This window comes from Triticum dicoccoides, chromosome 3A (genome assembly GCF_002162155.2).
Source record: "Triticum dicoccoides isolate Atlit2015 ecotype Zavitan chromosome 3A, WEW_v2.0, whole genome shotgun sequence".
NCBI lineage: Eukaryota > Viridiplantae > Streptophyta > Magnoliopsida > Poales > Poaceae > Triticum > Triticum dicoccoides.
Window position 1 is genome coordinate 590,999,561 of NC_041384.1, and position 53,361 is coordinate 591,052,921.

Genomic DNA, 53,361 nt, shown 5'->3' on the forward strand with positions numbered 1-53,361 from the left:
CACCGAACGCGGCCGCCGCCGCCGCCGAGAACCACCACGGCCACAGCCACCCCCTCGCCCCTCGGTTGTGCCCACGAGCTTCGCGACGTCGTCCTCGACCCCCTCACCGAACCACGCCCCGTCGGAAGCCCTGCAGCGTCGACTTCGAGCTCTTCTTCAACCTTCGGCCGCCGGTGACCTCGTCTTCGATTCGCGCCGTCTAGGTCGTCCCCAGGCCCACTGAGCTGCGCTTCGACCTCCCAGTGAGCTCCTCCGTCGTTTCCCCCTAACCCCACGGCCTAGCGCTCGTTGTAGCACCACTTACCATGATGCCCGAAGCACACCGCTGCACGGACTCGTCACCGACGAGGCTCCGGTGGCCAATCGGCCCCGTGCATATGCCCGTTGGCTTTGTGGGAGCCTGCAGAACGCGTAGTTGCTACCCGTTGATCCTCCCGTGCACGGTGGCGCCGTTTTCATCGGCGCCCGAACTCCGGCGACCGCCAAAGTCGTCGCCGGCGACGTCTCCGGCCACCCCGAGCTCAAACATCACCACCAAGAGCTGCGGCTCGTTCCCAGGAGCTCGTAGATGCTCTCCGCCTCCCGTTTGGTGGCCGTAACATGCAAATGCACTTCCTCCGCCGCGCTCGGCCTCGCCGGCGGCTAAACGCTGTCGAGTTGACCGGGTTTGACCCCCCAGGGTCGCTGACCAGTGGGCCCGACCCCCCCTAACCTTTTAATTAAATTAATTAACCCCTGTTAACCCCCCTGTCACTGACGTGTGGGTCCCACACGTCAGGTTTGACCGGACCAGCCCAGTTGACCGCTGACGTCGTGCTGACGTCATGCTGACGCAATTATATATTTTCTGGAATTAAAATAATTCAGAAAATCCAGAAAATGATTTAAACTTCAAAAATTCATAACAATTCAACCGTAGCTCAGATTTAAATAATTTATATATGAAAAATTATCAGAAAAATACAATCTTTCCATCTGTACTAGTTTCATGCATGAAAAACCAACTTATACATGCTGAATATGGGAAAACACATTAGGGCATATATAAGAGACTTAATTTAGAAATGCATTTGAACCTTTGGTTCAAAAGGACTTCAAACCAAATGTTTACTAGATGCATTAGCTCAAACATCATCACATCTACATGCCATGTTCATGCATCATATTGTTGCATATGATTGTGTTTTGATTGCCGGCACCGTTCCTTCTCGATAGGTCCTGCTCCGGAGACGTTCCAGAGTACCTGTCTGTGAAGCAGTGCCTCCCTTGTTGATTTACCAGGCAAGCAAACCCCCTTGTTCATTTCGATAAAACCCTACTCTCTCGCTCCTGCTCTCAGTTATTGCATTAGGACAACAACGGTTCATCTGCTACTTTGTGTTGCGGTAGTTGAACCCATTCCTCTGCATGACCTATCATTGCCACAGTAAATAGTTGAAACCCACTAGCATGTGTAGGAGTTGATTGAAGCCACTGATGTGTTCCTACCATGCTATGCCTGCTATTGCTTAGAGTTGTGTCAGGTCTGATTCATTGGGAATGAATTGGAGTGTCACGATACGTTCTGATGCTGAGAGTGAGGTGTGTGAACACGATTTGGTAAAGGTAGCGGTGAGAGGCCATGTAGGAGTACATGGTGGGTTGTCTCACTGGAACCGTCCTTAAGCCCTGATTTCTGTGTATGTTGTCCAATGACTCGATACTACCACACATTGGGCTCCGGGCGCTCCAAGCCCTCTCGACTTATTAACCAACTTGATCTCTGTCCAGGAGTCGCAACTAGTTTCTGGTGTTTGTAGGTAGTGCTATTTTTCTACCAAGTGGCACCCGGCAGGGTGGGCTTGGGACAGACTAGGCACACGTGGCCTGGTGTACCGAGTGGCACCCGGTTGGTGGGCTCGGGAACCCTGCTCACATCGTTTGGGGCCGTGAGCGACACCCCGGCCGGATCTCCTTGCGGATGGAACCCGAATAGGCGATAAACCTGGACTAGAGTATTGTGTGGTTAGTCAGGTCGTGGCCGACACCCTCGCCAGGCTTCCGCTTGAAGGTTGCCGAGATACATGACATGTACATGGCGGTAAGTGGCGAGAGCGTGTGTGAAGAAGTACACCCCTGCAGGGTTAACATGATCTATTCGAATAGCCAGGTCCGCGGTTATGGACTTCTTGGATGCTTACAGGGTACATAGACAACTTGAAGTGGATACTATAAAATGCTCAAGACAAGTGTGAGTGCTATGGATGGCCTTCTCGTAGGGAGACGGGGACGAATCCATAGTAGTGTATTGTGTGGTGATTAGTGGACTCGTGTACGTTGTTTCACCTCCAGAGTTTCTGGTAGTCGTAGAATAGGATAGCCACAGAGTCAAAGCTGGCTTGCTGCAACTAAACCCCACATTACCCTCTTGATACCAATGCATGTACGATAGGATCTGATGTAAGTCTTGCTGAGTACCTTTGTACTCATGTTGCTTTATTTATGTTTTTGCAGCGGAGACTTCGGTCTTACTAGTGTTCTCGTGGACTTCGACTAGTAGCTAGTACCTCAGCTACGATCTTGATCGGATGTTGTAGATAGTCAGGCTCTTCAGCCTTTTTCATTTGTAGATGTCTGTACCCAGACATGTAATGCTTCCGCTTGTTGCTTGATTGCTCTGACTGTTGGGTCATGTGACCCCTGTTTGTAATAATACCGTGACGGCTCTTCTGAGCCTTTATCTATATGAGTTGTTGAGTTATGCTGTGATGCCATGTTGTACAGCACATACTTGCATGTTATGCGTACGTGTAATGTGTATTGCTATGTGTGGGATCTGACTATCTAGTTGTTTATTCTTAGTAGCCTCTCTTACCGGGAAATGTCTCCTAGTGCTTCCACTGAGCCCTGGTAGCTTGCTACTGCTCCGGAACACTTAGGCCGGCCGGCATGTGTCCTTCTTCGATCCTGTGTCTGTCCCTTCGGGGAAATGTCACGCGATGAATACCGGAGTCCTGCTAGCCCGCTACAGCCCGGTTCACCGGAGTCCTGCTAGCCCAGTGCTACAGCCTGGATTCACTCGCTGATGACCGACACGTTCGATGCTGGGTCATGGATGCCTGTCCCTGTAAGTTAGTGCCACTTTGGGTTTACGACTAGCCATGTCAGCCCGGGCTCTTTATCATATGGATGCTAGCAACACCATCATATACGTGTGCCAAAATGCGCAAACGGTCCCGGGCAAAGGTAAGGCGACACCCGTGGGGATACCGTGCGTGAGGCCGCAAAGTGATATGAGGTGTTACATGCTAGATCGATGTGGCATTGAGTCGGGGTCCTGACAACTTGGCCATATCACATCACATAGCATACCCTGCAAAAACAAGTTAGACGTCCTCTAATTGTTGTTTGCATGTTTTACGTGGCTGCTATGGGTTTCTAGCAAGAACATTTCTTACCTACGCAATACCACAAAGTGATATGCCAATTGCTATTTACCCTTCATAAGGACCCTTTTCATCGAATCCGTTCCGACTAAAGTGGGAGAGACTGGCACCCGCTAGCCACCTTATGCACCAAGTGCATGTCAATCGGTGGAACCTGTCTCACGTAAGAGTACGTGTAAGGTCGGTCCGGGCCGCTTCATCCCACAATACCGTCGAAACAAGATTGGACTAGTAACGGTAAGCATATTGAACAAAATCAACGCCCACAACTACTTTGTGTTCTACTCGTGCAAAGAATCTACGCAATAGACCTAGCTCATGATGCCACTGTTGGGGAACGTAGCAGACATTCAAAATTTTCCTACGTGTCACCAAGATCTATCTATGGAGAAACCAGCAACGAGGGGAAGGAGAGTGCATCTACATACCCTTGTAGATCGCTAAGCGGAAGCGTTCAAGAGAACGGGGTTGAAGGAGTCGTACTCGTCGTGATTCAAATCACCGGAGATCCTAGTGCCGAACGGACGGCACCTCCGCGTTCAACACACGTACAGCCCGGTGACGTCTCCCACGCCTTGATCCAGCAAGGAGAGAGGGAGAGGTTGAGGAAGACTCCATCCAGCAGCAGAACAGCGTGGTGGTGGTGGAGGAGCGTGGTAGTCCAGCAGGGCTTCGCCAAGCACCGCGAGATATGAGGAGAAGGGAGAGAGGTAGGGCTGCACCAAGAGGAGAAGTTCTCATCTGTTATGGGCAGCCCCAGGCCTCTATTTATATAGGGGAGAAGGGGGTTGCGCCCCCTTTAGGGTTTCCCACCCCAAGGGGTGCGGCCAGCCCTAGATGGGACTTGGGGAGGCGGCCAAGAGGGGGAGAGAGGGGAGGCGCCCACTAGGTGGGCCTTAAGGCCCATCTGGACTAGGGTTTGCCCCCTCCCACTCTCCCTTGCGCCTTGGACCCCTTGTGGGGGGCGCACCAGCCCACTTAGGGGCTGGTCCCCTCCCACACTTGGCCCACGCAGCCTTCTGGGGCAGGTGGCCCCACTTGGTGGACCCCCGGGACCCTCCCGGTGGTCCCGGTACGTTACCGATAAAACCCGAAACTTTTCCGGTGACCAAAACAGGACTTCCCATATATAAATCTTTACCTCCGGACCATTTCGGAACTCCTCGTGACGTCCGGGATCTCATCCGGGACTCCGAACAACATTCGGTAACCACATACAAACTTCCTTTATAACCCTAGCGTCATTGAACCTTAAGTGTGTAGACCCTACGGGTTCGGGAGACATGCAGACATGACCGAGACGTTCTCCGGTCAATAACCAACAGCGGGATCTGGATACCCATGTTGGCTCCCACATGTTCCACGATGATCTCATCGGATGAACCACGATGTCAAGGACTTGATCAATCCCGTATGCAATTCCCTTTGTCTAGCGGTATTGTACTTGCCCGAGATTCGATCGTCCGTATACCGATACCTTGTTCAATCTCGTTACCGGCAAGTCTCTTTACTCGTTCCGCAACACATCATCCCGTGATCAACCCCTTGGTCACATTGTGCACATTATGATGATGTCCTACCGAGTGGGCCCAGAGATACCTCTCCGTTTACACGGAGTGACAAATCCCAGTCTCGATTCGTGCCAACCCAACAGACACTTTCGGAGATACCTGTAATGCACCTTTATAGCCACCCAGTTACGTTGTGACGTTTGGTACACCCAAAGCATTCCTACGGTATCCGAGAGTTGCACAATCTCATGGTCTAAGGAAAAGATACTTGACATTAGAAAAGCTTTAGCAACGAACTACACGGTCTTTGTGCTATGCTTAGGATTGGGTCTTGTCCATCACATCATTCGCCTAATGATGTGATCCCGTTATCAACGACATCCAATGTCCATAGCCAGGAAACCATGACTATCTGTTGATCACAACGAGCTAGTCAACTAGAGGCTCACTAGGGACATATTGTGGTCTATGTATTCACACGTGTATTATGATTTCCGGATAATACAGTTATAGCATGAATAAAAGACAATTATCATGAACAAGGAAATATAATAATACTTTTATTATTGCCTCTAGGGCATATTTCCAACATGCGCCTTGGACAACTATCAAATCTCAGGCTTTTGTGGATTTCATCAATGACTGGAATGAGTTACAAGTCCCCAAAGAGAAGCTAGACAATAGGTGTCGAACAATACACTTTGATGGTTCCAGACAATTGGAAGGCTCGGGGGCTGGAGTTGTCTTAACTTCGCCACGAGGTGATACAATTTGTTATGTTTTGAGACTCATGTTTTCCCTATAATAACAATGCAGCTGAGTATGAGGCTTTGCTTCATGGGCTTCGTATGGCTAAGGAAATGAACCTCGACCGAGTCAGGTGTCTGGGCGACTCAGATTTAGTTGCTCAATAGGTCTCTGGGACTTGGGGCTCCGAAGATCCTCTCATGGCGGCTTACAGACACGTTGTTACGGTCATTGTCGGTGTCAAAACCATCAGATCTCGGGTAGGGGGTCCCGAACTGTGCGTCTAGGCCGGATGGTAACAGGAGGCAAGGGACACGAAGTTTTACCCAGGTTCGGGCCCTCTCGATGGAAGTAAAACCCTACGTCCTGCTTGATTAATATTGATGATATGGGTAGTACAAGAGTAGATCTACCACGAGATCGGAGAGGCTAAACCCTAGAAGCTAGCCTATGGTCTGATTGTTGTTGCGTATGTTGTCCTACGGACTAAAACCCTCCGATTTATATAGACACCGGAGAGGGTTAGGGTTACACAAAGTCGGTTGCAATGGTAGGAGATCTGCATATCCGTATCGCCAAGCTTGCCTTCCACGCCAAGGAAAGTCCCTTCCAGACACGGGACGCAGTCTTCAATCTTGTATCTTCATAGTCCAGGAGTCCGGCTGAAGGTATAGTTCGGCCATCCGGACACCCCCTAATCCAGGACTCCCTCAGTAGCCCCTGAACCAGGCTTCAATGATGACGAGTCCGGCGCGCAGATTGTCTTCGACATTGCAAGGCGGGTTCCTCCTCCAAGTACTTCATAGAAGATTTTGAACACAAAGATAGTGTCCGGCTCTGCAAAATAAGTTTCCACATATTGCCATAGAGAGAATAATATTTACACAAATCTAATCTGCTGATGTATTCTGTAGTGTGACACACCACGGCCAAGCCTTTATCCGAGTCGTTTCATTATCCCACCTCAGCGCGTCATGCGAGGTGGTTTCCTTGGCACGTCTTGTTAAAGCAGAGATCGTGTCCCCTTATTCCGGGATTCTCATCAATACGGGCGTGGGTAACCCAACCGCTTCTAGGACCCCTAGATTATAGGCAAGTCCAAACGGACACGGAGAGGACGCTTGATATTCACCCTCTTTATAAAGGGGACAAGGCTTTTATTTTTCCCTCCCGTGCTCAATCAAATCCTTCCCCCACCTCAAGCTCAAACGCCTGAAGTTCAGGTCAGGTGCTTCGAACCTTCAGTCATGTCCGGATCTAGCCTTCAAGGCTGATGGGTGCCTTCCTCCGTCACGGAAGAAGATATCAAAAAGTTGAGGGAGGCCAGATATCTGACCGCCGAGATTTTGCATCGGCTGCCTCCCCGATGGCATGCTATTCCCACCCCTGAACCCAACGAGAACGTCGTGTTCGTCTCCCACTTCCTCCGAGGTCTAGGCCTTGCTCTGGATCCTTTCATCAGGGGTTTGATGTTTTATTACGGGCTAGACTTCCATGATCTAGCTTCGGACTCTTTTCTTCATATCACGACATTTATTGTCATGTGCGAGGCCTTCCTCCGGGTTACCCCTCACTTTGGCCTCTGGATCAAGACCTTTGAAGTGAAGCCAAAGATGATCGAGGGGCAACATGCAGCGTGTGGAGGTGCCTCAATACGCAAGATGACAAGAGCTCCGTGGCCCAAAGGTTCCATCCCAGAGGTGTCTGAATTGTGGCAACAGGAGTGGTTCTACATCACGGCTCCTAGAAGTGCCAAGTGGGCGGCCGCCCCTGTTTTCCGCTCGGGCCCTCCACCACAACTGATGTCATGGATCAGCAGAGGTCTGAGCTGGGGGCCAGCCAAGGACGTGCCTATACTGCAAAGCCGCATTCGAGATCTCTTCAATGGAGATTTCAGTTTGGTTGCGGTAATACAAGTTATGCTGGTTCATCAAGTCCAGCCTTGCAAACGCCGGCCTCTTCGCCTATGGGAGTTCAATCCTGAGGGACCGCGTGTCATTCAAAATTTTCTCGGCCTGACGCACGAGGAGATGTACAAGTCATTCTTCGGACCTCAGGTGGAGTGTCCGGAAATCACCGAGGACGTGGGCCTGAGTAGTAACCGCGCCGCCGAACAGGTAAGGCATCTTCCGGCCGAACATACTATCTCTCCTTTGTTACGAAGTTATTTCTAGGAGTTCACTTTTTGACCAGGACTGGCAAACAAAGGCAAAGTTGGTTCGGTGTTCGGCCCCCCTCCCTGAGGGTTTGGAAAATCCGGTATTGGAGAAGATGCTCCAGACCGCACCTTGCCCGGAGCCCTTGAAGGAAGATACTGTGGAGGATAACGCGGGCGGACACGGGCCCCCAACGCTGCCCATTCTAGCCGAGGGAGCGAGCGGTTCCATGAAGGAAGACGACCAGAAGAGGAAAAGGACTGCGCTCGGGGATTCGGAAGCCGAAGCTTCCAAATGGGGGAAGAAGTCTCCCACAGAGGGTCCTACCTTGGGGGGCGCCGTTGCCGCACAAAGTCCGCAGGGGGATTAATTCTCCCGCGAGTCGTAAGTGACCCGAAATACTTTAATAGTACAGATATGCCATCTTTTTCTTCTGAGAAGATAACCACCGCATATATTTTTGCAGTTAGGGCCTTAGCCCCTCTCAAATGAGCTCGTATTCGGGGGATCTTCTTCCAGAGATGATGGAGAGCGAAACGCCTCCTCCGGACTCCTCCGCTCTAGAAGCAGGCGACCCTGAAGTGTCGTCACGGAGGGCCTCTCCGAGTCCGGTGAGGCCAGAAGATAATCCCATTGACCCCCGAAGCTCCCAGTGTCCGGCTCCCGAAGAGAGCAGACAAAAGAGTCCGGCACCGTCTAGTGTGCGATCGGATGTTCTGAGGGAGTTGGTGGGGCGAGCGGCCATCTCAGATGAACACCGAGTGCTGATGAATACGGTGATGGAGAGAATATCGTCCGCCGAAAGCAGATTGCATGAAGCTTTTATGAGTCTACTGACAGGCTTTGAGGTACATAAAAGAATGTATGATAGTCCTGCACATGCTAGGTGTGCCCTGTGTAGATAGTAGCCCCTGAGACTGGTTATTGTCGGAAACAACGACGAACAAAGGATCATATTCCCAGGTAATAACCATACTGCCTCTATGTGCAGGTGATGGAAGCTCTGGTGGCTAGCCGGACTAGCGAGTTTGCCTATTTAGAACGGCAGTTGGATGCGGCAGACGCCGACATCGAGCTTGTTAACAAAAGGCTTGACGAGGCACAGGGTAAGTGTCATTATCTGGTAAATGCCACAATAGGAAGAGCAGTATGATGCCAGCATCTTTAATATGTTGTGACTGCAGATGGAGCTGCCACTGTGAAAGCCTTGCGGGTAGAACTTGCCCGATCCAAGGAACAAGCGAGGTTGGGTAATGCGGCTGCTTTGAAGGCGGCCGAAGAGTTGCAAGCCGAGAAGGCCGCGCATGGCGAGAGCCGAGACAAGATGGCCAAGATGGCCATAGAATTAAAAGCCGCCGCCGACCATTGTCGGGTTCTTGAAAAGGAAAACCAAGCGAAGGCATCGGACCTTGAGAAGGCTGCTGCGACGAGAAAAGACCTCTGCTCTGCTATGAGGGCAAAGAAGGAGGAGCTGCGGGAAGCCGGGGATATTGTAGCTGGGAAATCCTTTATGTTGCGGAGGAAATTCGGAGATCCACGGTATGCCCCTCTGGATCGGCTGTGGAGTTCGGAGGATGTGTATATGGATTTGGCGGCGAGCGCTGCCGATGCGGCCAAGTACTTCCAGGGTCAGACGAACCGTGAAGTAGACCAGCTGTTTTGGAGACAATTCCATTCTCCCGAGCGTCCACTTTCATTGACTGACCAATTAGCCGAATGGGCCGAACTAAATAGGTTGTCCGGACTCTTCATGAGGTCTGTTGTGGATCAGCTATGGCCGGAAAGGTCAAAACCGAACAACTATTTCAGCTTGGTGCATCAGTTCCTTGACGTGGTGCCGCGCATTAATGCGATGAAGAGGTCGGCGTGCATAGAGGGCGCACGGATGACCTTTTCCCGTGTTAAGGCATACTGGGCGGAGATGGATGCTACCAATGTTGCAGCGCGGGATTCGGCTATAGGTCGAAAGGCTGCTGAGCACTACTTTGAAGAAGTTCTTGAGGGTGCCCGTTTGATAGAGACCCAGTGCTCAAAAAATATTATGTTTGAGTGATATGTAATCTCATTGTAAGCGAAATGCTTTTATAAATTTTTATAAGGCTATGTTTATACTTTTGCCTGAAAGTAATATGATGCCTCCTGGGCGGCCGTTTATGTATACATGTGTATAACCTGAAAGATTGCAGTCATCGGCTTCAACCCCCACGCATATAATGCGGAGGTGCTCGCAAAAGCACGCATTCACACTTAACCCAATGTCTTGGTCCTATTAAGGAGGTGATAGCGGAGCGAGCGAGGCAACCGAACTATAATGCTTTAGCACTTTCACTTAGCCATAGGAGTTTGACAGTGGGGCTACTAGATAGCCCCTGGTGGCTCCGCACTCTCCCGGTTCCAGGGTGCGTACATGCCTGGCCGGAAAACGACCCTTCGTTAAGGCAGGGGAATTCTAACATTCCCATAGGTCATCGAGTGGTTGACCAGTCTCACGCTATATCATGACAGTTAGTTTTCGGCTTTCTCTACTGAGGTGCTCGTCCGGATGAACTAGGGCACAATCGCAGTAGTTCTCCTGGTGCTACCTTAGCCGGTAAAGCGGAACGTAAGGCACCAAAACACAGGAGCCGGGCAAACCCAACATTTGACCAAAGACAATGATTCAGAGCTGATGCATATAGGGCCAAACTCGCGACGCCGAACACTCCCTAAGGTATTAGGTCTTTGTGGTATAAACCGGGCCTAAATAATGGCCTTTGTACGAAGCCCCTTGTGTCCAGGTACGTGCATTGTTCTGGCATGGCCACATGCCAAGACGTTAGCATCCTTCTCAACGGTGGATATGTATCAACAAGAGACAGTAAAAAAGGTTTACGCAGGGTCTTAATCTAAAAAGAATCCTTGGAGCGGGTCCCTACTGCACGTCTGCGCCTGTGTCTCCGTTGTGCCGTATCCTGGACGGGTGTAGCACGATGATCGTCTGTAAAAGAGAGGAAGTTAAGTGAAAAAGTTGTCGTGCAAAAAGATAGTTTTTAAAGAAACCATGTATAATTCAAGATGATAAGAAATTGCCACTTGTCTGCGCATGTTGAGCCCCTTGTATTGACAAATAGGGGTGTGACCACTTATTCGGTATAAATAGCGGCACCGGACTTGATTAGTTGTGTCTGAGGTCTTGATGACCTATTTGGATGCTTTCACTGGTCCGGGCGCCTTTAGTGTGCGGCTGCCATGGCAGTCGCACTCACTTCGGCGCGCAGAGATCGCTTGATATTTCCGTTCACTGAAATGATGCCACGTGGACCGGGCATCTTGAGTGTGAGGGAGGCATAGTGTGGTATTGCATTAAAGCGAGCGAAAGCTTCGCGTCCGAGCAGTGCTTGATAGCCACTTTGAAACAGAGTGACGTGGAAGGTTAAATGCTCGTGACGGAAGTTATCGTGGGAGCCGAATATAACCTGTAGTAGGAGGGAGCCCGTACAACGAGCCCCTGGGCCTGGCGTTACTCCTTTAAAGGTAGTATTGCTATGGCGAATTTGTGTTGGGTCTAACCCCATCCCGTGGATTGCATCCTGATATATTAGGTTTAGGATGTTGCCGCCGTCCATCAAGACTCATGTGAAGTGATATCCGCCAATTACTGGGTCTAATACCAGGGCAGCCCATCCTGCGTGTCGGATACTTGCTGAGTAATTGCGATGGTCGAAAGTGATCGGTTGAGACGACCAGTGGCAGGACTTTGCGGTGACAGGCACTTGGGTATATTTTCCTGGGAGTGCCGTGTTGTTTTTTCCCTTGATCACGTGTAACACGTTTACTGTTTTGACTTATGGTGGAAATTTCTTTTGTTCCGCCGTGTCTTGCTTGGGAGGCTCGTCCTCGTCTTCACTTGGTGTATCCTCCCCCTTATGTACGGCGTTGAGCTTGCCGGACTGCTTGAAGACCTAACATTCTCTATGGGTATGATTAGCAGGTTTACCAGGGGTACTATGGATCTGACATACTTGGTCCAGAATTTTGTTGAGGCTGGACAGTTCATCCCTGGTGCCTTTAGGGGGCGGCTTTTGACCTGGCTGAGAGCTTTTGAATCCAGCATTTACTGCCGTGCCCTTCGTGCTGTCTTCTTTATTCCGACGTTTGTTATTGTTGTTGCGCCGTGATTTCCTGTTTCCATCTCTAACTTCAGATGTACTAGGGTCGCTGGTGCTGCATCTGGCTAGCCAGCTGTCCTCACCTGCGCAAAAGCGGGTCATGAGGTTCGTTAATGCGGCCATCATTCTCGGCTTATTTTGGCCGAGATGTCTGGCGAGCCATTCGCCACAGACGCTATGCTTGAAAGCTGCCAAGGCTTCGGCGTCCGGACAGTCGACAATCTGGTTCTTTTTAGTAAGAAACCTGTTCCAAAGCTTTCGGGCTGACTCTCCGGGCTGTTGAGTTATATGACTCAAATCGTCCGCATCCGGAGGTCGGACATAAGTCCCTTGAAAATTTGCCCGAAAGGCGTCTTTGAGCTCTTCCCAACTTCCAATGGAGCTTTCGGGGAGGCCTTTGAGCCAGTGACGAGCTGGCCCTTTGAGCTTGAGGGGTAGGTACTTGATGGCGTGGAGATCATCTCCTCGAGCCATATGGATATGAAGGATGTAGTCCTTAATCCAAACTCCAGGGTCTGTTGTTCCGTCGTATGCCTCTATGTTTACGGGCTTGAATCCCTCTGGAAATTCATGGTCCAGCACCTCATCGGTGAAACATAGGGGGTGTGCGGCACCCCTGTAGCTGGGTGTACCGCGTTGTTCGGATGTTTGTTGTGTTGCATTGTATGCTGGGGGCGCTTGCGTGGTCCATAGATGGATCTTGTTGCATCGTCCTTTGGGTGCGAGCCCTCGCATGGGTCGCGTGTTGTATTGTGAGCGGCGTTGTATACCGCTCTGTGTTGGTAGAGGGGTCGTCTATCCGACCAGGTGGCTGCTTTGATATTTGGTTGTGGGGGTCTGAGGCCTCCTCATCGAATTCGGGTAGCAGCTTCCGCTTTGGGTAGCTCTTGGAGGGGCGATTGTCGCCGTACCTTGCTGCTATGTTGAGTATTTTACTCCATCTGATTTGGAGTGTGTCTTGCGCGGCCTTGAGCCTTTGCTTCTGCTTTTTCAGACTCCTCGCGGTGGCAACAAGCCTTTTACGGGCAGTCTGCTGCTCTGGGTGCCTGTCCGGCGTAATGTCGTCCGGACCATTATCCTTGATAGGATTTGTTTGTTCGGTCTGATTATCCGGATTGCCGTTGTCCGACAGCGGTTCGCCCTGCTCCAGCGCTGGGTCTGTGTGATCGCTATTTTTGTCGAGGCGGGATTTGGGGCGGCGCTTGCGTCGCCGCTTTGACTGCTTTTCGAGGGAACAAGCCTTCGGTGCATCCTTCCGCTCCTCGTCGTCATCTTTTGGTGCGTCCATCATGTATACGTCATATGACGAGGTGGCGTTCCAGGGCCCAATAGGCGCTGGTTCTTCATCGTCTCCTTCATCGGCGTCCATACCGTCGATGTCTCCGGAGTCGAAGTCGAGCATGTCGGTTAAATCGTCGACATTGGCTACAAAGTGGGTGGTGGGTGGGCTTTGAATTTCTTCATCGTCCGTATCCCAATCTCGCTGACCGTAGTCCGGCCAGGGCTCTCATGATAAAGAGAGAGACTTTAGTGATTTCATAATATCGCCAAAGGGCGAGTGCTGAAAGATGTCCGCGGCAGTAAACTCCATGATCGGCGCCCAATCGGATTCGATCGGCAGAGGCGCGAAGGGTTCGGAGTCCGGAGAGGAGTCCGGCTCCTTGGAGTCACGAGTCTCGCAGAGTGCGGGGCTGGTGTTCGGCTCGATCGCCGTTGGGATCGCAGCCCCCGAGGCGGCGTCCAACCACCCATCCTCGATCGACGTAGTTGGCTCCGAATTAAGGGTCAAAGCCGATGCGGGTGCGGCCTCCAGGGCACTGTTCGGCGGCAGAACTAGATCATGCTCATCATGACAGTGCGGCGCGCTCGGCAGTGGCTCGAATCCGTCGAAGATCAAGTCCCCGCGGATGTCAGCCGTGTAGTTTAAACTTCCAAATCTGACCTGACGGCCGGGGGCATAGCTTTCGATCTGCTCCAAATGGCCAAGTGAATTGGCCCGCAGTGCGAAGCCGCCGAAGACGAAGATCTGTCCGGGGAGGAAGGTCTCACCCTGGACTGCATCGCCATTGATGATCGTAGGAGCCATCAAGCCTGACGGCGACGACACAGAGAAACTCTCAATGAAAGCACCAATGTCGGTGTCAAAACCGGTGGATCTCGGGTAGGGGGTCCCGAACTGTGCGTCTAGGCCGGATGGTAACAGGAGGCAAGGGACATGAAGTTTTACCCAGGTTCGGGCCCTCTCGATGGAGGTAAAACCCTATGTCCTGCTTGATTAATATTGATGATATGGGTAGTACAAGAGTAGATCTACCACGAGATCGGAGAGGCTAAACCCTAGAAGCTAGCCTATAGTCTGATTGTTGTTGCGTATGTTGTCCTATGGACTAAAACCCTCCAGTTTATATAGACACCGGAGAGGGTTAGGGTTACACAAAGTCGGTTACAATGGTAGGAGATCTGCATATCCGTATCGCCAAGCTTGCCTTCCACGCCAAGGAAAGTCCCTTCCGGACATGGGATGAAGTCTTCAATCTTGTATCTTCATAGTCCAGGAGTCCGGCTGAAGGTATAGTCCGGCCATCCGGACACCCCTAATCCAGGACTCCCTCAGTCATCGCAGGTCATTTCAAAGGATACCAAGTTGATCACATTGACCGCCAGCTCAATGAGGCAACAGATGCGTTGTCTCGCCTGGGATCTCATTGCAAGCCCGTTCCACCAAAAAATTTCCTGGATGTTTTGCATAACTCGTCGGTCAAACTACCAACGGAGGAAGAAGTTGCTATTCCTGTCCCAGAGGCAGCTCTTGTTGCATCTTTCCCCACGACACCAGATTGTACAATACCTTACCTGGCTTATCTTACTTGTGGCGAGCTCCCTGAAGAGGAAACCATCGCCTGTCAGATTATTAGGAGGTCTAAGTCTATGACTTTAGTCAATGGCGAGTTACACAAGAGAAGTATTACAAGTGTTTTTCAGCATTGTGTTTCTCTTGTGGAAGGCCATGAGATTCTCAAAGAAATTCATTCTGGCAATTGTGGTCATGATGCCGGCTCAAGGTCTCTGGTCGTGAAGGCTTTTCGACATGGCTTTTACTGGCTAACATCTCATGCAGATGTAGAGGTCATAGTTCGCAGATGTCATGGATGTCATAAATTTGCACGTCAGGCTCATGTGCCGGCTCAAGAACTTCAGATGATCCATGCATGGGAGCTACTGGCGGGAAGGAGACTAGATCGAGACATCCCATGCTAATCCTTCGCAACCTAGACCACTAAGGCAATAAAGGGTACCAGATCTCCCTTTGGTCAGCCCGGGCGAAACAAACAGAGAAGGATCCAGATAAGGGGTAAAGAAAGGTCCTAACATCGATCAACGATGAGTGAAAGGAACAAGAAACCCTAAGGTGTCAAAAAAAGGAGATGAGGTTTGGTAGGAGAACCCTATTTGGTTGTGACAAAGTGTCGACCCTTCATATGGAGAGGAGTGACCGAGCGACAGAATAGGTCAAACCATTAGCTAGCACAACGACAGGTTTACGTTTTTTCTATCGGTTTTGGGGACCTTCTAGAAGGTTCTTGAACATGGATTTTAATGTCAGGTTTATTTTTAACTGTTTTTCTAGTTTTTTTGGTTTTCTATTTATCATTTTTTATTTTCATGAATTCTCAATTTGCAAAAAATGTTCGAAATATTTTTAAAAAATTGAAATTAAAAAAAGTTTATGTTTTTTCATTTTTTGGAATTTCAATCTTTTGTTCCAAATTTTACCCACAAATATTCAAATTTTGTTCATAAAAATGCTCAGGAATTTAATTTTTTGTTCATGTTTTCAAAAACACTTTCTGTTTAAAAAAGTGTTTAGAATTTCAAATTTTGTTCACTTTTTCCAAAAATGGTCAAAATCTTCAATTGCTGTTCACAATTTCTTACTTTATTCGCCTTTTGGAATTTCAATTTTTATTCATGTTTTTCAAAAAGTGTACTTTTGAAAATGTTCAGAATTTCAAAATTTTGTTCCCAGGAGGTCCCGTTTGGTGGGACTTGCAATGGAATTTCCTTTGCTGAGTGGGCTAACTTTTGGTTACGTGTGTGTAACGCAACCATCTATGGGATGGGCCTAAAGAACGACGGTTTTTGGCCCAAAGCACACTAGTGTCGCTCTGGCGTTAGTCGCGTCCAAATCCTTACGCTGCCGTCAGCCCTAGCCGTTTCCCCCCACCTCACGAGCTCTCACCACCCACGAACAAATCCCTCGCAGCCGTCCGATCCTCCGCCACGTCATGGATCCGGGTGCCTGTTCTTGTACCCAACGACCAGGATCTGCGCTGGCCCATCCGCCCAAACCTAGAGGCCTCTCGGCCCTCTTGTTCTTCCCCGCCGGCTACAAATCGCCCAAAATTTCCCCTGAATTTTCCACAACCACAACACCAACTTAAACCAGAGGAGAAATTTTCTCGCGAGAGTTCGTGTGTAGTAGAAGAGTGGAGGAGATGAAGCCGGCGGTTGAAGGCGACGAGCGTGCGGCGGAGATCGCCCGCATCAAGGCCGCCGCGGCCGCCGCCAAAAAGTCGGCGGAAGAGGTGGTGGATGTGGATGATGAGGGTGAGGACGACGAGGGAGATGAAGAGGAGGAGGCGGTTGATGGCGACGACGACGACGACGAAGTCGACGACGATGGGGAAGATGACGATGACGAGGGGGTGGAGGGTGAGGAGAAGGGGTCGGCGCCGCAGCAGGTGGTCGACATCTCCGACGAGGACGACGGCGGCGGCGACGAAGAGGAGGGTGGTGACGATGACGACGACGACGACGACGACGATGATGACGAGGAGGACGACGACGAAGTCGACGAGGAGGAGGAGCCTGAGGTATAAATTTCTCATCGTCTTGTAATTTTGTTGGCATCTAAAATATGTGCCGTCTCAGTACTTTCGGTTACGTTTACTCTATGAACATATACTTCGTTATGCTAGAGAAATTCCAGATCTGTCTTCAGATCTTGTTGATACATGCTTTCCTCAAAGAAACCGGATTTCTCGTGGCTGTCGATTAATATTTTTAGATCTGTAAAAAGTAAGTATGACAGTTGCATCTGGCTAGTTAGATAGATTTAGAAATTGGGATTTTTTTTCTTTTGCTCAACCTGCAGGCTTTTCTGCTCTGTGTTCGTTTAGATCTTGTCGACTGTACTCTGCTATACCGTTCAACCTTTACCTGTCCTTCCATTGTGTGGTAGTTGACATTCAATTGGCATATCCACCGGCCGTCCGTTGTTGTGTGGTCTGCAGTGTAGCCCATCAGATCAGAACCACGTCCCTTTTCCGAGAATAGTCAAGGACAAAGTATATGTCCCCTTCGATATACTTGCTATATTTAGTTGTTAAAAGAAAAAAAAAATCCTTGTTTAGGGATGGTTTTCCATCTGAGCTGTTAACCTATAGGCCACACAATAGAGATGGGGCTATGATATGCCATCTATGAATTATCTTACTGTACTAGATCTGCCTTGCGGTCTTCCAAGGTATCTTGCCTGCAGGAAATCTCACTATTTCCAACTCAGATCCAAAGCCACCTAGATATGCAACCAATTTGGTGCAGATCTGTCAGATTTGATAGTAGGCCTAGTTCTTGTTTCTCACTCAGATCCAAATACACCTATATATGCGAATTATTTAGTGTAGATCTGTCAGATTTGGTAGTAGGCCTTCTTTCTGGCGCTGTTCCATGTGTGCTTGGAGATGAGGATCATCAGAGGCTGTTTCTGAGGATGTGCCTAGAGCTTGTCCTGTGTTGCACATTGACTGATTTGCCTATCTGATCCAAAGCACTAGTCAAACACTTCCATTTTCATTTCTTTTATTTTGCTGAGGAGGTGATGAATATCAGAGGCTGTTTCTGAGGATGAGCCTAGAGCTCTTCCTATGTTGCAAAATAACTGATTTGCCTATCTGATCCAAAGCACTAGTGAAACACTTTCATTTTCTTTTCTTTATTTGGCTGAGGAGATGATGAACATCAGAGGCTGTTTCTGAGGATGAGCCTAGAGCTCTTCATATGCTGCAAAATAACTGATTTACCTATCTGATCCAAAGCACTAGTCAAACACTTTCTATTTTCTATTTTCTATTTTGCCAAGGAGATGATGAATTTCAGAGGCTGTTTCTGAGGTTGAGCCCAGAGCTCTACTATGTTGCAAAATAACTGATTTGCCTATCTGATCCAACTTACTATTCAAACACTTTCATTTTCTTTTCTTTATTTTGCTGAGGAGATGATGAATATCAGAGGCTGTTTCTGAGGATGAGCTCAGAGCTCTACCTATGTTGCAAAAGTACTGATTTGCCTATCTGATCCAAATTACCATTCAAATACTTTATATTTTCTCTTCTATTTTGCCTAGGAGATGATGAATATCAGAGGCTGTTTCTGAGGATGAGCCTAGAGCTCTCCATGTGTTGCAAAATTACTGATTTGCCTATCTGATCCAAAGCACTACTAGGTAGAATTTTTTTGGGCTACTGGTGAGAAGCTGTATGTAGGCTATGCTTGCTATCTTGGCTGTTGTGTCAATTTGTTTTACCTTCATTGGGGAAATGATGATTAATTCTTCAGATATGTCCTAAATGGGCTTTTAAAAGAATGGTGACAAATTGCACGTCAGTCTGATCCCCTATGGTTTTTTACTAATTTGTTAGTAGTATCCACTTTTATATGGGAAATGATGATTATTTCATCTCAGATGTCCTTTATGGATAATTCAGAATGATGAGAAATTGCACGTCAGTCTGATCCCAAACTGTAGTTAAACTGTTACTAATTTATGTTGATCTGTCACTAGTTGATTTATGTTGATTGTCCACCAAATAATTGGTTTGCCCTTCTCAACTGTGATGAACATTCCTATAATAGTCAACTAGCATCGTTGTGATCAGTCAAACTAATTTGGACCCTTGCACTGTTGTTTGTGGCAGGAGGAGCTAGGAACTGAATATCTGGTGCAGCCGCTTGGCCGTGCTGAAGACGAAGAGCATTCCAGTGACTTTGAGCCAGAAGAAAATGGTGATGGTGCTGAGGACGAGGAGATTGAGGATGATGATGCTGAGGATGGTGAGGATTCTGTCAAGGCGCAATCCTCTTCGAAGAGGAAGAGGTCTGGCGCGGAGGATGAAGATGATGATGACGGTGATGATGATGGTGATGATGATGAGAAGCCTCCATCAAAGCGATAGTCAATTTGTTCTTGCTGATCTGGTATCTTTTCTGCTTGGGCCAAGAAGGAAAATAATCCTCACGGAGAGGGTTGTTGGTAAATGCTGTAGCTTTAGGACATCTGTGGTAGGTGTAGCAGCTCGAACTTGAGTCTACCCATGTTAGTTGTTAGTGCATACTGCTGATGTTGATTAACAGCCTCGGGGAACTTCTGTATGAGCATTAGATATGGGGCTTGTTATATGCTTGTGTAGCTTCTGATTAAAACCTGTGGAATGTGGATGCTCTGTTCTGAATCTTGTTTTCATGATATTTCTCTTGAACTAGCTTGCTGTTATTTTACTGTTGTCTCTGCTCTGACCTACAGTTCTCTTGGTACTATTTTTGTTTGAGCGCTTAGAAAACATTTGCTGCTATTGGCACTTACACATTCTTTGGATTCCCTCAACAAGCCTGATAACATTAAATTAATTCTATCACAGTGCCATTGCTCGCTTAGTGTCATGGCTGTCAGCTCTGGCTTCATGATTTCGTAATCCCGTTCTGCTTGCTACTCTACCACTATTGCAGGCGTTCAACCAAAGTACTCGTTCTGCTCTTGTATATTGGAGATTCGAGAGCTCGGGGTACACAGATAAAATAAATGGATGTTAATTAGGACGCAAAATGGCCAGACAGGGGGCCGGTACTGTCGAAGCGTCCGGCATGTTCATGTAGAGTTCACGAGTGCACTGGAGGAATTCCACAGAAATTCTTCTACAGTCGCAAAAGGCAATCCTTCGTCCTTTGTTTCAATCGCGATTGTCACCAGGCCGTCTGCTAGATGCAGTCGTGGCGGCTGGGGTGTTTGAAAAAATGCGAGCATCAATCTCAAATCTAGGATTTGAATTTTGGTGGACTGAAAATATCACTGCCCTCTTAACTATTTAATCACATGTTGATTCGTAGGAGATATAGATTTAGTAGTTTACAATTGTCGAAACAAAAAACTTACAACAAGAAAATTGTGTGGAATGGTGAGGGGAAGCCACTCAAAGGAAATTTCAAACGGCCTATCGTAAAGACCCAAACATGAACATGAAATTGAAGAATTACAGTAAGCGAAACTAGTAACCGATCGTGGGAGTGGAATCACAACATCGACGTGCATCGTTTTTGTGTAGAGCTTATCACGAATCAAAGCACAGTTATGTAGATTGGAAGGAATTGGGTGAAGGAGTAAGGAGCTTATCACAAATCGAAGCACCGACTCATGAGCGGCAGCTACATTGTTCCCTCGGTTCGTAGTGTTGCCGCACATAGTCTACATCCCCATCCCTGCACACCGCCACCGTGCTTCTAGGCGACCAATGTGGCCCTTCAAGCTACCTCGAGTTCCATGGAAAACACCTCCTTATTTTTCCAATACACGCTCCTCGCTAGCGTCATCGTCTCTTCACAGACTAGTTCATCTACTTGGAGAACCATGGGAAACGTCATCATCTTCTACCCACATGGCATTTTGCACCACAACTGTTTCAGAGGCCTCTTCTGCTAGTCCCTCGAACATGGTGTAAATTCATGATGGTCCCCATCTACGCACACTTGGTACTAACAAGTAACAACACTGATGCGTGCCTTTGTCCCGACATGTCCACGGGTCTAGCAAACCTGTTTGGACGCACCAACTTTTATAGCTTCGACAACATCATCTTTGGCATCGACACCGTCACACACAAATTCATTCAATTGACTGTGATGTGCGCCAGCCCAGAGATCATATCTCACGGCACACATTCACTTGATAACAGGAATACCAAACCAACATATATTACAGGTACAAGACCAAAGTGTTTCAACACCGCACTTTTGAGAAGGTTCTAAGAGTGAAGAAGCACAAGGTAGCTCCCCAACGCAGTCTGGATATGGAGTACATCCGCACTCGCACTGATCTTTTTCCTGATGTGTATCATGTTCTGTGAAGCATGGATTTGCTTCGCTTTTTGTAGTTCAACAAGGCTTACAATGAGGTTCTTTATACTATAGTTCTATGCCACCGTGTATTTGACAGGAGATCTAATCGTTCATTTGTGTGGCGCTCACAGGGTGCTACTTTGAGGGCATCCAAATTTGACTTAACTACTATCACAGGGTATTAGTTCTCCTCTGAGCCTCAGGAGGGCTATGGCACAATGTTTCAACACTTTCCTCACAGAAGGGACCTTGCTTTTGCGTATAAGGAGGGGACTCATATTACTGATGTTGGCGATATCTGGGAGCTATTGTCCAAATATGACACTCTTCGTCAGATCTTCCAGAACTCCTTGTCCCCCAAGACAGGTTCGTCTGATGAGTTTTGGGGCACCACTATTGACTTTCTTGTCTATGACTATGAGGATAAGAAGGTCGATGTGCTCGATTTCATGTTTGAGGAGATGAGGACTTCTGTGTTTGACAACAAGTCAGCTGTGTTTACACTATTCATCCATGCTCTCATTGAGGCCAAGATTGCTGGCTGTGATAAGCTTTTGCAGAAGTTGCCTATCTCTCTGCCTACTAGATTCACCAACTCCAGACCTCAGGTGCATGATGATATGCTACACTTAGTGCATAAGAAGCCCAGTCCCAGGAAGGTGTCTGTTGCTACTAAGGTGGGTGGTTCCTCATCATGAGGTGCCATCACACATGATCCCACTGGCTTTGCTCACACTATTGCTTATTCTCCTCCGTTCAACAAGAAGGAGAAGAACATGCTTTTCCATGGGTTCAACAACTTGTTCAAGATGTGTCAGTCCAGTGCCAGGCCTCACATCAGGGACGTTAACTGCAGGAAGAAGATGTGGAGAGAGCTGAAGGTAATTAAGGCAGAGAACACTAGAGAGAGGCTCGACCACCTAGTCGTGAGGACGTTGACAATATTGCCACAAACTACTCCAACCCCCGCCTTTGCTATATCCCTGAGGATGAGGATGATTATGCTGCCAGTGCCCTCCTCGAGCTTGGATCCTCGCGTTAGCATCATCTTTTCTCTTTTTGGTGTCTCGATGCCAATGGGGGATGAGTGTTCTATCTGTTGGAAATATGCCCTAGAGGCAATAATAAATTAGTTATTATTATATTTCCTTGTTCATGATAATCGTTTATTATCCATGCTAGAATTGTATTGATAGGAAACTCAGATACATGTGTGGATACATAGACAACACCATGTCCCTAGTAAGCCTCTAGTTGACTAGCTCGTTGATCAATAGATGGTTACGGTTTCCTGACCATAGACATTGGATGTCGTTGATGACAGGATCACATCATTAGGAGAATGATGTGATGGACAAGACCCAATCCTAAGCCTAGCACAAGATCGTGTAGTTCGTATGCTAAAGCTTTTCTAATGTCAAGTATCATTTCCTTAGACCATGAGATTGTGCAATTCCCGGATACCGTAGGAATGCTTTGGGTGCACCAAACGTCACAACGTAACTGGGTGGCTATAAAGGTGCACTACGGGTATCTTCAAAAGTGTCTGTTGGGTTGGCACGAATCGAGACTGGGATTTCTCACTCCGTGTAACAGAGAGGTATCTCTGGGCCCACTCGGTAGGACATCATCATAATGTGCACAATGTGACCAAGGAGTTGATCACGGGATGATGTGTTACGGAACGAGTAAAGAGACTTGCCGGTAGCGAGATTGAACGAGGTATCGGGATACCGACGATCAAATCTCGGGAAAGTATCGTACCGATAGACAAAGGGAATTGTATACGAGATTGATTGAATCCTTGACATCGTGGTTCATCCGATGAGATCATCGTGGAACATGTGGGAGCCAACATGGGTATCCAGATCCCGCTGTTGGTTATAGACCGGAGAATTGTCTCGGTCATGTCTACATGGTTCCCGAGCCCGTAGGGTCTACACACTTAAGGTTCGATGACGCTAGGGTTATAGGGAAAGTATGTACGTGGTTACCGAATGTTGTTCAGAGTCCCGGATGAGATCCCGGACATCACGAGGAGTTCCGGAATGGTCCGGAGGTAAAGATGTAAAGATTTATATATGGGAAGTCCCGTTTTGGTCACCGGAAAAGTTTCGGGTGCTATCGGTAACGTACCGGGACCACCGGGAGGGTCCCGGGGGTCCACCAGGTGGGGCCACCAGCCCCAGAAGGCTGCGTGTGCCAAGTGTGGGAGGGGACCAGCCCCAGGTGGGCTGGTGCGCCCCCCACCAAGGCCCAAGGCGCGTGAAGAGTGGGAAGGGGGCAAACCCTAGGTCCAGATGGGCCTTAAGGCCCACCCTAGGGCGCCCCCTCTCTTCCCCCCTTGGCCGCAACCCTAGATGGGTTTTGGGGCTGCCGCCACCCCTAGGGAGGGAACCCTAGATGGGGGCGCAACTCCTCCCCTCCCCCTACATATACTTGAGGTATTGGGGGCTGCCCAACATATGATTTGATCTCCCTCTTGGCGCAGCCCTACTCTCTCCCTCCTCGTCTCTCGTAGTGCTTAGCGAAGCCCTGCTGGAGTCCCGCGCTCCTCCACCATCACCACGCCGTTGTGCTGCTGCTGGACGGAGTCTTCCCCAACCTCTCCCTCTCTCCTTGCTGGATCAAGGCGTGGGAGACGTCACCGGGCTGTACGTGTGTTTAACGCGGAGGCGCCGTTGTTCGGCGCTTAGATCGGAATCGACCGCGATCTGAATCGCTGCGTGTATGACTCCATCAACCGCGTTCTTGTAACGCTTCCGCATTGCGATCTTCAAGGGTATGAAGATGCACTCTTCTCTCTCGTTGCTAGTATCTCCATAGATTGATCTTGGTGACACGTAGGAAAATTTTGAATTTCTGCTACGATCCCCAACAGTGGTATCAGAGCTAGGTCTATGCATATATTCTATGCATGAGTAGAACATAAAGTAGTTGTGGGCGATGATTTGTTCAATTTGCTTGTCGTTACTAGTCTTATCTTGATTCGGCGGCATTGTGGGATGAAGCGGCCCGGACCGACCTTACACGTACGCTTACGTGAGACTGGTTCCACCGACTGACATGCACTTGATGCATAAGGTGGCTGGCGGGTGTCTGTCTCTCCCACTTTAGTCGGATCGGATTCGATGAAAAGGGTCCTTATGAAGGGTAAATAGCAATTGGCATATCACCGTTGTGGTTTTGCGTAGGTAAGAAACGTTCTTGCTAGAAACCCATAGCAGCCACGTAAAACATGCAACAACAATTAGAGGACGTCTAACTTGTTTTTGCAGGGTATGCTATGTGATGTGATATGGCCAAAAGGATGTGATGAATGATATATGTGATGTATGAGATTGATCATGTTCTTGTAATAGGAATCACGACTTGCATGTCGATGAGTATGACAACTGTCAGGAGCCATAGGAGTTGTCTTAATTTATTTATGACCTGCGTGTCAATGAAAACGCCATGTAATTACTTTACTTTATTGCTAACCGTTAGCCATAGTAGTAGAAGTAATAGTTAGCGAGGCAACTTCATGAAGACACAATGATGGAGATCATGATGATGGAGATCATGGTGTCATGCCGGTGACGATGGTGTTCATGCCGCGCCTCGAAGATGGAGATCAAAGGCGCAAGATGATATTGGCCATATCATGTCACTTTATGATTTGCATGTGATGTTTGTCATGTTTACATCTTATTTGCTTAGAACGATGGTAGCATAAATAAGATGACCCCTCGCTGAAATTTCAAGAAAGTGTCCCCCCTAACTGTGCACCGTTGCTAAGGTCCGTTGTTCCGAAGCACCACGTGATGATTGGGTGTGATAGGTTCTAACGTTCGCATACAACGGGTGTAAGCCAGATTTACACATGCAATACACTTAGGTTAACTTGACGAGCCTAGCATGTACAGACATGGCCTCGGAACACGGAAGATCGAAAGGTCAAACATGAGTCGTATAGTGGATACGATCAACATGAAGATGTTCACCGATGATGACTAGTCCGTCTCACGTGATGATCGGACACGACCTAGTTGATTCGGATCATGTATCACTTAGATGACTAGAGGGATGTCTATCTAAGTGGGAGTTCATTGAATAATTTGATTAGATGAACTTAATTATCATGAACATAGTCAAAAGGTCTTTGCAAATTATGTCGTAGGTCACGCTTTGGTTCTACTGTTTTAGATATGTTCCTAGAGAAAATTTAGTTGAGAGTTGACAGTAACAATTATGCGGATTGGGTCCGTGAACTGAGGATTGTCCTCATTGCTGCATAGAAGGGCTATGTCCTTAATGCACCGCTCAGTGCGTTGAACCTCGAGCGTCGTCTGTAGATGTTAGGAAACATCTGACATACACGTTTTGATGACTACGTGATAGCTCAGTGCATAATACTAACAGTTTAGAATTGTGGCACCAAAGACGTTTTTGAAACGTTGCAGAACATATGAGATGTTCCAAAGACTGAAATTGGGATTTCAGACTAGTGCCCACGTCAAGAGGTATGAGACCTCTGACAAGTTTCTTAAGCTTACAAACTAAGGGAGAAAAGCTCAATCGTTGAGCATGTGCTTAGATTGTCCGAGTACTACAATCGCTTGAATCAAGTCGGAGTTAATCTTCCAGATGAGATAGTGATAGTTCTCCGTAGTCACTGCAACCAAGCTATTAGAGCTTAGTGATGAACTATAACATATCAGGGATAGACATGATGATCCTTGAGCAATTCGCGATGTTCGACACCGTGAAAGTAGAAATCAAGTAGGAGCATCAATTGTTGATGGTTAGTAAAACCACTAGTTTTAAGAAGGGCAAGGGAAAGAAGGGATACTTCATGAGACGGCAAATCAGTTGCTGCTCTAGTGAAGAAACCCAAGGTTGAACCAAACCCGAGACTAAGTGCTTCTATAATGAGGGGAACGGTCACTAAAGCTGAACTACCCTAGATACTTGGTAGATGAGAAGGCTGGCAAGGTTGACAGAAGTATTTTGAATATACATTATATTATTGTGTACTTTACTAGTACTCTTAGTAGCACTAGGGTAATAAATACCGGTTCGGTTGCTAAGTGTTAGTAACTCGAAGTAAAAGGCTACGGAGACTAGCTAAAGGTGAGATGACGATATGTTGGAAGTGTTTCCAAGGTTGATGTGATCAAACATCGCACGCTCCCTCTACCATCGAGATTGGTGTTAAACCTAAATAATTGTTACTTGGTGTTTGCGTGGAGCATAGACATGATTGGATTATGTTTATCGCCACACAGTTATTCATTTAAGGAGAATAATGGTTACTCTGTTTATTTGAATAATACCTTCAATGGTCTTGCACCTAAAATGAATGGTTTATTGAATCTCGATCGTAGTGATACACATGTTCATGCCAAAAGATATAAGATAGTAATGATAGTACCACGTACTTGTGGCACTGCCGTTTGAGTCATGTTGGTATAAAACGCATGAAGAAGCTCCATGTTGATGGATCTTTGGACTCACTCATTTTTGAAAAGATTGAGACATGCGAACCATGTCTATTGGTAGATATGCATGAAGAAACTCCATGCAGATGGATCGTTTGGACTCACTTGATTTTGAATCACTTGAGACATGCAAATCATACCACATGGGCAAGATGACTGAAAGGCCTCGTTTTCAGTAAGATGGAACAAGAAAGCAACTTGTTGGAAGTAATACATTTTTGATGTGTGCAGTCCAATGAGTGCTGAGGCACGCAGTGGATATCATTATGTTCTTACTTCACAGATGATTTGAGTAGATGCTGAGTATATTTACTTGATGAAACACAAGTCTGAATTATTGAAAGGTTTAAGTAATTTCAAAGTGAAGTTGAAGATCGTCGTGACAAGATGATAAAATGTCTATGATATGATCATAGAGATGAATATTTGAGTTACGAGTTTGGCACACAATTAAGACATTATGGAAATTGTTTCACAACTAATACCGCCTGGACCACCATAGTGTGATGGTGTGTCCGAACATCATAACTGCACCCTATTGGATATGGTGCATACCATGATGTCTCTTATCGAATTACCACTATCGTTTATGGGTTAGGCATTAGAGACAACCACATTCACTTTAAATAGGGCACCACACAATTCCATTGAGACGACACTGTACGAACTATGGTTTAGAGAAACCTGAGCTGTCGTTTCTTAAAAGTTTGGGGCTGCGATGCTTATGTGAAAAAGTTTCAGGCTGATAAGCTCGAATCCAAAGCGGATAAATGCATCTTCATAGAATACCCAAAAATAGTTGGGTATACCTCCTATTTCAGATCCGGAAGCAAAAGTGATTGTTTCTAGAAATGGGTCCTTTCTCGAGGAAAAGTTTCTCTCGAAAGAATTGAGTGGGAGGATGGTGGAGACTTGATGAGGTTATTGAACTGTCACTTCAACTAGTGTGTAGCAGGGCACAGGAAGTTGTTCCTGTGGCACCTACACCAATTGAAGTGGAAGCTTATGATAATGATCATGAAACTTCGAATCAAGTCACTACCAAACCTCATAGGTCGACAAGGATGTGTACTACTTCAGAGTGGTATGTAATCCTGTCTTGGAAATCATGTTGCTAGACAACAATGAACCTACGAGCTATGGAGAAGCGATGGTGGGCCCGGATTCCGATGAATGGCTCGAGGCCATAAAATCCGAGAGAGGATCCATGTATAAAACAAAGTATAGACTTTGAAAAGAACTACTTGATGGTCGTAAGGCTGTTGGGTGCAGATGGATTTTAAAAGGAAGACGGACAATGATGATAAGTGGCACCATTAAGAAAGCTTGACCTGTCGTTAAGATGTTTCCCGACAAGTTCAAGGAGTTGACTACGATGAGACTTTCTCACTCGTAGCGATGCTAAGAGTCTGTTGGAATTATGTTAGCAGTTACTGCATTATTTATGAAATCTTGCAGATAGGGTGTCAAAACACTATTTCCTCGACGTTTTTTCTTGAGGAAAGGTTGTATGTGATACAACCAGAAGGTTTTGTCAATCCTGAAAGATGCTAACAAGTATGCAAAGCTCCAGCAATCCTTCTAAGGACTGGAGTAAGCATCTCGGAGTTGGAATGTACGCTTTGATGAGATGATCAAAGATTTTGGGTTTATACAAAGTTTATGAGAAACTTGTATTTCTAAAGAAGTGAGTGGGAGCACTATAGAATTTTTGATGAGTATATGTTGTTAACATATTGTTGATCAGAAATGATGTAGAATTTCTGGAAAGCATACAGGGTTATTCTGAAAAGTGTTTTTAATAGAAAACCTGGATTAAGCTACTTGAACATTGAGCATCAAGAACTATAAGGATAGATCAAAATCGCTTAATAGTACTTTCAAACGAACACATACCATGACAAAATTTTGAAGGAGTTCAAAAATAGATCGGCAAAGGAGTTCTTGGCTGTGTTATAAGGTATGAGTATTGAGTAAAACTCAAGACCTGACCACAGCAAAATAGAGAGAAAGGACGAAGGTCGTCCCCTATGCTTTAGACGTAGGCTCTAAAGTATGCTATGTTGTGTACCGCACCTGAAGTGTGCCAACCCATGAGTCAGTCAAGGGGTACAAGTGTGATCTAGGAATGGATCACATGACAACGGTCAAGGTTATCCTTAGTAACTAGTGGACTAAGGAATTTTCTCGATTATGGAGGTGGTAAAAGAGTTCGTCGTAAAAGGTTACGTCGATGCAAACTTTGACACTAATCCGGATGACTCTGAGGAGTAAATCGGATTCGTATAGTAGAGCAGTTATTTGGAATAGCCTCAAGTAGCGCGTGGTAGCTGCATATACAAGATGACATAGAGATTTGTAAAGCACACATGGATTTGAAAGGTTCAGACCCATTGACTGATAAACCTCTCTCACAAGCAAGATATGAACACACCCCATGGGTGTTGGATTCTCTACAATCACATAGTGATGTGAACTAGATTATTGACTCTAGTGCAAGTGGGAGACTATTGGAAATATGCCCTAGAGGCAATAATAAATTAGTTATTATTATATTTCCTTGTTCATGATAACCGTTTATTATCCATGCTAGAATTGTATTGATAGGAAACTCAGATACATGTGTGGATACATAGACAACACCATGTCCCTAGTAAGCCTCTAGTTGACTAGCTCGTTGATCAATAGATGGTTACGGTTTCCTGACCATGGACATTGGATATCGTTGATAACGGGATCACATCATTAGGAGAATGATGTGATGGACAAGACCCAATCCTAAGCCTAGCACAAGATCGTGTAGTTCGTATGCTAAAGCTTTTCTAATGTCAAGTATCATTTCCTTAGACCATGAGATTGTGCAACTCCCGGATACCATAGGAATGCTTTGGGTGCACCAAACATCACAACGTAGCTGGGTGGCTATAAAGGTGCACCGCGTGTATCTCCAAAAGTGTCTGTTGGGTTGGCACGAATCGAGACTGGGATTTGTCACTCCGTGTAACGGAGAGGTATCTCTGGGCCCACTCGGTAGGACATCATCATAATGTGCACAATGTGACCAAGGAGTTGATCACGGGATGATGTGTTACCGAACGAGTAAAGAGACTTGCCGGTAACGAGATTGAACGAGGTATCGGGATACCGACGATCGAATCTCGGGCAAGTATCGTACTGATAGACAAAGGGAATTGTATACGAGATTGATTGAATCCTTGACATCGTGGTTCATCCGATGAGATCATCGTGGAACATGTGGGAGCTAACATGGGTATCCACATCCCGCTGTTGGTTATAGGCCGGAGAGTTGTCTCGGTCATGTCTACATGGTTCCCGAGCCCGTAGGGTCCACACACTTAAGGTTCGATGACGCTAGGGTTATAGGGAAAGTATGTACGTGGTTACCGAATGTTGTTCGGAGTCCCGGACGTCACGAGGAGTTCCGGAATGGTCCGGAGGTAAAGATTTATATATGGGAAGTCCCGTTTTGGTCACCGAAAAAGTTTCGGGTGCTATCGGTAACGTACCGGGACCACCGGGAGGGTCCCGGGGGTCCACCAGGTGGGGCCACCAGCCCCAGAAGGCTGCGTGGGCCAAGTGTGGGAGGGGACCAGCCCCAGGTGGGCTGGTGTGCCCCCACCAAGGCCCAAGGCGCGTGGAGAGTGGGAAGGGGGCAAAGCCTAGGTCCAGATGGGCCTTAAGGCCCACCCTAGGGCGCCCCCTCTCTTCCCCCCCTTGGCCGCAACCCTAGATGGGTTTTGGGGCTGCCGCCACCCCTAGGGAGGGAACCCTAGATGGGGGCGCAGCTCCTCCCCTTCCCCTATATATACTTGAGGTATTGGGGGCTGCCCAACATATGATTTGATCTCCCTCTTGGCGCAACCCTACCTCTCTCCCTCCTCGTCTCTCGTAGTGCTTAGCGAAGCCCTGCTGGAGTCCCGCACTCCTCCACCATCACCACGCCGTCGTGCTGCTGCTGGACGAAGTCTTCCCCAACCTCTCCCTCTTTCCTTGCTGGATCAAGGCGCAAGAGACATCACCGGGCTGTACGTGTGTTGAACACGGAGGCGCCGTTGTTCGGCGCTTAGATCGGAATCTACCGCGATCTGAATCGCTGCGTGTACGACTCCACCAACAACGTTCTTGTAACGCTTCCGCATTGCGATCTTCAAGGGTATGAAGATGCACTCCTCTCTCTCGTTGCTAGTCTCTCCATAGATTGATCTTGGTGACACGTAGGAAAATTTTGAATTTCTGCTACGATCCCCAACACTATCAGGATTCCTGTGCTTGGAGACATTGCAAGCCCTCGTGTTATCTTTGATTATTCTATGGGCTTGTAAAAGATTTTATATCTCGTTCCATACTTTTATACTTCGGCTGTGAGCTACTCTATTTACTTTTGAGTAAGACTATGTGTTAATATTATATGCTTGCTGATGTTCTGCAAGTGCACAAAGCTTAGTTGTAGCTTTTTCGAAGTAAGATTATGGATCCCACTGGGAGCACATGAATCAATCTTTTGTCTCTTCAAAGATTTAAAGAATATGCCTGCAAGTTGTAAGTTATGCAAAGCAGCAGTAAAGATAATGGTGTAGCGAGTGTAATAGTAAAAACTGCGAGAAAAGTGAGATTAAGGCTTTCCCAAGGAGTCTGGATTCCCCACTAGCGTGAATCTCTAGTGTTGCCTAAACACAATGCTACATCGGATTCCTAAGCCAATTTGCATATTTCTATTTTTGGGCAGAGTCGATACAGACACGTGCATACACTCGGCAACCCCGTATCATGTACGCCACCACCATTCTTCCCCACTCTGGTTACCAAACGGTGATTAAGGGAAAAAGGGTCCCCATGGACGTAGCCTATAGGCTATAAGTGGTCTCTGTTTTACCCCCTGTCGCAACGGTCCAGGACGAAGAGAGATAGGGCCTATCACGCCACCTACCTTTGCAACCAGCCGATCCGCCAATAGTAATAACCTTTCGTCCACAACCGGCATACCTTATATGGTTGAGTTCACCCAATATCAAGAAGATCATTAACATAAACATGCAAAGAGGATATTAAATCCTAGTATCAAATGATCTATTACACGCTAGGATTCATCCCTATCCCTGAGAACTACATGAACTACTCACACATGGAGGCAACACACATCATACAAGTGGTAATGGTGAACATGGAGGGATTACACATGTAACACTCAAGTCGATTCAGTAGGGTTCTTGATGGGTTACTGTCGGTGTACTAGAATAGGGGTACCCTAGTACCCCGAACTTGTGCACGGGCAGTTGCAGCACCCCGCGGCAAGGCTTGCCGGGCTAACACCAAGATCCTCCATGGTTCCCTTGGAGCCATTCAAGAACAAAGTATTTAAGCTCAGGAGACAAGGCCCCGGCAAGAGGAGCTTGCCGGGAAGGCCAACCGAGGCACTCCAAGGAACTTGCCGCGACGCGCCACGCGCTCCGGCAAGGCAACAAGGCCCCGGCAAGAGGAGCTTGCCGGGAAGACCAACCAAGGTACCTCGAGGCCCGGTGAGCGACAAGCCTCCGGACCCGACAAGATAACAGCAGCGGCAAGGCGCTTGCCGCGGCAGGCGGCCACTCTGTGCCCACGCTCCAGCGCATCCACCAACGTGTCGCTCTGGGGGCCTCTCCAGGCGCGCGTGGCGAGAGGCTGTGCAGCCAGCGGTGCGCAGTGGCATGCGAAGCTGGCAAGATCGCCATCGTGGCGAACGGTGGCGCCCCTAATGGTCCTTTTCTGCACTGTTTGGGCGACTCAGACGGGCATTTAATGCCCTTGTCCCCTGCTGTCAGAGTTAGGTAGGGTGCACTGTACAAGTAACTGTACCAACCACCTCACTTTTTACATTTGTACCCTTCTCTGCGTTGCCACCTGTCGGTGACCCCTTTAGCGTATAAAAGGAGGCCCATGCGCAACGTAGAGGGGGTTCGGGTCGACTGGTTCGCGAAGTTCGACTAGTTCGGAACCCAGAAAAAGATTACGCTCTCTCTGGAGCAAGAACACAAGATAATACAACCAGACAAGCAGCAGTAGGAGTGTTATCTCTCCAGAGAGCTCCGAAGCTGGGTAAACTGCTCATGTGCTTCGCCTCGATCTGCTCTTCGTGCGATCTCCGCCCCCCCCGCCGAACCGAAAGGGGCCCGGTCCGCCGGCCCCATAGGTGTTCGTGGATCAGTTTCCCCTGATAGTTACAATGAAGAGGAAGTGGATGATGATGATGACAACAGTGATGATGTTGAAGCCCTCCTTGTGGATGGTGATGAAGATGATGATCTCCTCCTCGGTAAGCTCCCCTCCGTATCAATATGGAGGCTAGGGTTCCTCCTTCTGGATGAGTTTCTAGCGTCTTTCGGCATCTTATCCCCGACCTGATTTCACGGGGTGGAAATAGTTGACGAGGTGGTTCTCCTGGCACATGATACAACCGCTCATACGAGCGCTTCAGTCTTATGGTTGACCGTCTTTTGCTCTGGAGCTGCCACCATCGCTTCCTCTTTAATCCTTTTCATAAGCCATGGATATCGAAAATGAATGAGTCCATCATGAGATTTTGATATCGGAAATAACAAATGAAGTACGTGTACGCAATAAAATTCCGCAAGGCCTATTATAAATGCGCAAAATAAAAACCAAAATTACCACACAAATTGGACTCATCAACTCCCTGAACCTGTAAGGTTTGCTCGTCCCGAGAAAAATACCACAGCTTGTAAGAAGACAAGTCATCCTTTTCATAAGCCATGGATATCAAAAATGAATGAGTCCATCATGAGATTTTAGAATTTGCATTATATGACAGATCCCTCTCTGCACTACATTATCTTTGCATTAATTAGATGAGCATGAAGGCTTCCACACCTTACTATCTATCGTCAAGAAGACATGCTTCAACTCTAAGCGATAATTTCTTCATTCTTTCGGCCAAACAAGTTACCCCGGTTTATGTTTAGTAAATACAATTCCCTTCTTCCCGTTTTTCTTGAAGAACCAATCCTATCCCATGTCACTGAAATTTTCTTTTCCCTGATTTTGGGCATGACTTGTAGAGATATGATTGATTCTTTGCATTGACACTGGGTGTTAGCATAAGTCATTCAGTTTTTGTTTCTATTGTTATTTTTACCGTAAAAGCAATTTATTCTTTTGCATGCTCAGATCATGAGTTTTCCAACTTCACCAAGCAACTACAAGAAAAACTGAAATAAAGGTGATTTATCCCATCAAGTTGTTAACCTCTTCTTTCCTATCGATACTAAAGATGTGGAAGACTTATAATCATCCTCTTTAAGCAGAATTATTTAGCATACAACAAGACCTATCATTCAATGAAATTTCAGACAAAACATCATAATACTACATCCATTTAAACATCCATGAATCGTTGGATAAGACTCCTCGCTCTATCAAGAAAAAGCATGATTGTCTGCATTTATTCAAGTAAGCAAAAACTTCAACTGAAATGTAACTAGAGAGTGATAAGGGATACAAAGGGCTTCAACCCCCCAAGCTTAACATGCTAAGCCGGTTGGATTCATTTAGTATACTTTTTATGGATACAAGTGCTCTTATCTGGAGGCGGAGTGGTGTGCCGGTAAGGGCGTTAATCAGAAGCTTGTTGGTGACCTCCAAGTCCGTTATACAAGAACGGTACATGTGTAGCATCTCATCTTGGTTGGCGATGATCCTCAAGCTCTTGTTTAGAGCCTCACGATTCTTAGTAGCCAACACCACTTCCATCTCCCTGATTTTCTCAGTCATAATTTTAGTTTCAATCTTAAAATTATTGACTTGTTCCTTGGGCTGTGCAGATGGTGCAGGATTGGTTGTGCACCTCTTCCTTGGGGGTCCCTCCTGAATGCATGCACTGATGGTGTGCATCTTGCGTGCCTTGGGGTCGATCTCCTCGGACTCTCCAACCGGCTCATGGATAGTGCAATTGCTAAAACCACACTTACCTATGATGATTGGAGTGTCTTTAACAAAGTTGAGTCGGTTCCTAGTGGTGATGACCACGAGGGATCCGATGGGGATGGCCTCCGACTTCTTCTCTTGTTCCTCCTCCTCTACCTCGAAGGGATCTTCCCCTTTAGGATCCTCCTCCTCCTCGGAGGAGGACCCCTCTCGAACATGACGGGTCCTCTACCTCTTGCTTGTCGGAGATTCATGGCCTTCTTGCTCTAAATCATCCTATTCTCGAGAGGAGGTTTGCCTCTCATCCCATGAATGAACCATTGCTTCCTTCACTTCAAAACTAGAAAAGACTTTGACTAGATTGGTTTGTTAGCTTTGATGAAGCAGGCAAGGGCTCTATATCTAAGAGGTTAGGGGCATATGTTTTAACAAGATAAGGAAGTTAAAAAGAACCGGAAACTAACCACACATAATCGGGTGAAATTTTGTTAAGGATCGGAAAGAAATAACGATTGACAACCTTCCATACGACCGTGGACGCTTGCACATGGGGTCGCATGGATTCCTTCGATCGAGTTCCTTTCATACAAAATGTTCGACGAAGCCCGCATGGGCGCTCGTTCACCTTCCTGCGCCCTGTGAGAGTTTTTTTCAAGAAGATAAATGTTAGTTCTGGGTGATAGAGCCATCGACGACCTTCCATACGACCATAGTGCAATCACATGGCTGGTCGTTTGGTCCATTGCCCAAACCACCCAGCAATATAGAGCGAACGATGGCATTTTATGCAATCGCAAGCGATTGTATGGCCGATCGTATGACTCAGAAAACAAATAAATTTCTATAGGAAAACAAAATGAAACTAAATACATCAATGCTACTTGTGAGTTGCGTTCGAATTTCCTCGAAGATGAGAGGATGATGCGGTATAGTAGAGATAAGTATTTCCCTTAGTTAAGAACCAAGGTTATCAATCCATTAGAAGAACCGCACAAGACTTCATGGACAACACCTACATACAAAAGAACACGCACCTGCACCCAACACGATCAACGGGGTTGTCAATCCCCTCGGCGGTTAATTGCAAGGATCAAGTCTGATAATGGTAGATAGATAAACAGAAACACAAAATAAAATAACGGTAAATAAATTTTAGCAAGGTATTTATGGTTTTTAATATATGATAAAGATAGACCCAGGGGCCATAGTTTTCTCTAGAGGCTTCTCTTTTGAACATAGCATACAGTGGGTAAACAAATTACTGTTGGGCAATTGGTAGAAAAACACATAGTTATGACTATATTCAAGGCAATGATCATGTATATAGGCATCACGTCCGAGACAAGTAGACCGACTCCTGCCTGCATATACTACTATTACTCCACCCCAACGACCACTTTCCAGCATGCATCTAGAGTATTAGGTTCATAAAGAACGTAGTAATGCCTTAAGCATGATGACATGGTGTAGATAAAGTAAACTGAAGCAATATGAATAAACCCCATCTTTTTATCCTTAATGATAATGAAACAAATACATGTCATGTCCCTTTCTGTCACTAGGATTGAGCACCGCAAGATCGAACCCATCACAAAGCACCTCTCCCATTGCAAGATAAATCAATCTAGTTGGCCAAACCAAATGGACAGATCGGAGAGAAATACAAAGCTATAATAATCATGCATACAAGAATCTAGAAAAGACTCAAATAATATTCATGAATAATCTGATCATAAACAGACAATTCATTGGATCCCAACAAACACACCGCAAAAAAAGATTACGTTGAATAGATCTCTAAGAACATCAAGGAGAACATTGTGTGGAAGACCAAAGAGAGAGAAGAAGCCATCTAGCTACTAGCTATGGACTCATAGGTCTGAGGTGAACTACTCAAGCATCATCGAAAGTGCAGCAAAGATGATGTATGAGCCTTCCGTGACCGATTCCCCCTCCGGCAGAGTACCGGAGAAGGACTCCAGATGGGATCTCGGAAGAACAAAAACTCGCGGCGGCGGAAAAAGTGTTTCGGGAGGCTCTCTGATGTATTGGGAATATTTGGGAATTTATAGAGTTAAAATTAGGTCAAGAGGTGCCACGATGGGCCCACAAGCCCGGGGGCGCCCCCCCGGGGCGTGCCTGGTAGGCTTGTCGCTCTGTCATGACTCTTCAGGTCTTCTCCCGAAGCTTCTAGGGTCCCTTCTGGTCTAGAAAAATTCATCAAAAAGTTTCATAGCGTTTGGACTTCGTTTGGTACTGATTTTTTGAAAAGCCAAAAAAGCAAAAAACAGCAACTTGCACTGGGCACTAAGTTAATAGGTTAGTCCCAAAAAATGATATATAATTGCATGATAAACATCCAAAATTTATACTATAATAGCATGGAACGATAAAAAATTATATATACATTGGAGACGTATCAAGCAACACTTAAGGTTTTTAGCAGAACCTGCGCGAGTTCCATGCCTCTTCCATCGCTTGTTTTTAAGATACGTCCTTGTGCCAGTTTCTTCTCTCTTTGGGGATGAAGTGATGAAGATGTATTTTGGAGTTTACTGGGGTGCAAAGGATTAGTATAATCAAATAAATCGACATCTCTTTATTCTCTCACCCTGAGTTTGAGGAATGATTCTTCCAATGCAACAAGTGGGAGCCCAGTATCCCCGAAGGTACGGGTGGTTGCCTGATCCAAGGCCACCACCGTTCCATATGGGATACATATTCCTGTTCCTTGGTACTCCTTCTTCTCTTATATAAGGGAGACATTCGTTAATGCATCGTTTATCTCCTTGCGATCTAATATCTCACTGTCAAACTCCTGGAAAAGAAGAGACCACCTCATCCATCGAGGCTTCATATCGTTATTATCAAGGACTTCCTTTATTGCTTGATGATCTGTGTATAATATGACTTTGGTGTCAGTGATGTAGGGCTTGAACTTTTCACAAGAAAAAATCACTATATACAACTCTCTATCATTATTAGCCTAATTTCTTTGAGCCTCCATAAGAGTGTGACTAGCATAGTAAATAATAATAAACATGTTACCTTCTTGTTGGCCCAACACCGGACTTAATGCATGGCCATCAATCTCACAAACCACTTCAAAAGGTTGGTCCCCATTTGAAGGTATAATAACGGGAGCATTGAGTAAGGCATGTTTGAGTTTCTCAGAAGAAGCCTTGCACTCATCGCTAAACACAAATGGAACACTTTTCTGCAACAGGTTAGTCAAATGTTTTGAAATAGTAGGAAAGTTTTTAATAAAGCGTCTGCAGAATGCAGCATGTCTGAGAAAACTCCTTATTCCTCTTATGTCTCGAGGATAAGGGAGCTTTTCTATGGCATCTATTTTTTGCTTTATCCACCTCAATACGTTTTCCAGATATTTTATGTCCCAACACAATACATTCATTAACCATAAAATGGCACCTCTCCCAGTTTAAAATTAGATTAGTGTCCTCACACCTCCGCAAAGCTTTATTAGGATTGTAAAGGTAATCATTGAGAGAAGTCCCATAGGCAGAAAAATTGCCCATGAAAACTTCCATGATCTCTTCAACAAAATTAGCAAAGATAGCATTCATACATCTTTGAAAGGTAGCATGTGCATTACACAAGCCAAACAACACACAACGATAAGAGTACATAACAAAGGGACAAGTAAAGGTAGTTTTCTCTTGGTCCACCGCTATCCGTGAAAACCCCGAATATCCATATAGGTAGCAAAAGTGAGTATGCTTTGCCAGCCTCTCCAACATTTGATCAATAAATGGTAGAGGATAATGATCCTTGATGTCTCCTTATTTAGTCTCCTGAAATCAATGCACATTTTATACCCAACTATTGTTCTAATGGGGATTAGTTCATTATGCTTATTAGGTACTACAATAAACCCTCCCTTTTTGGGCACACAATGAACTGGACTCACCCACTTAGTTTCAAACATGGGGCATATATACCTGCATGAAGTAGGTGAACTACTTCTTTTCTCACCACCTCTTTCATTTCATGATTCAATTTCCTTTGGCACTCGCACACTAGTTCAACCCCTTCCTCCATGTATATTTGATGAGTACATATGGAAGGGATTATATCCTTCAGGCCATCCATTGAATATCCAAAGGCTTTCTATGTTTCGTCAGAGTTTTCATTAGCCTCCCTTTTTCCACATCTGAAAGGTTAGCACTTATAATTATAGGATATTTGTTCGTTTCATCTAAAACCTCATACCTTAGTTCTTTTGGTAGAGGTTTTAATTTAGGAGGTGGAAGTCCCTCATTGCCTTTCTTTCCTAGTACTTCATATTGTTTGTTAGCAACTGGATCTTGTATTGGCGCTTCATTCCGATGCTAATCAGTCTCCACTTTAGCTGGGTCTTCAAGGCTCTTTTCATAGTCAGTTAAACTCTGCTCTAGTTCATCTTCCAGAGTTCCAAAGTAAATGGAAGCCAATATGGCATTAGTTTCCTCTTCATTGTTGTCATGTTCTTTTGGTTGGGGGTGATTTTTAAACCTTGATAAATGAAATTATCTTACCTCTTTCACATACTTGAGAGAGACAACTTCCCTCGTGCAATCGATATTTGTACCTGCAATGTTAACCAAAGGTCTTCCAAATATAATAGGGCAAAAATCATCTTCAGATATTTCCATAACAACAAAGTCTACTGGATATGTAAAGGTTCCTAGAATGTTGTAAGCATCGGGGACTATGCCATAAGGTTTCCTCAAAGTTTCATCAGCTAATTTATCTCCATATCTGTAAACTACAGATCACAAGCATAGGTTTCATCATGAAGTTTAGCATAGAGAGTATAAGTATCACATTAATAGAGGAGCCCATATCACAAAGCCCAAAATAAGAAGTACTGCCAAAGGAGCAAGGTACTACTGTTTTATGATATGGGCTCCTCTATCAGTAGCTTTTACAAGAAGTACATGCAGTGTGAGACTACTGTTAGTTTATCCCATGTATCAAAGGTACATGCAGTGTGAGACACTAACCTTTTGTTTGCCGCTCCAGCCATAATGTGAGGGAATAATTTAAGTTTCAAATCATCCGAGTCAAAAGCATTTAATTTGAATGCCCCACATATGCCATCAAAAAATTGCAAATGTTGACAAGGATCCTCACCTTCCTCACCTTTAAATCGCTTACTGTGCAATAATTCAAGGACACTTGGATTCACCTCATAAGCTACACCGGTGGGGTTGGGACCCAATGGTGTGAACATCTCCTGCATAGGTGGTCCACTAAGGCACATGGCTTTGAACTGGTAGTGGTGTCCGAACTCAGCCATGGTTGCTCTAGATCTGCAAATAACTCACCACACGTAATTCAAACCAAACTTAAGGCAAAGATCAAAAGCTCTCAGCTCCCCGGCAATGGCAACAGAAAAAACTTGATGTCCTACAAGTGCACATGGTTTAGTTGTAGCTTTTTCAAAGTAAGAGTATCGATCCCACAGCGAGCACATGAATCAAACTTTTGTATCTTGAGAGGTTTAAAGAATATGACTGCAAGTTGTAAGTTATCCAAAGATGTAAAGCTAATGGTGTAGCGAGTGTAATAGCAAAAAGTGTGATACATCTCCATCGTATCTACTTTTCCTAACACTTTTGCTCTTGTTTTGGACTCTAATTTGCATGATTTGAATGAAACTAATCCGGACTGACGCTGTTTTCAGCATAACTACCATGGTGTTGTTTTTGTGCAGAAATAAAAGTTCTCAGAATGGAACAAAACTTTTTGGAGAATTATTTTGGAATAAATAAAAAATACTGGAACCAAGACCCACTTGAGGGGTGGCCCTCGCTGCACACAAGACACCAGGGAGCGCCACCCCCCTCTGGCGTGCCCTAGTGGGTGGTGGGGCCCTCGAGACCCCTCTGACCCTAATTCCGACGCTATAAAATCCTATGTTTGGAGAAAAAAATAGGAGAGAAAGACTTGATCAACCTTATTAATGGATTGTTTTCGAGAGACATGTGGTCGATGGATTTAGTAAGCACAACCTTCTGTCCCTACCTTTTGTTTTATGTTATTCTTAGTTAAATAAAATAAAATGCCATTTTTACCCTATTTTCTGAATTTTCCATGCAATAAAAAAAGTGGTCAAAAATAAAAGTGCTCAGAATGACCTAAAATTTTAGCATGATTTTCCCCCCGAATATTTGAGATTTTTTGGTACAAATAACATCACGAGGGGGTGCCCGTGGTGCCCACAAGACAGCAGGGCGCGCCAGCCACCCCAGGCACGCCCAGGCACGCCCTGGTGGGTGGTGGGCCCCACGTGGCCCTTGTCACTTATCCCTTTAGCCCATGCCATCTCCTACCTCCAGAAAAAATCACTCTTTCTCTCTCTCTCCCTCTCTCGTGTTCATGCTCTCAAACCTGTGGATTTTGATCTCTTTGCTTGAAGCTCCATTTCCAAAACTGTTTTGGGAGATTGCTATTTCGTATGTGACTCCTCCATTGGTCCAATTAGTTTTTGTTCTAGTGGTTTAACTTTTGAATATTTAGCTACTCTTGGTGCTACTGTAGATGAGCTTGCATGTTGAATTTTTAGAGTTCTAAGTAGTTTGAATGCTTAATATAGCCTCTATGCATGCATATGAGTAGTTGCTATCATTCTTGTGAAGTTTGGTTGACAAAACATTTGTGGCCAAAAATTTCAGAATTTTATTCATAGGAAAGGATGAGTATCTTCCAGAAGTTTTCCTCCAAAAAGAATGACAAGGGAGTCATTTGGGAATCATCGAACAATGACCTCAACACCCCGAGAATGGTAGAAGTGAGGCCATGCGAATGGCCACATAATGCCTTCATGGACGAGGCCGGGTTCCATCAAGAGTTTGCCCAATTCATTGCAAATGCCGGTCTAACCAACTTCCTCGCAAATGAGTGTGACCAACACCACATCCTCATGAACTCCTTTGTGCATTTTATTTTCTGAATAGGCATGAACCTCCAGAGGTGTGGTTTAATTTATATTCTGAAACCCGTCAGATACCACTATCTGAATTTTGTGAGATATGTCTGACTCCTTCTGACTGGGAACTAATAGAGCCTAGACCAGCAGAGTTTGAGGACTTCCTCCTCACTTTGACAATGGGTGAGGAAAGAGGCGCGTCGAAAGCCACCGCCACTAGTTTGCAGTTTCTTTCTGTGCATTACCTTGCTTTATTAAATGCGAAGTGTTTGACTACTAAAGAGATGGCCGGTGCACTCAGTGCTCCCGACCTCGCCATTTTATGACATGCACTACATAATGATCACACCTTTAGCCTAGGGGCTATGTTGCACGTCGTATGCACCTTAACAAAACTAAGGGCAAAATCCACGGTGGTACTTATGCCACTCGCTTAGTGAGTCACTTTAATGTTCAGATATGACAACATGACTATCGTTTGCACCGCGTTTATCTAGACCACCAGGCGATAGTGGATCACCAATTTATTGATGATGCAGATTATTTTCATAACATTCGCTATAACTTTGTTTTTAGTGTGAAAACCTGTGATATTATCCGGTTGCTTGCACCAGCTTTGTTTGATTCTATTACCAGGAACGGATACAGGGTCATGCTAGAGGACATTATTGCCTACCGGAACAACCAGGCAGCGGCCGAGCAGGAGCCCTAGGAGTGGGATGCTCAAGTGCCGCCGTCACAACACTTCCATATGGGACCGGATGGCTACTACAGGTGGTGATTACTAAGCTAGGCCAAAAGCCTAAGCTTGGGGGGGGGGGTACGTATTTCCACCGACATTATATTCATGTTCACACATTTCATTCTAGTTGTCGGTGTTCATACTTTTTCATCGTATTATCCATGCTAGATTTATTTTCTTGCTTTCTTCTTGTGTGTTTGAAAAACTTTGAGAAAATCCAAAAATATTTCTTGATTCTTTTCATTTTTTATAGTTTTATTTAGTTGAAGTATTAAAAGAAAACCCAAAAAGATTTCTCATTTCTTTTTTTGTTGGGAGATCTCCCATGTAAATAGTTTTTATTGTTTTTGTTTTTCCTTCTTTTGTTTCATTTTCCAGAAAAAACTAAAAACTCCAAAAATATTTCAGTGCGTTTCTTTGAAATTCTTTTCCCTTTTATTTTACTGGATCATACCAAAGGAAAGACCACGCTGAAAATGTTGAGTGGCTGTCATATGCATTATTATTGATCTAATAAAGAGCCCATATTATTTTGTCTCCCCCTCTGAATAAAATGTTGCATATTCCATCTTAGTCCACGACACCCTTGCACTATTATTATTTTCATATCGTTCGGTCGTGCTAGTGAAAGGCAATAATGACGATATTTGATGAAGTGACTATGGCAGGGAAAAGCGGGTATGAACTGAACTTATTTTTGTTTTGTAAATATGTTTAACTTAGTATCCATGATTCAACATATTATGATTAAACATGTTTGCAATGACAATAAGATATTATAGTTACTCATGCCATGCTTAAGTATCTAGGAGTGGATAATGATTTATCTTGGATGTCAACATGCATTAAAATGATTGTGATGTAGTATCATGATATGGTATCCTCCTCTGAATGTTTCAACTGGCTTGACTTGGCACATGTTCATGCATGTAGTTGAATCAAAACCAACATAGGCTCCATGATATTTATTTTCATGGTGTTTATATCCTACTCATGCTAGTATTAAATGTTAATTATTCATAATGCATGTTCATGACCGTTTTCGCTCTCTAGCTGGTCGCTTCTCGTCCTATTTGCTAGCCTTCGCTTGTACTAAGAGAGAATACTGCTGGTGCATAAAAATCCTTAAAACGGAAGTTTTTCCAGATGAGTCCACTATATCTACCTATATGTGGTATTACCCTGCCGTTCTAAGTAAATTTGCATATGCCACCTCTAAAATTTCAAATGAGGCGACATGGGGTGATAACCCACAAGTATAGGGGATCAATTGTAGCCTTTCTCGATAAGTAAGAGTGTCGAATCCAACAAGGAGCTAAAGGTAGAACAAATATTCCCTACAGTATTATCGACCACCGATACAACTCTACGCACACTTTACGTTCGCTTTATCTAGAACAAGTATGAAACTAGAAGTACTTTGTAGGTGTAACATGATAGGTTTGCAAGATAATAAAGAGCGTGTAAATAAAAGATAGGGGCTGTTTAGATAAAGAAACAACTAAGTTAATTTTAGTAGAGAGCTTTTCGTAACACAAGAAAGTTATTTGTCCCTAGGCAATCGATAACTAGACCGGTAATCATTATTGCAATTTTATATGAGGGAGAGGCATAAGCTAACATACTTTCTCTACTTGGATCATATGCACTTATGATTGAAACTCTAGCAAACATCAGTAACTACTAAAGATCATTAAGGTAAAACCCAACCATAGCATTATAAGGTATCAAGTCCTCTTTACTGCCATACGCAAACAACCTACTTACTCGGGTCCGTGCTTCTGTCACTCACGCCACCCACCAGAAGCAAATCATGAACATATTGCAAACCCTACAACGGGGATCCCTCATGCTTGCGCGACACAGGGATCACCATAGGACAACACCAATAATAAAACATGCAACTCAAAACAATCACGATCATCAATCAACCCATAGGACAAAACAGATCTACTCAAACATCATAGGATAGTCATACATCATTGGGAAATAATATATAGCGTTGAGCATGATGTTTAAGTAGAGATTACAACGGGGAGAAGAGATGTTACACCGCTGCATAGAGGGGGAGAGAGTTTGTGATGACGGCGGTGAAGTTGTTGGTGTAGATCGGTCGTGTGCAGATCGCGGAGGTGCCGTACCTTCGATGCTAGGATTGGTCAGATCGTAACGACGTACGACTACACCAGCCGCGTTGTCAGAACGCTTCCGCTTACGGTCTACGAGGGTACATGGACAACACTCTCCCCTCTCGTTGCTATGCATCACCTAGATAGATCTTGCGTGTGCGTAGAATTTTTTTGAAATTACTGCATTCCCCAACAGTGGCATCAGAGCCAGGTCTATGCGTAGATGTTATATGCACGAGTAGAACACAAAGGAGTTGTGGGCGTGGGTATATACATATTTCTTGCCATCACTAGTTGATTCTTGATTCAGCGACATTGTTGGATGAAGCGGCTCAGACCGACATTATGCGTACGCTTACGCGAGACTGGTTCTACTGACGTGCTTCGCACACAGGTGGCTAGTGGGTGTCAGTTTCTCCAACATTAGTTGAATCGGATTCAATGAACAGGGTTCTTTCTGAAGATCAAAAAGCAATCACTATACCGTGTTGTGGTTTTTGATGCGTAGGTAAGAACGGTTCTTGCTCAGCCCGTAGCAACCACGTAAAACTTGCAACAACAAAGTAGAGGACGTCTAACTTGTTTTTGCAGGGCATGTTTTCATGTCATATGGTCAAGGCATGATGCTAAATTTTATTGTATGAGATGATCATGTTTTGTAACAGAGTTATCGGCAATTGGTAGGAGCCATATGGTTGTCGCTCTATTGTATGAAATGCAATCTCCATGTAATTGCTTTACTTTATCACTAAGCGGTAGAGATAGTTGTAGAAGCAATAGTTGGCGAGACGACAACGATGCTTCGATGGAGATCAAGGTGTCAAGCCGGTGACGATGGTGATCACGACGGTGCTTTGGAGATGGAGATCAAAGGCACAAGATGATGATGGCCATATCATATCACTTATATTGATTGCATGTGATGTTTATCCTTTATGCATCTTATTTTGCTTAGTTCGGCGGTAGCATTATAAGATGATCTCTCACTAAATGTCAAGGTATAAGTGTTCTCCCTGAGTATGCACCGTTGCTACAGTTCATTGTACCGAGACACCACGTGATGATCGGGTGTGATAAGCTCTACGTTCACATACAACGGGTGCAAGCCAGTTTTGCACACGCAGAATACTCGGGTTAAACTTGATGAGCCTAGCATATGAAGATATGGCCTCGGAACACTAAGACCGAAAGGTCGAGCATGAATCATATAGTAGATATGATCAACATAGTGATGTTCATCATTGAAAACTACTCCATCTCACGTGATGATCAGACATGGTTTAGTTGATATGGATCACGTGATCACTTAGATGATTAGAGGGATGTCTATCTAAGTGGGAGTTCTTAAGTAATTTGATTAATTGAACTTTAATTTATCATGAACTTAGTACCTAATAGTATTTTGCATGTCTATGTTGTTGTAGATAGATGGCCCGTGCTGTTGTTCCATTGAATTTTAATGCGTTCTTAGAGAAAGCTAAGTTGAAAGATGATGGTCGCAATTACACGGACTGGGTCCGTAACTTGAGGATTATCCTCATTGCAGCACAGAAGAATTACGTCCTGGAAGCACCGCTAGGTGACAAACCCGCTGCAGGAGCAACACCAGATGTTATGACCACCTGGCAGATCAAAGCTGATGACTACTCGATAGTTCAGTGTGCCATGCTTTATGGCTTAGAACCGAGACTTCAACGACGTTTTGAACGTCATGGAGCATATGAGATGTTCTAGGAGTTGAAGTTAATATTTCAAGCAAATGCCTGGATTGAGAGATATGAAGTCTCCAATAAGTTCTACAACTGCAAAATGGAGGAAAATAGTTCTGCCAGTGAACATATACTCAGGATGTCTGGGTACCACAACCACTTGAATCAGCTGGGAGTTAATCTTCCCGATGATAGTGTCATTGACAGAATTCTTCAATCACTACCACCAAGCTATAAGAGCTTCGTGATGAACTATAATATGCAAGGGATGGATAAGATAATTCCCGAGCTCTTCACAATGCTAAAGGCTGTGGAGGTAGAAATCAAGAAGGAGCATCAAGTGTTGATGGTCAATAAGACCACCAGTTTCAAGAAAAAGGGTAAAGGGAAGAAGGGGAACTTCAAGAGGAACGGCAAGCAAGTTGCTGCTCAAGTGAAGAAGCCCAAGTCTAGACCTAAGCCTGAGACTGAGTGCTTCTACTACAAAGGGACTGGTCACTGGAAGCGGAACTGCCCCAAGTATTTGGCGGAGAAGAATGATGGCAAAGTGAAAGGTATATTTGATATACATGTTATTGATGTGTACCTTACTAATGCTCGCAGTAGCGCCTGTGTATTTGATACTAGTTCTGTTGCTAACATTTGCAACTCGAAACAGGGACTATGGATTAAGCGAAGATTGGCTAAGGATGAGGTGATGATGCGCATGGGAAATGGTTCCAAAGTTGATGTGATCGCCATCGGCACGCTACCTCTACATCTACATTCGGGATTAGTTTTAGACCTAAATAATTGTTATTTGGTGCCAGCGTTGAGCATGAACATTATATCTGGATCTTGGTTGATGCGAGACGGTTATTCATTTAAATCAGAGAATAATGGTTGTTCTATTTATATGAATAATATCTTTTATGGTCATGCACCCTTGATGAGTGGTCTGTTTTTACTAAATCTTGATAGTAGTGATACACATGTTCATAGTATTGAAGCCAAAAGATATAAGTTTAATAATGATAGTGCAACTTATTTATGGCACTGCCGTTTAGGTCATATTGGTGTAAAGCGCATGAAGAAACTCCATGCTAATAGACTTTTGGAATCACTTGATTATGAATCACTTGATGCTTGCGAACCATGTCTCATGGGAAAGATGACTAAGACTCCGTTCTCCGAAACAATGGAGTGAGCAACAGACTTGTTGGAAATAATACATACTGATGTATGCGGTCCGATGAGTGTTGATGCTCACGGCGGGTACCGTTATTTTCTTACCTTCATAGATGATTTGAGCAGATATGGGTATATCTACTTGATGAAACATAAGTCTGAAACATTTGAAAAGTTCAAAGAATTCCAGAGTGAAGTGGAAAATCATCATAACAAGAAAATTAAGTTTCTATGATCTGACCGTGGAGGTGAATATTTGAGTTATGAGTTTGGTCTTCATTTGAAACAATATGGAATAGTTTCGCAACTCACGCCACCTGGAACACCACAGCGTAATGGTGTGTCCGAACGTCGTAACCACACTTTATTAGATATGGTGCGATCTATGATGTCTCTTACCGATTTACCGCTATCGTTTTGGGGTTATGCTTTAGAGACAGCTGGATTTACGTTAAATAGGGCACCATCAAAATCCGTTGAGATGACGCCTTATGAACTATGGTTTGGCAAGAAACCCAAGTTGTTGTTTCTTAAAGTTTGGCGCTGCGATGCTTATGTGAAAAAACTTCAACCTGATAAGTTTGAACCCAAATCGGAGAAATGCGTCTTCATAGGATACCCAAAGGAGACTGTTGGGTACACCTTCTATCACAGATCCGAAGGCAAGATATTCGTTGCTAAGAATGGATCCTTTCTAGATAAGGAGTTTCTCTCGAAAGAAGTGAGTGGGAGGAAAGTAGAACTTGACGGGGTAATTGTACCTACTCCCTTATTGGAAAGTAGTCAGCATAGAAATCAGTTCCAGTGATTCCTACACTAGTAAGTGAGGAAGCTAATGATGATGATCATGAAACTTCTGATCAAGTTACTATCGAACCTTGTAGGTCAACCAGACTAAGATCGGCACCAGAGTGGTACGGTAATCCTGTTCTGGAGGTCATGTTACTTGACCATGATGAACCGACGAACTATGTGGAAGCGATGATGAGCCCAGATTCCGCAAAATGGCTTGAGGCCATGAAATCTGAGATGGGATCCATGTATGAGAACAAAGTATGGACTTTGGTTGACTTGCCCGATGATCGGCAGACCATAGAGAATAAATGGATCTTCAAGAAGAAGACTGACGCTGACGGTAATGTTATTGTCTACAAAGCTGGACTTGTTGCAAAAGGTTTTCGACAAGTTCAAGGAGTTTACTATGATGAGACCATCTCACCCGTAGCGATGCTTAAGACTGTATGAATCATGTTAGCAATTGCCGCATTTTATGATTATGAAATTTGGCAAATGGATGTCAAAACTGCATTCCTTAATGGATATCTTAAAGAAGAGTTGTATATGATGAAACCAGAAGGTTTTGTCGATCCAAAAGGTGCTAACAAAGTGTGCAAGCTCCAGCAATCCATTTATGGACTGGTGCAAGCCTCTCGGAGTTGGAATATACGATTTGATAGTGTGATCAAAGCATATGGTTTTATACAGACTTTTGGAGAAGCCTGTATTTACAAGAAAGTGAGTGGGAGCTCTGTAGCATTTCTGATATTATATGTGGATACCATATTGCTGATCGGAAATGATATTGAATTTCTGAATAACATAAAAGGATACTTGAATAAGAATTTTTCAATGAAAGACCTCGGTGAAGCTGCTTATATATTGGGCATCAAGATCTATAGAGATAGATCAAGACGCTTAATTGGACTTTCACAAAGCACATACCTTGATAAAGTTTTGAAAAAGTTCAAAATGGATCAAGCAAAGAAAGGGTTCTTGCATGTGTTACAAGGTGTGAAGTTGAGTCAGACTCAATGCCCGACCACTGCAGAAGATAGAGAGAAAATGAAAGTCATTCCCTATGCTTCAGCCATAGGTTCTATCATGTATGCAATGTTGTGTACCAGACCTGATGTGTGCCTTGCTATTAGTTTAGCAGGGAGGTACCAAAGTAATCCAGGAGTGGATCACTGGATAGCGGTCAAGAACATCCCGGAATACCTGAAAAGGACTAAGGATATGTTTCTCGTATATGGAGGTGACAAAGAGCTCATCGTAAACGGTTACGTCGATGCAAGTTTTGACACTGATCCAGATGACTCTAAGTCACAAACCGGATACGTTTTTTATTGAATGGTGGAGCTATTAGTTGGTGCAGTTCCAAGCAGAGCGTCGTGGCGGGATCTATGTGTGAAGCGGAGCACATAGCTTCTTTAAAAGCAGCAAATGAAGGAGTCTGGATGACGGAGTTCATATCCGATCTAGGTGTCATACCTAGTGCATCGGGTCCAATGAAAATCTTTTGTGACAATACCGCCACAATTGCCTTGGCAAAGGAATCCAGATTTCACAAGAGAACCAAGCACATCAAGAGACGCTTCAATTCCATCCGCGATCAAGTCAAGGAGGGAGACATAGAGATTTTCAAGATACACACGGATCTGAATGTTGCAGACCCGTTGACTAAGCCTCTCTCACGAGCAAAACATGATCAGTACCAGGACTCCATGGGTGTTAGAATCATTACAATGTAATCCAGATTATTGACTCTAGTGCAAGTGGGAGACTCAAGGAAATATGCCGTAGAGGCAATAATAAAGTTGTTATTTATATTTCCTTATATCATGATAAATGTTTATTATTCATGCTAGAATTGTATTAACCAGAAACTTAGTACATGTGTGAATACATAGACAAACAGAGTGTCAGTAGTATGCCTCTACTTGACTAGCTCGTTAAGCAAAGATGGTTAAGTTTCCTAGCCATGGACAAAGAGTTTTCATTTGATGAACGGGATCACATCATTAGAGAATGAGTTGATTGACTTGACCCATCCGTTAGCTTAGCACTTTGATCGTTTAGTTTACTGCTATTGCTTTCTCCATAACTTATACATGTTCCTATGACTATGAGATTATGCAACTCTCGAATATTGGAGGGACACTTAGTGTGCTATCAAACGTCACAACGTAACTGGGTGACTATAAAGATGCTCTACAGGTGTCTCCGATGGTGTTTGTTGAGTTGGCATATATCAAGATTAGGATTTTTCACTCAGTGTATCGGAGAGGTATATCTGGGACCTCTCGTTAATGCACATCACTATAAGCCTTGCGAGCAATGTTACTAATGTGTTAGTTACGGGATGTAGCATTACAGAATGAGTAAACAGACTTGCCGATAACAAGATTGAACTAGGTATTGAGATACCGACGATCGTATCTCGTGCAAGTAACATACCGATGACAAAGGTAACAACGTATATTGTTATGCGGTTTGACCGATAAAGATCTTCGTAGAATATGTACGAACCAATATGAGCATCTAGGTTCCGCTATTGGTTATTGACCGGAGATGAGTCTCGGTCATGTATACATAGTTTTCGAACCCGTAGGGTCCGCACGCTTAACATTCGGTGCCGATTGGTATTATGAGTTTATGTGCGTCAGTGTCAAAACCGGCGGATCTCGGGTAGGGGTCCTGAACTGTGCGTCTAGAATTGATGGTAACAGGAGGCGGGGGACATGATGTTTACCCAGGTTCGGGCCCTCTTGATGGAGGTAATACCCTACATCCTGCTTGATTGATCTTGATGGTATGAGTTGTCGGAGTAATCGACCACGGGTACCCCGAGGACGGCAAGACGATATTTCAAGACATCGGGGCTAGCAAAGCCCCTCAGTCCGACTGCCCGGCCGCTCCCGCCGGCTCCTCGTCCGACTGCTCTGATCAGCCGGCTGCCGACTGCGCCAACCAGCCGGCTGCCGACTACGCCAAACAGCCGGCTGCCGACTGCAACCCGACCCGACACCGACAAGACCCCGATGTGGCGGCCATACCGCGGACGAGACGGCTGTACCTCATGTCATCATGTATAGTGTCACTTGTCCCTTGGCACTATTTATGAAGTGACCCAGGGGACAAGCATGACACCCCATCATGCTCCCTTGTTCCCATGCCACTACCTAGCTTACTTCCTAAACTACCCACATAGCATACATATCAAGCTAGCTCCACACTATATATATGGGCTCACATCCATCCATCCAGGGAGGATGAATTCCCTCACGCATGCATACATGCCACTCACGGTGGAGCACTCTCATGTCCACTTCCTAGCTAGCTCATACACCCATATAAGACATATGCAAAGCCAGATGCCTATGGCACTGAGCTCAAATACAGCTCCAGGAGCACTTTGTACTGCCCGATGTACACCCCAGATAGATACACTCAGACATGCAGCAGTAGGAGTATTATCTCTCCGGAGAGCTCCGAAGCTGGGTAAACCACCGCGTGCTACTCGCATACCCGCTCCCGGTCCTATCAGCAGCAGTCTTACCCACACACTAAGCCCTTGTGGCATCTGTCGACTCGCAAGCCCCCCGTGAGAATACCACGACAGTTGGCGCCCACCGTGGGGCGGTACTATGCTACCGCGCTGCTGCTGGTTTCGCAGTCCGGGCGGGACCCTTTTTTCTTCATCGCCTCCGCCGCGGCGTCGCGCCGTCTCTCCGGTAGCGCTCGGGGGCTCGACATCGACCCGCCCCCGGAGCGGCCGCGAGGGGTGGCGCGTCCTCGCCGTCGGCCTCTTCGCCTTCACCACCGCGGCGTCACGCCGTCTCTCCGATAGCGGTCTGGGGCTCGACATCGACACGCCCTCGAAATGGCCGTGAGGAGCGGCGCGTCCTCGCCGTCGGCCGCGCCTTCGTCATCACCACCGCAACGTCGGCCGTCAGTCCGAGCGTGAGCCGCGCGCGGAGCCTCGTTTCGGTCGGCCGTGGCCATCCACACGCTGCTCGCGTTTGCTTCCCTCCGCGTTGTGGCTTGCTCCGGCCAAAACACACGCTCACTCCTCCATATATCATCTATGCTTGCTAGCTAGACGGAAGTCAATGGTCAAACCATCCATACACTACGCAAGCAACGACATGACCTGTTGTTAGCACCTGCACTGCGTCTTGCCTCGTGCATCTTCGGCCATGCCAGTGCTGCTGCAGCTTGCTGCCTCCCAGTCAAGATCCTGCACGGCCGCGCCCATGCCGCTGCGGATTGCTGCGTTCCCGTCCGGGCTCTTCCCCAGTGCCCCACACTCCGGCCGGCCCCTGCACAACCGCATCGCGTTCACGCCGCCCTGTGCCGGCCTCCACGCGGCCTTCTCCGCCCATGGCTGGGTGCCCGTCATGCCCGCCGCGCTCCTTGCTGCTTGTCGGCCTCCCGGCCGCCGGGTCCATCCTCGCATGTGGCCGACTGCTCTCGGCCTCCCGAGCGCATGCTCCGCCTCCGTGCCCGTCCGCCTACTTCGCCTGCCCGCCCGCTGGCTTGCGTTCGCGTCATTGCCGCCATCTTCGCGCCCGGCCGCTGCGCCCCTGCGCGCTCCTCTGCCCGCGCCAGCTGTGGCCCCGTCCCGGCCCGGCTCTCACAGCTCCGGCCGGCTCAGCATGTTGCCAGGCCTGCCCTGCGGCCGACTCCGCCTACATCCCGCATTGGGCCGACTCCTCTCCTCCGCCTGGCTGAAGCGTCTCCACCTCGCCCCACCCGGCGGCTCCCGCGTCCGACTCGCCGCATCCGCATGCGCCCCGACTCGCCGCGAGCCTCCAGCGTCCGCGCCGACTCGGTCACAGGCTCCGCCCGCTTCGCCCATGCCTGACTGCCGGGTCACCATGCCCGTCCGGCCGGCTACGCCCGCGCCGACTTCCTGCATCATCCGCCGGGTCTGCCCCTACCAGGTCACCTCCGCCCTGGCTGGGACGCGCCCGTCCGTCCGGCTCCCGTCGCGCGCGCCACTAGCTGGCCCCGGCTCCATCCGCGTCCACGCGCCTCCTGGCCTCCTTCCGCCCCGACGGGCTCCTGCTCTGCCTGAGCCTCCGGCGCCCAGCCACGTCGCCGGGTCGCCCAGCGCCGGCTTCGCCCCGCCAGCCGGCCTCCGTGTGCGGCGTCGACTCCGCCTCGCCGACTCCTGCAGCACCCGGACGCCGGGTCGCCGACGTCTGCCCATGCGTCGCTCCGGCTCGCGTGGCCCTTCTGCCCAGCCGCACCCGGCTCCCGGGTCGCCGCGCGCCCGCTAGCCGGCTGCTCGGGCTCGCCTCGCCCAGCGCTGCCCGCGT

General features: G+C 46.3%; 1 protein-coding gene and 7 non-coding genes across 8 annotated transcripts; all 8 read left to right on the forward strand.

Moving 5' to 3' along the window:
- Positions 1–16,326: 16,326 nt before the first annotated feature.
- Positions 16,327–19,544, forward strand: LOC119269414 (acidic leucine-rich nuclear phosphoprotein 32-related protein-like). Its single transcript, XM_037551244.1, has 2 exons — positions 16,327–16,861; positions 18,965–19,544. The coding sequence occupies exons 1-2, from the start codon at positions 16,484–16,486 to the stop codon at positions 19,220–19,222; spliced, it is 636 nt and encodes a 211-aa protein (XP_037407141.1). The 5' UTR covers positions 16,327–16,483; the 3' UTR covers positions 19,223–19,544.
- LOC119273898 lies at positions 17,724–17,818 on the forward strand. Its single transcript, XR_005135030.1, has one exon. It is a non-coding gene; the product is annotated as a small nucleolar RNA Z119 (small nucleolar RNA).
- LOC119273896 lies at positions 17,853–17,952 on the forward strand. Its single transcript, XR_005135028.1, has one exon. It is a non-coding gene; the product is annotated as a small nucleolar RNA Z119 (small nucleolar RNA).
- On the forward strand, positions 17,985–18,085 carry LOC119273897. The gene has a single exon (XR_005135029.1). It is a non-coding gene; the product is annotated as a small nucleolar RNA Z119 (small nucleolar RNA).
- LOC119273895 lies at positions 18,252–18,351 on the forward strand. The gene has a single exon (XR_005135027.1). It is a non-coding gene; the product is annotated as a small nucleolar RNA Z119 (small nucleolar RNA).
- LOC119273894 lies at positions 18,389–18,483 on the forward strand. Its single transcript, XR_005135026.1, has one exon. It is a non-coding gene; the product is annotated as a small nucleolar RNA Z119 (small nucleolar RNA).
- On the forward strand, positions 18,579–18,666 carry LOC119273882. The gene has a single exon (XR_005135017.1). It is a non-coding gene; the product is annotated as a small nucleolar RNA Z122 (small nucleolar RNA).
- LOC119273881 lies at positions 18,704–18,789 on the forward strand. Its single transcript, XR_005135016.1, has one exon. It is a non-coding gene; the product is annotated as a small nucleolar RNA Z122 (small nucleolar RNA).
- Positions 19,545–53,361: the final 33,817 nt, after the last annotated feature.

Excerpts from the sequence above, each read along its gene's own strand:
- LOC119269414 (XM_037551244.1), top strand. The coding sequence starts at position 16,484 with ATGAAGCCGGCGGTTGAAGGCGACGAGCGTGCGGCGGAGATCGCCCGC. Across the intron at positions 16,862-18,964 it reads ACGAGGAGGAGGAGCCTGAG|GAGGAGCTAGGAACTGAATA; the intron begins GTATAAATTTCT and ends TGTTTGTGGCAG.